The following is a 71,388-nucleotide window of genomic DNA, read 5'->3' as shown; positions in this document are numbered from 1 at the left end:
GCAGAAGTACTTTGGACAGTCAAAAAGAGATAATGAATGGATAAGAATGCATCAGCAGCATGTCCCCAGATTCAACCCTTCTCCTAGATTCATGAATTGAGGTCAAACCTTAAGACAGTAAGCCAACATTCAAGGAACAAATATAAATTCTGCAGTGGTATTGGTTCACTTTCATGAAAACCGTCCAGAATGTGGTCCTGGGTCCACACTGGGGTAGATGTTCTGATTGACTTAGAGGTCCCTTGCTGCAGAGTTAGTATCGCACCTGGCCAGGATTTAGATCATTATTCTTTCCAAGGTAGAAAGCACTCTATGTGCAGCTGTTGCTCCAAGAGCAGAGCCACTGCTGGGAAACCCTGGTGTGCCTAGAAAGGGCTACACTTGAGTCTGTATTTTCAACACCCTTGGAAACCCTGTCGGGCCACAAGCAGCTTCCTCCCATTCTTGCAGTAGTGCCAGGAGTGTACTTGCCAGGATATGGAAATATTAGGAGGCCTTAGAAGAGAATTGATGATTTTTTTACTTGCTCTTACTGGGAATGAGAATTCAACCAAAACACCCATTTCAACTCAGGATTCCTTGCGGAGCAAAAAAAAAAAAAAAAAAAAGAAAAAAAGAAAATACCATGTGTAAGCCAGAAGAGCCACACAAAATAATCCAGAAATATAATAAAATATAATATAAATATTTAAACATAATTATAAATACAATAATGTAAAATAAATACATGTAATATTCTAAGAAAATGAAATCATATTTCATTAGCATCCCCACCTCTCTCTCTCCAGAACAAGGTAAGCTACACTTCCTATATCCAAAAATACTTCTAAAAACTGGAAGTTACAGGAGAGGTCCACTTCCCTCTGGCATCTATTGCCACTATCTTTTTTTTTTGGTCTTTTTGCCTTTTCTTGGGCCGCTCCCACGGCATATGGAGGTTCCCAGGCTAGGGGTCCAATTGGAGCTGTAGCTGCCAGCCTACGCCAGAGCCACAGCAACGCGGGATCCGAGCCCGCGTCTGCGACCTACACCACAGCTCAGGGCAACACCGGATCGTTAACCCACTGATCAAGGCCAGGGATCAAACCCTCAACCTCATGGTTCCTAGTCGGATTCGTTAACCACTGCGCCATGATGGGAACTCCTGTCACTATCTTGAGTTACCACTAATGCATGCTGACCGGAAATGGTGCCAGGAAGTCCACTCACTTAGGCTTCCTTCCTTCGCGCAAAGGATCAGGTTCTCAGTCTTGCAAGTCTAGACACATGATCTAATCCCAGAGGTGATAAGAGATGGAATTCATATGAGCTTAAACTATAACAAAGAATGCAGTTATACCATCCTTAAAATTATCCAGAAAACTAGACACTCTTAAGGCCAGTTCTCTCTGTGGGAAAACTACCAGGGAAGCCGAGCAAAAGGTTGTTGTTGTAAAGGCTGTTGAGTGAATCAGAACAAAGATAAGAGGCTTCAAAAGTGTCCCTGAGCTGGTGATTGAGTTTTGTGTTAGGTGCTGCGCAAAGTTCTTGACATCTGTTATGTAATTTGGTCCCTGTATCCATCCATAATATTCTGTTATTACTCTGGCATTGCACCTGAGGAAACAAAGACCCAGAGAAGTTAATGAGATTGTCCAAAGTCACACAGCTGTTGTGTATGATCAAAGGGTACAGAAAATTGTTCATGTATTTCTAGCACTGTCCAATGAGAGACCACATAGAGTTTTTTAAAAAGCTTCATCGAGGCATAATTTACATGTGATCAAATTCATCAATTCTAAGTGTTTAGTTTAATCAATTTTAACAAATGTTTAGTCATGGAACTATGATCAATTACATCACCCCAAAACATTCTTGCATGCCTCTCTGAAATGAATCCATCCTCCCACCCCCAATTCCAGCTCCTGGCAACCACAGATTCATTTTACATCCGTGATTTCCCCTTTTCCAGAACTTGATGTAAAAGGAATTACGTAATACATAGCCTTTTGTCTCTCTCGCTCTCTTTTTTAGGGTCACACCTGCAGCACATGGAAGTTTCCAGGCTAGGAACGTGATTTGGAGCTACAGCTGCTGGCCTACACCACAGTCACAGCAAGGCCAGATTCAATATTTGTCCATGACTTAAGCCACACCTAGCCACAATGCCAGATACTTTAACCCACTGAGCAAGGCCTGGAATCAAATCCGCATCCTCATGGATGCTAGTTGGATTCTTAATTCACTAAGCCGCAACGGGAACTCCCAATACATAGCTTTTTGTGTCTGGCTTCTTTAAGTGTAATGATTTTAGGATCCATTCATGTTGCCAGTATCAGTAGGTTTTTCTTTTTCCTTTCTATTGCTGAGTAGTCTTCCATTTGTACATGTTTTTAGCAAAGTGTCTATTCAAATCTTTTCCCATTTTCATTGCGATGTCTTCTAATATTGAATTGTAAGAGATCTTTATGTATTTAGGATACAAGTCCTTTGTTAGATATATGTTTTGCAAATATTTTCTCCCTGTCTATACATTGCCTTTTCATTTTCTTTTTTTTTCCTCAATCACGAGCGCTTTGTAAAAATTTTTTTAAGTGAGTTTCATTTTTTTCTCATTGTAGTTGGTTTAGAGTGTTCTGTCAATTTTCTGCTGTACAGCAAAGTAACCCAGGCACAGATACATGCATACATTCTTTTTTCTCATATTTTCATGCTCCATCACAAGTGACTAGATATAGTTCCCCGTGCTATACAGCAGGATCTCATTGCTTATCCATTCCAAAAGCAGTAGTTTGCATCTATTAACCCCAGATTCCCAGTCCATCCCACTCCCTCCCCCTCCCCTTGGCGACTACAAGTCTGTTCTCCATGCCGATGATTTTCTTTTCTGTGGAAAGTTTCACTTGTGCCATGCTGTATATTGGATTTCAGATATAAGTGATGTCATATGTATTTGTCCTTCTCTTTCTGACTTACTTCACTTAGGATGAGACTCTCTAGTTCCATCCACGAGGCTGCAAATGGTATTCTTTTGTTCTTTTTTATGGATGAATAGTATTCCGTTGTGTATATATACTACATCTTCTTAATCCAATCATCTGTCGATGGACATTTAGGTTGTTTCCACATCTTGGCTGTTGTGAATGATGCTGCAATGAACGTGTGGGTGCACATGCCTTTTTCTGGATATACGCCCAAGAGTGGGATTGCTGGGTCATATGGTAGTCCTACGTATAGTTTTCTAAGGTACCTTTATACTGTTTTCCATAGTAGAGATTGTGCCAACAGTTACATTCCCACCAAGTTACATCCCCACCTTTTCTCCACAACCCCTCCAGCATTCATTATTAATGGACTTATTAAAGACAGCCACTCTGACTTGTGTGAAGTGGTACCTCACAGTTTTGATTTGCATTTCTCTAATAATCAGTGATGCTGAGCATTTTTTTCATGTGCTGTTGGCCATCTGTATATCTTCTTTGGAGAAATGTCTATCCAGGTCTTCTGCCTATTTTTCAATTGTGTTGTTGGCTTTTTTACTGTTGGCTTGTATCAGTTGTTTGTGTATTTTAGAGATGAAGCACTTGTCAGTTGCATCATTTGAAACTATTTTTTTCCCATTCTGTAAGTTGTCTTTTTGTTTTCTTTTTGGTTTCCTTCGGTGTGCAAAAGCTTGTCAGTTTGATTAGGTCCCACTGGTTTATTTTTGCTTTTATTTCTGTTGCCTTGGGAGACTGACCTGAGAAAATATTTGTAAGGTTGATGTCAGAGAATGTTTTGCCTATGTTCTCTTCTAGGAGTTTGATGGTGTCTTGTCTTACATTTAAGTCTTTAAGCCATTTATTTTTGTGCATGGTGTGAGGGTGTGTTCTAGTTTCATTGATTTGCATGTAGCTGTCTAGGTTTCCCAGCAATACTTGCTGAAAAGACTGTCTTTCCCACTTTATGTTCTTGCCTCCTTTGTTGAAGATTAATTGACCATAGGTGTTTGGGTTTATTTCTGGGTTCTCTCTTCTGTTCCATTGGTCTGTATGTCTGTCTTGGTACCAGTACCACACTGTCTTTATGACTGTGGCTCTGTAATAGTGCCTGAAGTCTGGGAGAATGATGCCTCCTGCGTGGTCTTTGTTCCGCAGGATTGCTTTGGCAATTCTGGGTCTTTTGTGGTTCCATATAAATTTTTGGATGCTTTTGTTCTAGTTCTGTGAAAAATGTCATTGGTAATTTGATAAGGATTGCATTGCATCTGTAGATTGTTTTGGGTAGTATGGGCATTTTCACAACATTAATTTGTCCAACCCAGGAGCATGGAATATCTTTCTATTTCTTTGCATCCTCTTTCATTTCCTTGATTAATGTTTATAATTCTCAGCATACAAGTCTTTCACCTCCTTGGTCAGGTTTATTCCCAGGTATTTGATTTTGGGGGGTGCAATTTTAAAAGGTATTGTATTTTTGTATTCCTTTTCTAATATTTCATTGTTAGTATACCGAAATGCGACAGATTTCTGAATGTTAATTTTATATCCTGCTGCTTTGCTGAATTTGTTGATCACTTTGAATAGTTTTTGGGTTGAGTCCTTAGGGTCTTCTATATATAGTATCATGTCATCTGTATACAGTGACAGTTTTACCTCTTGTCTGCCAATTTGGATACGTTTTATTTCTTTTGTTTGTCTGATTCCTGTGGCTAGGATTTCCAATAATGTGTTGTATAAAACTAGTGAGAGTGGGCATCCTTGTCTGTTCCAGGTTTTAGTGGAAAGGCTTTCAGCTTTTTTCCATTGAGTATTATACTGGCTGTGGGTTTGTCATAAATGGCTTTTATTATGTTAATGTATGTTCCCTTTATACCCACTTTGGTAAGAGTTTTGATCATGAATGGATGGTGGATTTCGTCAAATGCTTTTTCTGCATCTATGGAGATGATCATGTGGGTTTTGACTTTCTTTTGTTAATGTGGTGTATGATGTTGATTGATTTGCATATGTTGAACCATCCTTGTGAACCTGGGATGAATCCCACTTGGTCGTGGTGTTAAGAATTTTTTTATATGTTGTTGGATTCAGTTGGCTAAAATTTTGCTGAGAATTTTTGTGTCTATATCATCAAAGATATTGGCCTGTAGTTTTCTTGTTTGGTAGTTATCTTTGTCTGGTTTTGGTATTAGGGTGATGGTAGCATCACAGAATGTCTTTGGCAGTGTTCCTTCTCCTTCAACCTTTTGGAAAAGTTTAAGGAGGATTTGTATGTTTGGTAGAATTCGCCTGCGAAGCCATCTGATCCTGGACCTTTATTTGTAGGGAGTGTTTTTATGACATAGTCAATTTCATTTCTAGTGAAATTGATCTGTTCAGTTGATCTATTTCTTCTTGATTCAGTTTTGGCAGGCTGTAAGTCTCTAGAAAGTTGTCCATTTCTTCTAGCTCGTCAAATTTGTTGGCATATAATTGTTCATATGGAGTTCTCTTGGTGGCACAGTGGTTAACAAATCCGACTAGGAACTATGAGGTTGCCGGTTTGATCCCTGGCCTTGCTCAGTGGGTTAAGGATCTGGCGTTGCTGTGAGCTGTGGTGTAGGTTGCAGACGCGGCTTGGATCCCGTGTTGCTGTGGCTCTGGCATAGGGTACAGCTCTGATTAGACCCCTAGCCTGGGGACCTCCTAATGCCGTGGGAGCAGCCCTAGAAAAGGCAGAAAAGACAAAAAAAAAAAAAAAAAAAAAAAAAAGATAATTGTTCATAGTGTTCTCTTATGGTTTTTTTTTTTTTGTATTTCTGCAGTGTCCATTGTGATTTCTCCTTTTTCATTTCTTATTTTATTTATTTGGATTTTTTGTCTCCTCTTCTTGGTGAGCCTGGCCAGAGGTTTGTCAATTTTGTTTGCCTTCTCAAAGAACCATGTCCTGGTTTTACTGATTTTTTTTCTATTGTTTTTTGAGTCTCTATTTTATTGATTTCCTCTCTGATCTTTATGATTTCTTTCCTTCTGCTGACTTTAGGTTTCATTTGTTCTTCTGTTTCTAATTCATTTAGATGGTGAGTTAAGTTGTCAAATTGGGGTTTTTCTTTTTTTTTGAGGAAGGCCTGTATTGCTATGAATTGCCTTCTAAGCACTGCTTTTGTGGCATTCCATAAATTTTGGGTAGTTGTGTCTTCATTATCATTTGTCTCAAGGTATTTTTTAAATTTCCTTCTTGACTTCCTCACTGACCCATTGGTTGTTCAGTAGCATGTTGTTTAGTCTCCATGTAGTAGATTTTTCTCATTTCTTTTCCTGTAGTTGATTTCTAGTTTCATGCCATTGTGGTCAGAGAAGATACTTGAAATAATTTCTAAACTCTTATATTTGTTGAGGTTAGTTTTGTGCCCCAGTATGTGATTGATCCTTGAGAATGTTTCATGTGCACTTGAGAAGAATGTATATTCCATTTTCTTGGACATAATGTCCTGAAAATGTCAATTAAGTCTAACTTTTCTATTGTATCATTTAGGATCTCTGTTGCCTTATTGATGTTCTGTCGACAGGATCTGTCCATTAATGTGAGTCAGGTGTTAAAGTCTCGTACTATTATTGTATTCCCATCAATTTCTCCTTTTATGTCTGTTAGTATTTGTCATAGGTATCTGCGTGCTCCTATATTAGGGGCCTATATATTGATGATTGTAATATCCTCTTCTTGAATGGATCCTTTTACCATTAAATAGTGTCCTTCTTTGTCTTTCTTTATGGCCTTCATTTTAAAGTCTGTTTTGTCTGATACGAGTATTGTAGCTCTTGCTTTCCTGTCCTGTCCATTGGCATTAAATATCTTTTCCCATCCCCTCACTTTCAATCTATGTGAGTCCTTTGCCCTAAGGTGAGTCTCCTGTAGGCAGCAGATTATACGTTTTTGCTTTTCTATCCAACCTGCCACTCTGTGTCTTTTGATTGGAGCATTCAGTCCATTGACATTTAAGGTAATTATTGGTATGTATTTATTGCCATTTTAAACTTTGTTTTCCAGTTGATTCTATGTTTCTCCTTTCTTCCTTTCTTTTCTTTGGTTGTATGATTTCCATTTATTTTATGCTTGTGTACTTTTTTTTTTTTTTTTTTGTTGTTTTGTTGCTATTTTTTGGGCCACTCCCACGGCATATGGAGGTTCCCAGGCTAGGGGTCGAATCGGAGCTGCAGCCACCGGCCTACACCAGAGCCACAGCAACGCGGGATCCAAGCCACGTCTGCGACCTACACCACAGCTCACTGCAACGCCGGATCCTTAACCCACTGAGCAAAGCCAGGAGTCGAACCCGCAACCTCATGGTTCCTAGTCGGATTCGTTAACCACTGAGCCACGACGGGAACTCCTTTTTTTTTTTTTTTTTTTTTTGTTGGCTTGTGTACTTTTGTTTCTAGTTTTTGTCAATGTAAAGTTAGGTTTTGAGTGTGGTTGCCCTGTTTTTTAAGTATGTTAACCCCTTCCGGTATCTGCTTGCTTTAGCCTGATAGTCACATAGGCTCAGACACATTATTTAAAAAAAAAAAAGGAGTCTGTATTTTCATCTTTCCTTCCCCACATTCTATGATTTCGAAGTCCTTTTTTAATATCTTCATGTTTGTCCTTTTGCTGTTCCTTGTGTTTATCATTGCTTTCACAGTAGTTTGTTTTTTTTCTTCCACTTTTAGATCTGTATGCTGGCTTATTTAAGTGATTGTTTTCCAAATGTGGTTTTCTCCATCCTATTTCTTCTTACTTTTTTTATTTAGAGATGCCCTTTCAGTATTTCTTTTAGAATGGGTTTGGTGTTGCTGTACTCTTTTTATCTTTTGTTTGTCAGAGAAATTCTTTTTTTTTTTTTTTTTTTGGTCTTTTTGCTATTTCTTTGGGCCACTCCCGTGGCATATGGAGGTTCCCAGGCTAGGGGTCTAATTGGAGCTGCAGCCACCGGCCTACACTAGAGCCACAGCAACACGGGATCCAAGCCGCGTCTGCGACCTACACCACAGCTCACGGCAACGCCGGATCGTTAACCCACTGAGCAAGGCCAGGGACTGAACCTGCAACCTCATGGTTCCTAGTCGGATTCGTTAACCACTGCGCCACCATGGGAACTCCAGAGAAATTCTTTATTTCCCCTTCTATTTTAGACGATATTCTTGATGGACAGAATATTCTAGGTTGCAAGTATTTTCCTTTCAGAACTTTAAATGTATCTTGCTACTCTCTTCTGACCTGTAGTGTTTTGTTTTTTTTTTTTTTTTTTTTAGAGAAATCAGCTGATAGCCTTATGGGGGTTCCCTTATAATTAATGCTTTGTGTTTCTATTGCTGCCTTTAGAATCCTCTTATTTTTAACGTTTGCCATTTTTATTATAATATGTCTTGGTGTGGGCCTATTTGGGTTTAACTTGTTTGGGGCCCTCTGTGCTTCCTGTATCTTGATATCTGTTTCCTTTAGATTTGGAAAATTTTCAGACATAATTTCTTCAAATATATTTTCAATTCCCTTTTCCTTTTCTTCTCCCTCTAGAATTCCTATTATGTGTAGATTGGCCCACTTTATATTATCCCATAGATCTCTTATATTGCTTTCGTGTTTTTTTCATTTGGTTTTATGTTGGCTGTCCTGATTGGGTGATTTCCATTATTCTATCTTCCAAGTCACTAATTCATTCCTCTGCATTATTCATTATGCTCTTTAGTGCCTTCAGCTCAGTTTGCGTCTCTGCAAATGAATTTTCTAATTTTTCTATGTTCCTTATATTTTCTAGTTCATATCTAAACTAATCTGCCTTACTATTCATATTTCTTCTTAATTCCTTGATATTTAGCCTTAATTCCTTCAGTATTTTCACTGTCTCCCTTTTGAACTCAGGGTCTCTCAGACTGCAGAGGTCTGTTTCATTGCTTGCTGCTTCTGGTTAATTCTCCTGTTCTTTTAACTGGGAATGGTTCCTGAACTTCTTCATCTTTTTATGTTTTTTTTTTTTCTGTGAGTTTAGGGAAATCAAATTGTAGTCTTGGAGGGCTACTTCTATGTAAGAGCACCCCTTTGTATTTTGTGGGGGGGTTACTATTTATTTTTGGTGTGGGAGTTTGGATATTTGCTGTCTCCTTCTTTAGTGTGAGCAGGCTCTTATCCCCAGGGTGCTGAGTATGTTTCCAAGGAGAAGGAGGCAATGGGCAGGGCTAGTAGTCAGTGCCTGGTTGCTGGGCTCTTAGCAGCAGCAAGGACCTGCAGGAAGGTGGTGCAGGCTACTCCTAGTTGCAGGGCCCTGGGAAGTGGTAATGAGCCTTAGGCAGATTTATGGAGTGCCCAGAACATTTGGCAGTGGCAGTGGCAGGGTGTGTGAGTTCCCAGGGGAGTGAGAGCAACAACAGGTAGTGTTCAATCTCAATCCCCTCCTTTGAGGTGATTGGGGCCACAAGTGGTGCCTGTTCAGGGACCTCTAGTGGTAGCAGCTCCCGCCCACCTCTAGAGTCAGTGATAACTGCGGCGGTTTGCCCCTGCCACCTGTAGACCATGTAAGAAGCACCCCGTCCCACTTAGCCCACATAGGAGCTGCTGCACAGGCTGCTCCTAGTTGCAGCATCCTGGGAAATGACAGTGATCAAGCATGTGGGCACTGCCTGGAGCATTTGGCAATGGCAGCAGCAGGGCTGGTGTGTTCGGGGGGTTTGAGAGCAACAACAGGTAGTGTTCAGTCGAAATGTCCTCCTCTGTAGTGCCCTCTAATGTGACTGGGGCCACAAGTGGTGCCTGTTCACAGACCCCTAGTGGTGGCAGGCCATGCCCACCTCTGGAGTCAGAAATAACTGTGGTGGTTTGCCCCTGTCACCTGCAGACCAGGCAAGAAGCACCCCATCCCGCTTAGCTCATGCAGGAGGTGCTGCACCAGTTGCTCCTAGTTGTATGGTGTTGGGAAGGGACTGTGATCAAGCATGTGGGTGCTGCCTTGAGCATTTGGCAGTGGCAGCAGCAGGGCAGGTGTATTCCCAGGGGAGTGAGAGCAACAATGGGTTGTGCTTGGTTGCAGTGCCCTCTTTTTTTTTTTTTGCCAAGCCCTGGGGTGACTGGCACCTCATGTGGAGCCCACTCACAGCCCCCGAGTGGTGGCAGGCCACACCTCCCTCTGGCCTCTGAGACAGCTGCCTCGGTCCATCTGGAGACCCCCCCCACCCATGCACAGGGAGATTCCTATGGTGGTCCACCCCTCTTCCTCTTGCCCTCCCCACCAATGGTGCCTTGCTTCTCCTGCGGGCCCAGACCTCCTCCCAGGTTCCCTCTGCCATGGCATTCCACTCCCCAGACAGTAGCACACCACTCCCCTGCCCATGGCACACTGCTCCTTTGCCCCTCAGGCTGCCCACACACAGCCAACCCCAGTCCTCTCCTCAGAACTGACCTCCAGAGCCTAAGTCTCAATGCCCAGTCCCCACCCGAGCGTCTCAGGCTGTGGTGTCTCGGCCAGTGGTGCAGATAATCTGTGGGCTCTCCCTCTACTTTGCCCTCCTCAGTCCAGCTGTTGTGCTTTTCTCAGTGACTTTGAGGTCTCTCTGTCTTGGCTGATCTCCCCGTTGGTTAGGTGGCTTCCTTTTCTCTTTCACTGCTCCCTCTCAGGAGTGCTAGTCCTGTCCTGATTCCTTTTCTCTCTCTCTTTTATTCTTTTGTTCTATCCAGTCATGTCAAGAGTTTCTTGCCCTTTTTGGAGGTGTAAGTTCTTCTGCCAACATTCAATAGATGTTCTGTGTGAGTCATTTTACATGTAGATGTGTTTTTTTGATGTGTTTGTGGGAGAAGGTGAGCAAGACATCTTACATCTTGATCCTTCTTCCCACCTTTTCATTTTCTTTTTTTAGGGCCGCACCCAAGGCATATGGAGGTTCCCAGGCTAGGGGTTGAATCCGAGCTGTAGCTGCCAGCCTACACCACAGCCACAGCAACGCAGGATCTGAGCCACGTCTGCAACCTACCCCACAGCTCACGGCAGTGCCCACTGAGCGAGGCCAGGGATCGAATTTGTGTCCTCATGGATATTAGTCAGATTCGTTTCCATTAAGCCATGATGGGAACTCCTCATATTCTTAATGGTACCTTTGGAAGAGCAAAATTTTAAAATTTTGATAGAGTCCATTTTACTAATTTTTAAAAATTTTAGGATTTATGCTGTTTATATTGCAGCTAAGAAATTACTGCCTACCTAAGGACTGCAAGATCTTCTCTTAAGTATTCTTATGGAAGTTTTATGGTTTATGATTTATTTCATTTTGAGTTAAATTTTTGTATGGTGTGAACAATTGATATTTATCCTTTTTTCCCCATATAGATTTCTACACCTTGGAGTATTTCAACACTGCTCGAATTACCCTCCTGGATTGCCTTGGCATCTTGTCAAAAATCAATTGACCACATACGTTTGAGTCCATTTCTGGACTATCTGCTTCATTCCATCATTTATTCTTACACCAATATCACGCCGTCTTGATCAGGTAGCAGGTGAGTCCTCCAAGTTTGTTCTCTTTCAAAATTGTTTTACCATTAGATCCTTTGCATTTTATGCACAATTTAGAATTAGCTTGTCAATTTCTACCCCCTCTAAGAAACTTCCTGAGATCACGATTGGGATTGTGTTGAATTCACAGATCAATTGTGGGAGAAGTGACATCTTAACAACATTAAAATTTCAGATCCATGAATATGGTATTGCTCATTTATCTATGTCTTATTTAATCATTCTCAGCAGTGTTTGACAGTTTTTAGTTTATAGGTTTGGGACATTTTGTTAAATCTATCCCCAAGTATTTAATATTCTTATGCTATTTTATTTAATTTTTTATTTTTTTATATATTTGGCCATGTCTGTGGCATGTGGAAGTTCCCAGGCCAGGGATCAAACCCAAGTCACAGCAGTGACAATGCTGGATCTTTAACTGCTAGGCCACCAGGGAATACCTCTTATGCTATTTTTAATGGTATTGAATTTTTCCTTCAGTTTCTGATTGATCATTGCTATAATATGAAAAGAGAGTTGATCTTTGTATTTTGCTATGTTGCTAAACCCATCATTTCTAAGTTGGTTTTTTGGGGGGAATTCCTTCAAATTTTTGACGTAGGCATTCTGTTTATGAAAAGACAATTTTACTTCTTCTTTTCCCATTCGTATGCTTTCCGTTTCCTTTTTCTTACCTTAGTACACTGGTTAGAAACTTCATTACAGTGTTGAATAGAAGTTATGAGAGCAGGCTTCCTAAAATTGTTGCCAAACTGAAAGTATCAAGTCTTTCACATTATGTATGATTTTAATTGTCAGTTTTTCGTAGATGTTCTTTATTGGGAATTTTTTTTATTCCAAGTTGGCTGAAAGTTGAATTTGGTGGTAGATTTTGTTAAGTGCTTTTCAAATCCATTGATTGATCGTATGGTCTGTTAATAGGGAAAATTATATTGATTGATAGTCAAACATTGAACCAACTTTGCTTTCTTGGGATGAACCCCAGTTGGTCATGATGATTTATGCCTTTTATATGTTACTGGATTAGATTTACTAAACCTTTGTTACAGAGTTTTTTTTAATCAATATTTATGAAGGATATTGGTCTGTAGCAGGTTTTGTTTTGGTTTTGTAATGTCTCGGTCTAGTTTTAATACCAGGCTAATGCTGGCCTCATAAAATGAGTTGAAAGTGTTCCCTCCTTTTTTGTTTTCTGGAAACATTTGTGCAGAATTGGTATTATTTCTTCCATGTATATTTAGTAGAATTTACCAAAGAAGCTGTCTGGTCCTGGTGTTTTCTTTGTGAGAATATTTTTATACTATAAATTCAATTTCTGATTAGAAATAGGATTTTTTAGGTTCTCTCTTGCTTCTTAAGTGAGCTTTGGCAGTCTGTGACATAAGAAATTTCATTTAAATTGTCTAATTGTTGACATAAAGTTATTCATAAAGTTTCTATTATATTTATAAAACCTTTAGGATTTCTGGTCCTGTTGCCTGTTTCATTGCTGATACTGGTAATTTATGCCTGTTATTTCTTCATCATCTTAGCTAGAGGTTTATCAGTTTTATCAACCTTTTTACCATATCCAGATTTCTGCACCTCTTTTTCTATACTTTCTAAGCATAAGGAGGGCATTCAACAGACACAGTGGCAGTGTTGGGACATGGAGCCTAACCATCTTTCCTCCAACTTCCTAAAAAACTAACAATTTTTTTTGTAGCCAACAACGAAATAAGACTGCTGTGAATATTTGTAATCACATAAAAATTGTGGAATATTCGTCATGGTTCTGTTTATTCTGCAACAGTTTAGAAGTATCAGTATCCTGGTGGTCAATTTCAAATGTCTAAACTGTATACTATAGGGTTCATTAAGTTTTCTTTATTTCCTTCTCTTTTCTCTATTATTTGGAAGTTAATACATTCTACTTCTTTCATTTTTATTGAATTTTTTTTTCCTTTTTATGGTCACACCTGAAGTTTCTAGGCTAGAGGTCGAATTGGAGCTGCAGCTGCCAGCCTGTGCCACAGCCACAGCGATGCTGGATCCGAGCTGCATCTGCAACCTACGTGGCAACTTGTGGCAACGCCAGACCTCTAACCCACTGAGCAAGACCAGAGATTGAACCTGCATCCTCAGAGACACTATGTTGGTTTCTTAACCCACTGAGCCACAGTGGGAACTCCTATACATTCTACTTCTATTATATCAGTGTTTATTCTTCACTCGATCTTAGCCAAAAGGCCAAGAAGCGGTAATGTTTATTCCTAAAAGTTGGAAGGAGTCTAGGTCTCATCAAAGTCTCTATTCTCCTTTTGAATAATATAATGACCTCAGCATTCTTTAACTATTATAAGCCCTTCTTGCCTTAGAAAAGGAGGATAACAGTAAACTGACAGTGGACTTCACACAAGTCATGACTGAAACCAGAGGACAGTAGAATAATACCTTCATATTGCTGAAGGGTGGAAAAATCTTACGGAGTTCTCATTTCGGCTCAACAGTAATGAACCCGACTAGTATCCATGAGGATGCGGGTTTGATCCCTGGCCTCGCCCAGTGGGTTAAGGATCCAGCGTTGCTGTGAGCTGTGGTGTAGGTCGAAGATGCAACTTGGATCTGACATCGCTGTGGCTGTGGTGTAGGCCAGCAGCTGGAGCTCCAATTCAACCCCTAGCCTGGGAACTTCCATATGCTGTGGATGTGGGCCTAAAAAAGAAAAGAAATATCTTATACCCAGCTAACTATCGTTCAAGATTGATGACAAAATAAAGGCATTTTCGGACAAGAAAATTGAGAGAGTTTATCACTCATAATTTCTCATGGAAGGAATTTCTTAAAGGAATGGGAAAAGGAAGGAATGAGATACAGGAAGCAATGGCCTTTAAAGAAATTGGTAAGTTTATATGAATAAATCTAAACAAGAATTGATCTTATAAGGTAATAAAAATAACGACAAATTCAGAATTATAAAGGTAAGGCATTAATGAAGTTCCCGTCATGGCACAGTGGTCAACAAACCCGACTAGGAACCATGAGAACACGGGTTCGATCCCCGGCCTTGCTCAGTGGGTTAAGGATCTGGCGTTGCCATGAGCTGTGGTGTAGGTCGCAGATGTGGCTCGGATCCCAAGTTGCTGTGGCTCTAGTGTAGACCAGTGGCTACAGCTCCAATTCAACCCCTAGCCTGGGAACCTCCATATGCCTCGGGAGTGGCCCAAGAAATAGCAAAAAGACAAAATAAAATAAAATAAAAGTAAGGAATTAAATTACTAAGCCTTAGTAGCTGATGGAGCATCTTCATGGCATGGCAGCTGATTTTTTCCAGAGCAAGTCATCCAAGAAATAGCTCAAACTCTTTTATGACCTAACCTCAGCCATCACACTCTATCATCTCTGCACTTCCCATTGGATAAGCAGATTAGCCCTCTTTGATGTGGGTGGGGACTAAGGCATGAAGCCAGGAGACAAGAATCATGGGGGTGTCTTGGAAACTGGCTACTGCAAATGCTTACTCCCAATTTTCACACTTCCTTATCTGTAAACCAAGTTTTAAATAGCAAATTCCCAGAGATAATCTATAATTAGTTCCTTATTTTTCAAATGAGGAAATTGAAGTCTGCTGAAAGACACACCCCTCATTAGAGGCAAAATTAGGCCTCTGATGTCCATTTCAGTGTCCTTTTCGTCGTATTGCATTTTGCCTTCATACCTTTTTTACCTACTATCTATCTGTGGGGGGTGGTATGTGACATTTGCCTTGAGCTGCTCATTAAGTAATGAGAATGAATCAGGTGGGGTGGAAAGGCTGTGACACACAGAAGCTGCAGCTCTAGGTTTTCTTAGGATCACCACAAAGCCATCTTCAAGGTGGCCATCAAAGAGGATAATTCAGTGAGCCCAGTTCAAAAGCTTCACAATGTGACAATGGAAATTGCCTTGATTTAGCTTCAAAGATTCTATTAACTCAGAGAAATGATGATTTTCTGGGAGAATTAACACACAGCCACTAGTAGAGAATGAAAGTCACTTTAGTGCTTTCAAACCTCTTTCAACTCAATTCTTAGATCTACGTACAAAACATTATAGCTTAGATTCCGAGTCCTATAATACACACATTTCAGAGCCATACGATTACATCTTGATCCTAATTTCAAAGGAAATGCAGAATTAGTGGCAAGCTCATTTTATAAGATGGACAAATAACCTGCTTCAGAAATTGGCATTAAGTGAACCCTTCCAAACACATCATTTACATCATATGTGTGGTTGGGGGAGGAATTGCTGGCCTGAGACAAGTGACCTTTCTTTCTAAGAGCAAAAGCACATTAAAATCATGACATATGCATAGTGGTCTAATGCGGACTTCGAAACCATAGTTCCCTGTCTTTCTCCTGTTCTTTTCCTAATTATATCAAAAGTCCAAAGTAAAAGTGAAGATTGCTGAATTTTTGAAAAACGCTTTATTTGTAAAAGTGTCAAACTGATAGAAATGTTAAGAGAATAAGAGCAGTGCATTGAGGTCCACGTGTTAACATTTTAAAATATTTGTTTTGCCATCTATTCCTCCCACCCCCTTCTACATCTCTTGCTTTCTACACACACACACCATGCACATGTACACACACACAGTTTTCCTCAATTGCTTGAGAATAAGTTACATATATCATGACCTTCAGTTCTAAATATTTGAGTGTGTATTTCCTAATAATATCTCTTATGTAACCATAGTACAGTTTTCAACCTCAATAAATGTAGCGTTTGTCTAATACTTTGAACTAATCTACCCATTCATATTTCTTTTCTTTCTCTCTCTCTCTCTTTTTTTTTTTTTTTTTTGCTTTGTAGGGCCACACCCATGGCATATGGAGGTTCCCAGGCTAGGGGTCAAATCGGAGCTGCAGCTGCTGGCCTACACCACAGCCACAGCAATGCCAGATCCGAGCCTTGTCTGCAGTCTATACCATAGCTCACAGCAACACTGGATCCTTAACCCACAGAGTGGGGCCAGGGATCGAACCCTCATCCTCATGGATACTAGTTGGGTTTGTTTCCACTGCGCCACAGTGAGAACTCCCCCCACTCATATTTCGATGTTATCAATTGACACAATGATGTTCTCTATAGCATTTCCCCCTCCAGTCCTGCAGGGAAAGCAAGGGACCAGGTATTGGACTTAGTTGTCAGGTCTCTTTAGCCTTCTTGAATCTGGAACATTCCCTCGGCTTTTCTCTGTCCTTTATGATACTGACATTTTTGAAACTAGAGTCCCCTCTCTTCCCTTTTTAAACATACAATGTTTGTCATTTTGAGTTTGTCTGATAATTTGTGTCATACTCAGACCCAGGCTGTGCATTCTCAGGGCCAGTGCTACCCCAGTGCTGGGCGCCTCACCGAGAGTCACACCTGGAGGCATACGCGGTCCATCTGCCCTTCCCTGGTCACTCGGTCAAGCGCTAGCCAATTCCTCCACCATGTCATTAGTGGCTTTCCCTCTTTCCCACTAAAAACCAATACACAGGAAGGCATTTTAAGGCCATTCAGGTATCCTGCTCTTTGTCAAAGTTTAGCAACTACTGATAATTCTCCCTTGATTCTGTCATTGACCAGTGATAGTTGCAGAGTGATTTTCCACCGGCCACACTCTCCTCGCCTTCACCAGTTGACATTCAAGTTTCTGCTGTAAACAAGTGCCCTTTCTTCTCTCCATTTATTTGTTATTGGTATGAACTCATGAATTCTTATCCCCCCCCCATGCTTTGTAACTCATAACTGTCCTTAGTTTTTTTTTTTTTTAATGATTTTTATTTTTTCCATCATAGCTGGTTTACAGTGTTCTGTCAATTTTTCTACTATACAGCAAGGTGACCAAGGCACAGATACATGTATACATTCTTTTTCTCACATTATCATGCTCTATCACAAGTGACTAGATATAGTTCCCCATGCTGTACAGCAGGATCTCATTGCTAATCCATTCCAAAGGCAATAGTTTGCATCTATTAACCCCAAGTTCCCAATCCATCCCACTCCCTCCCCCTCTCCCTTGGCAACTACAAGTCTGTTCTCCAAGTCCATGATTTTCTTTTCTGTGGAAAGGTTCATTTGTGCCATATATTAGATTCCAGATATGTGATATCATATGGTATTTGTCTTTCTCTTTCTGACTTACTTCACTTAGTGTGAGTCTCTAGTTCCATCCATGTTGCTGCAAATGGCATAATAATGCCATTTTTGTTCTTTTTTATGGCTGAGTAGTATTCCATTGTGTATATATACCGCATCTTCTTAATCCATTCATCGGTCGATGGACATTTAGATTGTTTCCATGTCTCAGCTATTGTGAACAATGCTGCAATGAACATATGGGTGCATGTGTCTGTCCTTAGTTTTTTGGTAGTCAAATTGCCCTGATTTGGCCATTCACACACAGCCCCTTCAAACTGGTCTCTTTGTCCTTATGACATGCCTACATCATTTTTTAACACTTCCTTACCTTCTAGCATAGTAAGATGTTCTGTGCCTGTATCGTACCTCCCTTGTGCCTTCACTCCGCCCTTTAGAGATGCCTGATTGGATTCTGGTTTGGATTCTGATTTGCGGTTTGTCTCAAAACTGGAAAATCTCATCTCCCCTGTTTATTTATTCATCAACCCAGCCCTTCTCCAGCCAAAGCAGACCACACGAAAACTCTGGGCTCTCTTGACTGTTCATTTGGCAAAGTTAAAGCCTCTGAGTCTTTGCTCTTGTCTGTGTCTTCTCCTTGCTGGTGCAGGGTCATTTTAAATGTTACCTCCTCTTTATTCCAGACAGCCATCCACAAGCTGCTTTAATTGTTCTCTTATCTGTGTTTCCATGGCATTTTTATATATCTTTATTATGGTACTAATCCTGTATCATTGTACTTTAGTTATATTTCTCGCTTCTCTGAGCTCAAGTGTTTTCAGAAAACCTAGGGAGAAATGTACTCATTTTCCCTATTTTGTAGAGGAGAAACCTGAGGTTCAGGGAGGTGAGCCTAAGGGAGGCAGCAGGGCACAGGGTGAAGCCTCAGTTATAGCCTTCTTTTGCTGTTTAGTAGCTGTGGGAACTTTAGGCACCTTAGGCAGGTGACTAAGCCTTTCTGTGCTTTGGTTTCCCCAGCAGTCAATCTGGAGGAGAGTAAATAAAGACTGTGCATGGAGCTGGTCTGTGCCTTAAAGGAGTTAATATTTGTACAGACCCTAGAACAGAGCCTGGCACATGAGTGCTGTGTAAATGTTTCTTAAGTAAGCATCACATCATTGCAATCCAAATCCAAGTCTTCGGATGATAAAGTTCCTAGCCACTGCCTTACAATCTTTTCCAAGATACCCTGAAAAGCAGTGATTCTCTCAGAGGCAGCAATGAAAGGAAGCTGGTTCAAGATATGACATTAATAAAGTGAAAGGAAGCGAAATATTGCAGCAAACTGATGGATGAAGGCATGGACCAGGCAAGGGAGCAGGCACCTGCTTCTCTGACTGGGTTTTGGGTACACAGGCTACACACTCAGGCAAGGACCACCAGGCTAGACCCTGGGAGCTGGCCCCTCATACAGGCCCTTTACATGTCCTTCCTCTCAAGTCAGTGGTGGGTTAGACATTTGGGACCATGGGGTGACTTGCCACAAAGACTCTGCCTGTGCATTCGCTATGCGGCAAGAGGGCGCCATTGACAAATGGAAAATGTTAATTATTGCTTTTTGTTCTTGCTGCTTTTTAGGGCAGCGCCTGCGACATATGGAGATTCCCAGGCTAGGGGTCAAATAGGAGCTATAGCTGCCAGCCTATGCCACAGCAATGCCAGATCCAGATCCGAGCCTTGCCTGTGACCTACACCCCAGCTTACGGCAACGCTGGATCCTTTACCCACTGAGCGAGGCCAGAGATCGAACCCGAAACCTCATGGTTCCTAGTTGGATTCGTTAACCACTGCGCCACAACGGGAACTCCTAATTATTGCTTTATTGAGGGTGGCAAAGTTATTGGCTGAGTTCTTGAAGCTTATGTGTATTTCACTATCATGGGAATTAAGAATAAAATTTACATTTCAAAAGCAAGAATATGTTTTATTTTTACCTATTACTGCAATAAGATAGTTACATAAATAAAACCTATTATTATTGATGTCAGTATGGTTTATCCTGGTGGATTGAATTGTGCTTGATCTGGTAGTTGACAGCTACTGGCTGAGTGACAGAATTAAGTTAAGGTTTTCAGTTTAGGGCCCATGGGTAGACTGTGTTCGTCTACACAGGGAAAAATTACTCAGTAACCTTTGTGTCAAATATTAATTAGTGATAACTTAGCACAGGTGATCTGCCTAACGGGGTTGGGGGGGGTGTTTGAGAACATTCTCAAGCTTGAGCATGAGTCAGAGTCACTTTTAGGGCTTGTTAAAACACAGACTGCTGAATCCCATCCCCGGCATTTCCAACTCACTATGTCTGGGATATAGTCCATGAATCTTCACTTTTAATAAGTTCTCAAGCGATGCTGATACTGCTGGTTCAGGGACCTCAATCGGAAAACCACTTCCCCTTGTTGATTTGAAACAAACATCCATCACCTCACTGTCATCCCCTTAGCACCACCTGAGTTGAAACGCACTAGAACTAGATTTGTTTTAAATAGGCCACTCTGAGCAGTAAAACTTCCCAATCATGATTACTATTTTATAGACCAAAAGAGCCATCACTTAATTATGTCTCCTCCGCTGGCAAAAGAAAAAAACCAAACCTTAGTGATGAATATTTTAAAGAAATATCATAGTTAACTAGTTGGAGAATTAGATGCATGTTCGCCCCCCTCCCCCACTCCTTTTTTTTTAAGGGCTACAGCTACCACAGCCACAGCAACTCGGGATCTGAGCCACACTGAGCAAGGCCAGAGATGGAACCCTCACCCTTGTGGATACTAGTTTGATTCGTTTCCACTTTGCCATATGCCACAATGGGAACTGCTAGGACCGCTTAGTGTTGCCAGTATTTTTATGATTGAAATTTTTCCCCCTCCCTTTGGCATATGGAGTTCCTGGGCCAGGGATCAGATCCGAGCTGCAGCAACACTGGATCCACAATGCCGGGCCAGGGATGGAACCCGTGTCCCGGCGCTCCCAAGCCTCTGCTGATCCCATTGTGACACAGTGGGCGCTCCTGCCAATATTGTTATGTAACAATTGAAGAATGTATTCATCTCTTGTTAATCTTTTATTGGGACATTCTTGATCTAGGGAGCTGAGAGGTGATGACCAGCAGGTGGCGCTCTGAGCCAGTTCATGGCAGCCTGGATGCCGTGAAAAGCAAATGTACAGACAAGGTGCCTGCTTTAAATCCTCAAAATAAGGTTCTCTTAACCACTTGTCATAAAATACCCTGAGACACACGTCTTGGAAAATCGAAGTGTCAAGCTCAGCATCTTTGCCACATTTCAAACTAGGTAATTACCTTCTCTCCCAAAGGGAATCTGTTTTATGTATTTGTGTCCTTTCTAGGTTACAGGTTTCCCAAAGGCAAAGATCTTGCCTTCTGTTCACTCTCTACAATCCTGAAGTGAAATGCACATTTTGCAATAACAATCTAATTATTCTGTATCCCTCTGAGCTACATGATGACCTGTTACACACTAATTGCTAGTAATATAGAAACGTGCCCAACTCGTACAACCCTAGCCATAAACCCAAGTTTCTATTTGACCTAAAAGTAAATTGCGTATTTATTTCTCCCTTACAATATAAAAAGCCTTCCTGCCATTCCAAATTGTCATTACCAAATAAATAACACTGCATTTTAGTCAGTCATTTTTATTGTTGGCAGGTTTTTTTTTTCACTACACACACCAAATACTTTGATATAATCTAAGATAATAAAATAGTTGAACAACTTTTTTAGGATTTACATTTGTATAGAAACAATCTGTGGAACGCCTCCCCTCAAAACTAAGGTGTCTAAAAACAGTGATTCATCAGCATTGCTTTCAATAATGGTTTGGTTAAAAGTTGCAGTTTTCATTCTCAACTGAAATGTTGTCTCCATGCAGTGCCCCTTGAATCCAAAGCTTAAGGCCTTGGGAAGGTGGCCAAGAAGAGAAGGATGGCCACTCTTTTATCTGTCCCTCCTTTGTGTGGAGGACAGTGATGGGAGCAGGGTGGTCAAAAAAAGCCAGGAAGAAAAGAAATCAACTGCACAGCTCTAGTTTTCAAGGGTCAAAGACACAAGAAGAAATCTTGACAGAACAAGTCCCTCTCTGTGGACGGGAAGTTCCATCGCAATGGCCCAGCACCAGCCCCAACACGCCTCGGCTTCACTAATCGTGTCCGTCATTACCCAGAGGCTGTAGCCGTGGTCCAGCAAGTCTCCCTAAAGGCCAATCGTTTCGTCACATTTAAGTCTTGCCCCCTTGCACGATGTCACTTGGATGTGTATCTTGGTTTTCTCGGTGCCCAGTTAGGGTCTATTGATCATCCTCTAAGAAATGCCTCGGCCCACCCTCAGATCCCCCAAATGCCTACGAGTGAAGACCCGCCACCCCCCCACCTCCCGCCCCGAGACAGTCACTTCGGTGAAACGCCTCCCCGGAGCTCCCGGGGCCTCTGCCTATATCATGCCATTGATCTTAGTCCACTCGTAGATGTCCTGCTCGCACACTATGTCCGAGTTGATGAGGAGGTATCTGTCGCCCACACAGAAGTGCTTCTGACAGGCGGCACACTTGAAACATTCCAGGTGATACACTTTGTCTTTCACCCGCATGGTCATCTCGTAGGCACGGATCCGCTTGTCACAGGATGCGCACAGACCGTCTTGGCCAAAAAGCCTGGGGGAGGAAAAGAGAGAAAAAGCTCAAAAGAGACTGGCAGAGATGAGAGGGCTTGGGGATGGGTTCCGTGATGCTGGCTGGATTTCCAAGACGTCGGGAAGCAAGGAAGAGCTGGGTCCAGACAGATAACCGACTCCTATGTACTTTCCTGGAAGGAAGAGGGTCCTCTGGGGTGAAATGGTATCTGCGGCATTTGTGTTGGCCATAACACCTCATCCCTCTCATGAGCTCTCTCCCTGCCTGCAACAACCACTCTCCTCGCCTTTAGGCTGCCCCAGGCCGCCTCTGTGGAAAAGACTCTCAGCTGAAGCTTTGTAAGAGGGTAGGCATGGCTGGCGTGCCTCCTCCCAGGGGAACTCTCAGGTTTTTTTTGTTTTGGGGGGCTTTTTGCTTTTTTAGGGCCACACCCATGGAAGTTCCCAGGCTAGGGGTTGAATTGGAGCTGCAGCTGCCAGCCTACACCACAGCCGCAGCAATGTGGGATCCGAGCTGTGTCTACGCCATCTGCACCACAGCAATGCTGGATCCTTACCCCACGGAGCAGGGCCAGGGATTGAACCCACATCCTCATGGATACTAGCTGGGTTCGTTCCTGCTGAGCCGCAATGGAACTCCAAAACTCTCAGTTCAGAAGAAGAGCAGGAGGAAACCCCTGGGGGCCCCTTTGAGAGGAAACTGACCAGGAATGCGATGAATTGGGCATCTTTCTGAAGCTCCCAAGATCTATCATATCAACAGCCGCTAATTCCACCCAAGGGGAGGACTGGTTTTGAATGACTCCAAAGGCACAAAGGCCACATGATTGTTCGCTGGGACCCCAGCTCCTGGGAGACAGAGGCAGTTTGAGAGAAAACACGTGGTATAGCTAAGCATGCCTCAGATCTGGAGGACAAGCGACGTCTCTCCATGCCCAATGCAAGATCTTAATTGAAGATCCTTGCTGCCCCGACAGCACGAGTCTCTGGAGAGGCTTCTGACATTGAAACTAAGACCCTCCGAAGCCTCAGTTGGTCAATTACTTCAAGGAATATTCAGTGTCAAGGTGGGAAATGCAATATGGCGGAGCCCAGTGCAGTGGGTCTCAGTGTGGTCCGGGGACCAGCCGCATTTGCACTCGCTGGGAGCTTGTGAGAAATGCACACTCGGGCCCTCCTGATGGAGGTACTCTGCGGGCGATCCTGAGCACTTCCAGGTGATTCGAATGCAGGCTGAAGTTTGCAAATCAGCCCACAGGCATGGGAATCAGCAGACTCAGACTCAGTCCAGGACTCGCCCTGAGTACCTGAGTGACCCTGGTGAGACCTCCGATTCCTCTGAGCTTATGAAACGGCAGCGCTCATAGCGCCTGCCTCACCCAGCTGTTAGAAGGATACAATGCAGCCTGTCAAACCACCAACAGCCAAGGTCAAGGGCGAAGCCAACTCTGGCTGTGTTTTAACACACCTTGGGGGTATTCCCAAAGGGGCCAGTCTTGCTGCCGGAAGTCATTTCTGCACGTGCCTGATCACATGGCATTTCAGGGGGTCCTTCCCACCCTTTGGGGGCAGTGTTAGGTAAATGCTTGTTCTTATTAACTTCAAATAGAGAATCAACCGGCACATTCTGAGTGGCCGTAGGGGAGATAAGGGCAGCTGACAAATTTTGAAATGTGTGGGCTACACTAATGGGATCAAGATGTGGTCTGTGAGCAGAGCGCTCCCTGTTACAGCCAGGCCAGCTAGCTTCTCTCCGAATCCCGCTTTCCCTTTGAAGATCCCTTTGAGTGTTTTCGAGGCACCACCTGGGAGCAAACTCATTACTGGGGGAGAACATTTTATCCCGAGGCAGCAAATGGAGGAGCCGTGGGGAGCTGCCACCTTGGCGGTCAGGAAGTAGAAAGGCAGTTCTGGTTTCCTGATCGTTCAGTAAGTTGAGTTGGGGCCGAGCGAGAATCGATGACTCACAAAACCGTGTGCGTGGAATGACGCCAGGCGCCTGGGTGTGTGACCCTTATGGGAGGAGAGCGTTTATTAAAGGGAAGTCGGGGGTAAATTACAACCCACGTCAGGCAGCTAATGAAGGGACGGACGAAGGACTGATGTCTGGGAGACAAGTTCAAGTCCCAGCATCACCTCTAATTAGCCAGGTGCCAATGACATCCTCTGCCCTGGCTCCTGTGTCTTAAGCTGTAGAGCAAGAGACCAGGAAGAGAAGGTCTCTGCAGCCCCTTCCAGCTCTGGTTTGCTGAGACTTTGCCACTCATGAAAATAAGCCAGGACTTGACATCTAAATTGAGTGTTGACCTCTGGCACCAAAATCGGTGCCTTGGGCTGGATGGCCCAGGAGCGGACCTGAAGCCTCATATGACTGAGGATGTGTAATCAGGGGAAATGGGTAGGAGGCAGGAAGCCAGGCAGAAGGGGTGGAAGGCAAGCAAAGTTGCGATCTGGGGCCAAGGGCCTCAGAGGGGAGCTTCGACCTGACCGCGTGGGAACTCTAGGGTGGAAGCTGTGTCTCCAGGCGGCCCTGGCTCCAGGCAAGATTGCAGGACTTTGGTCTCTGGCAGTGTCAGTCATGGGGCAAGGTCAGCTGGGCATCTGCAGGGGTAGTGGGTACACCTCTGGCTTTTAACAGGTGCAGGTGCTGGCAGCTGAAGGTAAACCATGGCCGGGGGTGGCGGGGGCGGGTGCACGACACACACAGATTGGTAAAAAGGAATCTGTGGGGATCTGGGCTGAGCTTTAATATTAGCAACTACTGTTAGGTTCCCAACAAAACCACCTAATAGCCCGGGGTTTATTCCAGTTCTGCACGGGAGTCTCATGAATATTTGAGGCTAAAAGCCTGAAAAAGACTGTAACAGGCAAGTCAGCCACTGGAAATCCTCAGGGGAAGAAGTTCTCCTTGGAGGGCAGGGGAGAAGGATGAACCCCATCACAGGACCCCTTCAACTTGTCTTTTGCCCAGACATACCAAAAATGTTCAGAATGCAAGCAAACAAGTCCATGGCTAAAGGGCCATCTCTGCAGCAAGAAACGATTTTTCTCCTCTGTCAAGAGGTGTCATGTCTTAAGCTTCCTCCTGCCCATTTTAATAACAATAATATAAATATGAAAGGATGGCTGGAAACGCCTGCACTAACACAGAGTTAATTAACATGTTGTCTAGGAATGTAGCAGGGAGAAGAATTATTTCATGTCACCAAGACACAAGTTAATTAACATTGGGCTCTCCCAGACTATTTTTTTTTTCCTCTCCTTTTTAAAAATGCAAAAGATTAACAAGCCCAGGCAGCACAGGGCTTATTCGTGAATGTTATATAAAACCACAGAGATAGGGAGAAGCCTGGCCTCTTTTGACCTTCCTCTATCTGTACTTCATTTAATAAGATTCAAATGATTTGACAGGGATGTAGTCGGTGGGGGGCGGGGGTGGGGGGGGCCGGTGGGAATCGTCTGCCTGCTTTCTGCACTCTCTTGGCCAACTGGTAGCAAGCAGAATAGGGTCTCTCTTTATTTCAGTTGTTTTCTTGTAACTTCATATAAAATCGATCAAAATTAAAATCACAATCCTTGGAAAGCCTACTTCTTTTCTCTGAACCACCAAATTTGCAAAGACTTTATCGGGGAATTTGGGGTGGGAGTGGGGGAGAGAAAAGCTTATGCTGTCCATCTATCTCTGGGCAAACAGATAAGCTGCCTTCATCATGAAATTGCCTGCATTTTTTTTTTTTTTTAATGTAAAATACTCTAAGGCCAAGTTTGGGAGGAAGAGCCAGCTTGGCAGCCAGGGGCACTGGAGTCCAAACACGCTTGCCTGGGTTGGGTGGTCCTCCTGTATTAGGGCTGCATGCTCCACAGACCCTCTGCCTCGGGAAGATGGCAGAAAACTGACAGCTACACAGCTGAGCAGATTTGACAGCAGAGGGCACAGAGTTACCTCCGCAGCAGCTAATGTGAAACTGGAAATGCTTGAACATTCCCGGCAAAGGCACTCATTTGAGTGCTGGAAAATTCATTTAGCCAAACATATGACCCAGAGATGTCCTCAGCGCCTTCTCACTGGGTCTTCCAGAGTTCCCATTTCGCCTTTCCATTCTTCCATCTTTTTGTTCATCAGATGGGAAAAGACCCTTTGATGATGTCATGAGGGTTGGTGACAAGAGCAGCTAACATCTATTTGATACTCATGCACCAAGGCAAGCACTCTCCAGGTACCACCCCCCCAATCCTCACCACCGTCTTGGAAGAAGGCGCTATGACCCCCATTTTACAGATGAGGAAATTGAGGCTTAGGAAGGTTAAGTAAATTGTCTAAGTTCACAGAACCAGAAAGCATTGGTGCCGGGCCTGAGAACCTATGGCTGACTTTGGGGCCTTCCTGCTGCGACAGTCAAATCCTTGGAGAGCCATGGCGAGACCACGCAATTTTTCTGTTTCTCACCATGTAAGACTGGAATCGTACAAAAGACTATTTCGAACCCTCTACGTATGTTTTGAAGCATTAAACGAGCTCCTAGGAACCCACCCTCCCTCTTAGACACTACAAAGCTCCCAGGTCCTCCGTGCCTTCCTGCTCCCCAGAGGGAACCGCCAACCTGAATTTTGTGTTCATCGTTCTCATCGCCTTTGAAGTCTTCAAATCTGACCGCACAGGACGGTAGCTCTGAGAAGCTGCGCCTCAGACAGAAAGAAAGGCCACCTGACCTCTGTGGGGGGCAGCTGAGACCCAGCCTGCACCGCCTGACCTCACTGGGACAGGTGACAGGAGCTGGGGGAGACCAGCTTGCCCAGGGGTCCCAGGGGCACCTGCCCAGGGTCCCAGGGGCGCGGAGGGCGGCGGGGACGTACCTGAGATAGTCTCTGCGGCAGAGCTTCCGGCCCAGCTTGTAGTAGAGGCGCCGGCCCACCTCGCCCAGCCGGCAGCCGCAGAGGTCACAGCTGAGGCAGTCCTCGTGCCAGTACTGGTCGATGGCCTTCAGGAAGTAGCGGTCCCCGATGTTCTGCTGGCAGCCTCCGCATGTCAGCAGGGACGGGGGGATCTGCAGCACCTCATCCACTGGCTCCCTGGGAAGAGGGCCGAGCATTAGGGACCACCCCATCTTGGGGAGACAAGCACCCAGGGTGGGGGCGGGGTGTGGTCAGGCATCGCCGGGTGCCCAACAGGGAACCTTATTCAATGGCCTGTCGGTGACATAAGGAGGGGACAGCCTATACCTAAGCCAGGCTGCAGAGAGGCCCCACCAGCTTTGGGTTGGGATGGGAGCGAACTGGACCGTACATCCTACATCCTGTAAGAAGCAAGCGCAGGGTACCAAGAGGCACCCAAGGCGACTGCAGGTTCCCCCCCGGGGGGGGGGCACCTGTGGTCTGTCTTCTTCTTGATCCCCACTCTCCCCTCCCACTCCGTTTCCACATTTCTCCTCTTTCCTTCTCACATACCCAGGACCTAAGGGCACAGCCCAAGCCCAGAGAGGCACCCAGGACTAAAAGGGTTGCTTGCTGGCAGGACAGTGACTACCTGGAGGGCTAAAAACTGCAAATCCCCTTTTGCAGCTTCATGCCATCCTGCCTCAAACCCCTCCCACCTGCACAGAAGCAGAAATGAGGAAGAAAGAAGAGAGTGACCCCAAATTCTTTTGGATTGCTTTCTCTTACCAAGAGAAAAATTCCATCAGGATATAATAGGAATTTTCATTATTATTATTATTTTTTTTTACAGAAATTTGCATCCCATGGTCTTACTGAATGGGGGGGGGGAATCCCAGGTGTTAATTAAGGCCTTTGTCAGACTTATAAGGGACACCAAAGAGACCTTTCCAGCAAAACTGGTTTGGATGAAGTTGATTTAGGAATGAAAATGGGGAGGGGGCAATGATTATTTTTGAGAGAGTGGAAGGCAATTAATTAAACAGATCCTGAGAGTTCCATCCAGGCAACTGCTAAGAGAGCCTACGATGTGTGTTCCTTCCTTTATAAAGTCATACGGCATCTCCAGTTCACTTTGCTTACCTGGAATCTGACTACTCTTGTTTTACGTTTTAAAAGAAATAACTTTATTTGCCAAAGAAATAAAGAGAGTGGAAGAAAAGCTTCTTGCACCAGAGGGGACACAGGAAGAACAGAATACCTGTTGATCTTGTAACAACAAGCACTCGTTCAGACTCTCACTCAAACACAAATCTATTTTTCAAAAATCTGTTACGTTCTGCAAAATGGGCCTACTTCCAACTGTGAGGTCCCCAAAGGGAGTCTCCCCCTCAGTACCCTGAGGATATAAATCTGTGTCTCCTATTTCCAGCTGACACTAACTTACCAGATGACCTTGTCCTGATTGGTCTGGGCCCACAGCACTCAGTGCCCTTTACACTTGGAGCTGGTGGGGCTCAGGGCATCAGGGTTGGTAACACGTGCTGACAGCTTTGGGTGACTGTAGCGTGTCCCCCTCCCGGGGACTATTTAGGAATACTGAAACCAAGCTTACACTTCGTAGAGAGAGGATAGTGGTCCTTCGTGAGACTGATCGCCCTTCAGAACAAGGAAATGTGACACCCAAACCAGTTTTCTCCTCAAAACTTAAGCCTTTAAATAGTTCTCAGAATTCACTGAAGCCTGACTTGCTTTTCTTTGTTTCCACGGATTATAGAGAAGGACGTCCATTCTCCCTCCTGAAAAATAATACACCCAGCATCTCCATGTGCCATCAACTCAGAAGCACATCGCTTCCCTTTCCACAGCCCATGGTCTTCCTGTAGGCTTTCAAAAACACTCATGGAACCTCAACACCGCTGGATGCCCTGATGCTGATCCTGCCAACCAACTGCGAAAGAAGAGAATTTGCACTGAGCTGGTGCGACACTGCCCAGAATGAAAATGAACTGCTCTCCTTACTCACAGGGAGGCGGCAGGGGCCCCCGATTGCACAGTAGAGGAAAGCTCTATGTTCATGAATTCTGGCGCTCTTTCTGTCTAAATGTTTCACGAGCATACACCTAGGCAGGTTTCGACGTGTAATTTGGAGATGCTGATCACACCGACCCCAGTTGCACGGACCCAAGTAAGTACACACTGAAGCACCTGGTAGGAGAGTGGTCCACCATAGAAGTGTTGTGAAGCCAAAGAGCTACCGTGATGGCCTGAGATGAGATAGCAAAGGACAGGATAAGATATTGGCTCTATCTATCCTTCTATAATTAATGATAATATCACATTATCTTTAGTGGATGTTCCAAGCCAATAACAGAGTAGGAGTCACCCTCTAATTAATATTTTATATTCTCCTAGGGCCTATCTGAATATCACACCTGAAGACATTCGGCCTGGATTTCTGGGATAATTTCTCAACAGTTTCCAAGAAAGGAAAAAAAAAAAAAAATGTGCTGCAGTAATTTCTCAGCTAGCGGGTCCATCTCCCATGAGATAGCGCCTGTCTTCATTGGGCAAAGAGTGAAGCAAAGGCTGGAGGAGAGCATCCTATTCAGCATCCTTCAGTCTGTGCCTGCTCCGTTATGAGGTTGGGATGTTCCCATTTTCTCATCTCAGTGAAAAAGCACAAACTTCGAAAAGAGCCAACTTCCTTTAGGGAACTGCAACCTCCAGATTTATCTTGTAATAAAAGGATTAGTGACTAAGTTCTGCTGCTCGAAAAGGCATGAGGCACCTATCAAAGGTAATTCATCCAATTCACTCTCTTATTGTATTACTGTGGTCTCGCCCAGGCTCTGAAAACTCAGGGCTAAGTTGTAACACTAGGTTTGTTTGAAAAGTGAGCAAACTATCCTTTAAACCCAGTGTTTTAGTAGACTTGCACTTTAAAAAGGAATGTTATTTTTCTCCTGAGAATTTAAGGAAGCTGGGTTTTTGTTAGCACAAACCTAGCTCCTTATAGAACTGGCATCTGAACCTTCAAGATTGAATAGTGATGTTTATATTCTCACTGGAGCAGGGTGCTTCCTGTGTTTTATGAGAACACGCTGAGCTTTTATGCTGGTAACTGAGGTATATAAACACCATAGGAGGCTGAAATTGGGAGGGGGTACTTCAATCAGGAAAGCACAATTCTTTTAAGGCAGGAAAAGAAAAGACAACAAAACAAAACAAATGCCTCTTAAAAGCACAAATGGACAAGTCATTAACCAGCTCCTTTGGTCTGTGTAACAAATCCCTTCAAAGGATTAGATGGGGACTTCAAAGGAATAAAAATTCTCAAAACCAGACAGCTAATGAATCTTAAAAGGGCATTTGCGCTGACTGGAAAATGATATCTTAACCAACCCTTTCTCCCCATGGTAACACTAAGGAACGGGTTGGAAGTAAATGTTGGGAAGAGAGGATACTTCAAATCGGTCAGAGGCTCAGAAAACAAATGTGGTTCATTAGCGCTCTGGTTCCCAGACCCCAAACCCTTTGAGGCTGGGATAAAAGCCACGAGGTTCCGCTCCCCAGAAAAATTTCACCTATACACAAAATACGGCATTAACTTTCGAGGTTCAAAGGTCCCCATCGGTGGACCCCGAGGGCAGAGGCGGGTACGTGTATCCAGATTAACTCGGTGTAGCTGCTCTAAAGTCTCTGGAGGCCTGAGTGAGCTCCGAGGTTCACTCTCGCACCCCCCTTAGCCGCCGGTCCCTGGCGCTGCGGGCAGCCGCTCCACCTGCGGACCGGGAAGGGGGCTGTGGGGGTCTTGCGGGGCCTCCACTTGGAACATCTCCCTTTCCAGGACCACACGGACAAAGAGAAAGGGGACTAAGAAGGAATGGGAAGGGAGAAGGGAGCGGGGTCGAGCCCTGAAGGCTCTCGGGACTGCACCTGCGCGCCTCCGAGCTCCCCCTGTGCCTACTCCGGTGTAAACTTTCTGGCCCGCAGTGGCTTCGGGGAGCGTCTCAGGTAGCCGGGAGGGGCCCGCAGAGGCGCCAGACGACCCCCTCTCCCTGCCGCCCGCCGCCCAGCCCCTCTCCCAGGGTCCCGGGAGTCACCCGAGAGGGTGGAGAAGCCCCGCGCAAGGAAGAGGGAGCCAAGGGCACGCGGCGGGCGCGCACCTGGAGCCTTCTCGCCGCCCTCCCCGCCACCCTGCCGCCCCAGGGCGCGAGGCCGTGGACATCGTGGGTAGCAGGGGCGCCACACTTACTCAGACGGGTCCAGGCTCTTCCTCTCGATGGCCGAGGACATTGGGGAGGGAGGTGGCGTGCCAGGCGGCGGGGGCGCTCCCTTTGTGGCGCGGGGCTGGCCGGCTGCCGGGGCTCGGACCCCCTCGGGTGCTCGGGCGCCGCCGCCGCCGCCGCTCCTGCGCCTCCTCTTGCTCCGGCGCTCTGGCGGCGAGCTCGCCCCTCCGCGCTCAAGGACAGTCACCGCGCTCCCTTCAAACGCCAAAGAGAGAGAGCGAATCACCAGGCTGCCGGCGCGCCGCGGCCGAGGCGGGGACCGGGGCGCGCAGCCTGGCCCCGGGCGGCTGCAGCTGCTGCTGCTGCTCAGGACTTAACCTTCCATCCCGGTCCCGCCGCCGCCGCCGCCGCCGCCCGGTCCGGCTGGGCTCGCGCGCCTTCGCCGGCTCCTCACCGCCCGCGGGGATCTTGCGCGCCCGCCCGGAGCCCCTGGCACCTTCGGCCCGGGTCGCGGCGCGCAGCTCGCCGCCGAGGGCAGGGAGGGGGCGGCGGCCTGGGGGCGGGGAGGGCACCGTGCCTCTCTCCCCCGGCTCCCTCCTCTCTCGGGAAGGTCTATTTTCGCTCAGCTTCCCTCTGTCTCTGGTTTCATTTCCTTTTTCCTGATCACGATTCAAATACAATAGAAGGAAATCACATTTAAAGAGACAGCTGCCCGGTCACCCCCCCTCCTTTTTTTTTTTTTAACGGGGCTCCTGGGGATTAGCGATACAAACAGCAGCAGCAGCAGCAGCAGCAGGACTGAGTTGGCTTCTTAAAGGGGCCAGCGTCGGGGACTGAGAGTCGCTCAGTGAACACCTCTCCTTGGAGAGACAGCTGGGTTGCCTCTAAATCATTCTTCAGGGCTTCCCCTCTTCGGCGTTTCCCCTTTGGTTAACGAAGACTGAAAGTAACCAGCGGGCAACTCAAGGAAGAAAAAAAAAAAGACAAGAATGTGAACTAAGCATATACAGAGGTGCGCGCGTTCCGAGTGGCTTTCGCGCCGGTCCGGGGTTCGAGGTCCCAGGTCCGTGGACACCATGCGCGGAGATGCCCCCGAGAGCGCGGCTCTGCTGGCTGCGGGCTTGTGAGTGCGTCCGCGCTCCAGAGAGGTGGCGGGAGCAGCGCGGGCAGAGACCGCACCGGCTGGGTGCGCCTGAGCAGTGCCAGGGGCAGCTAATCCCCGAGGGAGGGTGTTTGGGAGGTTCCAAGCTAGGCTGTCTCCTCTCCCGCTGCTGGCGGCAGGCTGTCCTCCCTCAGCATCTTTCAAAGATCAGACTCCTGCGGTTAAACCGGGGACCATGTAAAGTGCCAAGAAAAGTGCCTCTTCAATGATGGAGAGAAAAACTTGGCAGCCTGTTTTGTCCTGGGTCAGGGAGGGAGAGAGAGGGGCCAGACTGGAGTTCAGATTTCCCCTCCAACATCAAGGGCAAATTCTAAGAAGGAATGCAGAAGGTAAGAGGAGGAGGCTAATAGTCTGCCCTTCCATAGAGAAAAACTTTAGGTCCCTTGGGCCTCATCAGAGTTCCTTGGAAATAATTGCTTTCAGAAATTATTGCTAAAGGCCTCCTTGTGCCTGATACCAGTCACAAGACTTGTAAAGAAACTACCAAGTGCTTTCAGGATCCACGGTTTTATATGAACAGTCTGGATCATGGTCATAGATTTTATCTGTATTTTAAAGACAGCACTGAAGGGCCTGGATGAGCCCTGAAAGGTGGTGATTGAACTCAGAAGTACATCCCTGTACACCTCATTTTCCCTCTTCAGAACTGATCCTCCCTAATTTCTCACAAGTATAACCATTGTCTGCATGCCCTTGTCTTTTCCTTATCTTCATGTCCAAAGCTTGTGTCCCTATGGGTGTAATTAAAGTCTCTCCCGATCTCTAACACTTGGGGGGTGTGCTTGCGTGTGTGTGTGTGTGTGTGTGTGTGTGTGTGTAAGAGAGAATGCGCCAGCCTTACGGGCAGCTTAGGGTCCAACTCAAGACCTTCAGTCTCTAAAAAGACCTCCTGCTCAGACCCTTATTTTTAATTAAAAAGGGGAAAGCTCCTAGAGTTGTTAGGCCAGCCTAAAGTATGTGATAAACATGTAACTTACGACTCTACAATCAGAAATGAAAATAAACATACAGGTTGTAATGGGCAGTTCACCTACCCATAACCAGTCAGTGTGGTGGTTAAATGCCAGGACTTGGGAATCAGACTACCTGGGTTTGTTTTAGGCTCTTACTTAACAGCTGGGGTGGCCTGTCTAGGAAAGGTACTTGATGTGAGGAGGCAGTATTGGGTAATGGCTCCAGAGTCAGATGCCTGCATTCCAACCCACTGTTTTCTGCCTGCGTGAACCTGGTTGAACAGCAGGACTTTAAATTCCCAGGATCCTCATCTGTCAGACGGGGGTGCCTGAAACCTATTACATGGGTTGTTGTGTGGATTGAATGAGCAAATGCTTGCACTGTGTCCTGTAGACTTTTGATGGGCTGGGGTAATAATAGACATAAGATTACATGCACGGAAAGCACTTGGTGTATATTAAGCGCTCATAAATGGCAGCTGCTATGTTATAGCAGAATACCGTTGCGAAAATTTAAAAAGAGTTGAAATTAAATTTAAAGGTTAAAATGGGAGTTAAAAACAAGAATTTCCCACCCAAAGCTTAAAAACGATCCCATTTTTAAAAAGCAAGCAGCGTGGTCCTTCACCTCACCTCCTATTGCTCCTACGTAAAACATATGTGCATTTTCCACTTTAATCTTAGTGACTACATGGTACGTTTGCATCTGCTTGCTTTTATTAAATCTGATAAGTTGCTTCCTTCTTTGCTATATGGTTTTGCATAGGGCTCAAGTTAGTTGTTAAATTAAATATAGCCTCGGGTTCCAGGAGGTAACCTCTGAATGGCAACTTTGGGGCATGAAGTTTCCTTTTAATAATATGTTTCTGTTTTGACCCAAGTATGTAAAGAAAGAGCAATTACTGCCGATGACTTTGGGTCAGTTTCTTATCTTTCACCACTCTTTGGGGAGAACTTCCTTAGAGAAAGTGAATATTTGAAATGGTATCTTAAGATTTCAATTTCACACACAGTGGCTGTAAGAAATAACTGCCTACTGGTGAGATTTCATTTCTATTCAATGGGCAATTAAATTGCTCAAATTTAAGCTTTGCATTTAGGATCAAGTCTCAAAATGCGTTTTTATTATGAATCGTTTCAAAGCAGATATGACCTTATTGCACCCTTCCACAGCAACCTTAGGCCTTATGTAGAAGAGGGACTCAATAACCAAGAGGAAATTCGAACATGTAAAATGGCTCTTGAGAGTTGGGGAAATCCGTACTTGATTCCTACCCAGTGGGATTGCGGTTTAATTCTTTTTACTCTCCTCCACCTCCTTGCAAACCTTAAAATACCCTAAAATTTAGAAAATTTCCCAATTTTCCTCCCTGAATGTGCATGTCAGAGGAAGACTGAATCAGTTGGCATATGATGAATCTGACTCTAGGGGGATTACTTTCTTCCTGTTGGCATTTTCTATTCTTTTTCCTTATTACCTTTACAATTGTTTTCTCAGGAAGAGCAGTTTCAAGTGACTAAAGCCACATGTCTTTGCTAAAGTGGACTTCTAATAGATAGGAAAATGCAAATGTCATTGGGAAAATGCCAAGAATGACAACTCACTTCTTTATTTTTTTTTTTCTAACCATTAGAAGCCAAGTTGCATCATATGACGTGAGTTGTGACATTCACATATAAGAGCAAAAATAAAGACGTGCCTTATTTTGCCTTCGGTTCCCATGCAAGATTCTCTAAACAAGTGTCACAGGTATCTGCCTCCCAAACTCATTGCAGAACATTTCAGGACATGTTGATGGGTAGTTTCAGGATGTTAGACCTATTAGCAACCATAGTGATAAATAAATCAGGTTTCCTATATAGTAGAAAAGAGCCCTCAGAATCTAAAAGAACAAAAACCAAAAAAAACTCCTGTTATCAACTGAGTTTAGGAGAATGATCATCAGTGTCAGAAGGCATAGCTCAGCGGTTGACTAGCTGTGTGACTTGGGGGAAGTTACTTCACCTCTCCGAATCTCAGTGTCTATATCTGCCAAATGGAGTAACAGGAACACCCAGCAGGGCTGCGACTAGGATGAGGCCACTGGGATGCCTGCTCACTTCACAGGAGTTTTAAGAGGGTTCAACAGGACAATGTGTGTAAAAATGCTTTGCACGGTGATGGTGCGTAATGTGTGTTCAGAACTGACACCTGCTGTTATTACTCTTTTCGCAGTGGTCCTCCCCACTGTATCAGGAAGCTACCATCTCCTAGCTAGTCAGGACACCTGCCAAAGAATGCTGAGACGGGGTGCTATAGAAAGAGCTAAAGCGTGCCTGAGACATGGGCGGGCCTCAGGCTTGGGGAGCCCCTGCTTTTCAACCAGAATATAGGACTGTGCCCATTTACCCGGGTAGGCTACTGAGAGCTTCGTTGCTTCCCTACCACATTGCCTGCTTTTCGGCTGCATCCCTGACTTTAGTCGTCTGATTTTCTCTTTGCCAATAGCTTTAACATCATCTTTTACAACTAAGATGAGAGGCAAAATCAGGTGCTGAAACAACTGCCCCCAAGTGCCACAGCATGTCCTAGTGGAAGGAGCCTCTGGGAATGTTGATTTCCCTGTTTGCTCCTTGGAGCAGTAGGGGTTCAGAAGGGCCCCTCTGGTAGGCTCTACCTGCACCGGCTCCAACCGCAGCAGCTCTGCATGTTCTGACCTTGGGCATGTTGTTGAACCACTCTGGACTTTAGCTCCTGCATCTGTAAAATGGGCATATTCAGAGTACCTATCTCATGGAGCTGCTATAAAGATCCTGTGAAATGAAATTATAAGGTGCTTGGGAAAGCGAATAGCACATTGTAAGCGTCTATGGAAGGTTTTGCAGAGAGATTCCAGTTTTAAAATATTTGAACACCCATTGGCAAGTCAGAGCCCCTTTGGTGGACAAGTCAAATGAGACATGGAATCAACAGCTCCTTCTTCTCCTTCTGCTCCCATGACATCCTCCCCCACCTTCTCTCTTGGGTAGCAGGTCTTGAAATCATTTGCTGCTCCGAGTCCAAGGGGGCAGTCAGAGCTGGGTGGGCTGACTCTCGGAGCTGTCCCGGTGCCCTTCGTTCATACGATCCGTTTCCTCCCTTTAGCTACTCAGAGGCAGCCCTACCTGCGTGACACACCGCAATGCCTGGGACCCTGGAACAGCACATTTGAAACCCAAGCTCCTTTCTGTGGCCTAGAAAGCCCTATACTCTCTGACCCGACTACCCTTGCACCACAACCCCGTCACTCTCTCTGTTCCAACCACACTGACCTTTTCTCTATTCCTTAAAATAAACCAAGCCAGCTCCTCCTGGAGGGCTTTGCTCTTGCTCTTTCCTCTGCCTGAGGTGCTCTTCCTTTAGGCGATCCTATGGCTCCCATGTACTTCATTCAGATTCAAATATATCCTCAAAAGAGCCTTTTAAAAACCCACTTCTCATCATTCTCCATCCCCCTTATCCTGCTTTATTTTTCTTCCTAGTATCATCATTCCTTCCACTTTGCTGCATATGCATTTGCTACAAATGTACCCTACATACAAAGGGTTTGGTTTTGGCCTTTCTTCCCAGTTAGAATGCAAACTTGGAGTTCCCATCGTGGCTCAGCAGTTAACAAACCCGACTAGCATCCATGAGGATACGGGTTCTATCCCTGGCGTCACTCAGTGGGTTAAGGATCCAGTGTTGTCGTGAGCTATGGTGTAGGGCACAGATGCAGCTCGGATCCTGCGTTGCTGTGGCTGTGGCATAGGCCAATGGCTACAGCTCCAATTTGACCCCTAGCCTGGGAACCTCCATATGCTGTGGGTGTGGCTCTAAAAAGACAAAAAAAAAAAAAAAAAAGAAAAGAAGAAAGAAAGAAAGAAAGAAAAAGAATGTAAACTCCATGAGAATAGAAATTCTTTGTGACTTGTTCCCACTTGTGTCTTCAGGACCTAGAATGTGCCTGGCACATGGCAGGCCTTCAATAACTATTCACTGAATGCATGAATAAATGAATGAACAAGTGACAGCCCTACTCCCCTTGGCCAAAGCATGTCTGCACTGTGCTCTCAAGGTAGACGTTCAGGAGGAACTTGAAGATCTCTTGTCTTCCCCAAGCATCGCTTTTGGGAGAAGATGAGGACCCAGATACCAGTGAGATTCAGACCCAAGAGTTTGGTTTGGGAAAGAGAGCAGGCTCTCCAGGAACACTCAGATACAGGCGGTATTCGGTATCAGGAAGCAACAAGCCCCCCTCCCTGCCTCAGCCCTTTGAAACTTCATTCTCCGCTGCAGGGCCCCCAGGCCCACACGGAGATGTGGCTACAGTGCACCAATGTATAGAAGGCAGACAGGTATATGGGTAAAGGCACAGGCTTTGGAGATAGGCAGGCTTATGTTTTAGTCCTGGCTCTTTCAGCTACGTGGTTTTAGGCAAATTATTTGACAGCTCTGAGCCTCAATTCTGTCACGTGTAGAATGGGGATAATTATATCTTCATCACAGGGCTGGAGGAATAAAATGAGATCATGCATGCCAAATGCTTAGCACAGTGCTCAATGGACAGCAGCTATTATTAGAATTAATTAAGCAAAGAAAACCTCAGAGGAGGATAGTCAACCAGGCCTTTCCCGACTGAACGTAGGTGGATAACTGGAGTTCTGGCACAACAAGGGCTCAGCCCAAGCAGGTGGGGTCCTTGTCTGGAGGACTCTTGCCTTATCTTACCTGCTTTGGCAACTCCCAACCCCCATGGGACAGGCGGGTTAGACTTGTAGATGCCTGGCCCAGATTCATGCTCAGGAAGGGGACATAAAAAGATGGTATCAGGAGCCTGTGTGGCCACTGGCTCTTTAGAACTGGGGGTCTCTGGTCTGAGACCTTGCACTCCAGACAGGTCTTCCACTGGAGGAGGGGACGGGATGTGGCAGGGGAAGCAGTGTTTTCTGGCACTCATGGCTAGCTGAGGGCACTGACCTTGGCAGGGAAGGAGATTCTGACCTTCCTGATGACACTTGACTTCCTAAGTTTCAAACTTCAGTGGGAAAGGAGTTCCTGTCATGGCTCAGTGGTTAACGAATCTGACTAGGAACCATGGGGTGGCTGGTTCGATCCCTGGCCTCGCTCAGTGGGTTAAGGATCCAGCATTGTTGTGAGCTGTGGCGTAGGTTGCAGAGGCGTCTTGGATCCTGTGTTGCTGTGGGTCTGGCGTAGGCTAGTGGCTACAACTCTGATTCGACCCCTAGCCTGGGAACCTCCATATGCTGTGGGTGCGGCCCTAAAAAAAAGATAGAAAAAAAAAGAAAAAGACAAACTTCAGTGGAAAGGAAACTTGTGTGTGATGCTTCTAGCAATATCTATTGCTAAGGGATATCTATTGTTTCAGTCCAAACCAGGGAAAGAGCTGCTTGCTTCTTCCAGCCAGTTTTCCCTGCTTCCCTTCAGCTGTTCCTCATGTATCTGGCTGCCAAACAAGCCCAGCTTCACTGTCACCATTCTGTTCAAGGACTTGCAATGGCTCCCTACTGCCTCTGACCATTGGCAAGTAGCTTAACCACTTGGGGCCTCGATTTTCTTACTTGATAGAGGAAAGAGGTGGCCTGGAGGTTAGAACTGCAGCTCCGTGTGTGATTCTGTTCTTCTAGCAGATCAAGACTAAACTCCGCATGATTCCATTAAAGGCGCCCTGTGATCCTGTCCACACCTTTGAATCAACTTCATATCCTGATGATTAGAGCCTGACCTTCCCACCAGCCAAGCTGCTCCTCCTTGACCTCCAGCACCCTGTTCATGCCTACTTCTCTGCCCTGTCTTATTCTGTTCTTCCTCCCTGGAAAGTTTGCTTTGTCTGTGCTTCAAAACTTTGGTGCTAGAGTACTAGAGTGGTTAAGAATAGAGATAAGTAAACCTGGTTTCTAGTCTCCACTTTACAACTGACTATCTGGGTAATTAATCTTAGGCAAATCTCTGTGCTTCAGTGCTTGCAATGATAAAATAGAAGCAATGATAAATACAAGGCTAGGAGGCATAGCTGAGATAATGTACATGGCACAGAGCCCCTGGCACACAGTAAGTGCTCAGTAAATGGCAGTCATTACTGTGGTTGCTGCCAGATCCTCCCCAGTCTGCTCTGCCTCTCCAAATTGTGTCTCACCCTGGACCCTGCTCAAGCCACATCTTTGCTCTGAAGGTTTCTCTGTCCCCTGACCTCAACTCCTTCCAGCTCTTGGCTTTAGGGCCTGGTTGGGTGCTCCTGAGACCCTGCCTTGCAGTGCAATGATTTTATGTGTGCCACACAATCGTCCCACCTCTTAAGTGACTTACGTTACGTTCTTAGAGGAGAGAGGCCATGGTTTTCATTTTTACTAGCTCCCAAGGTACTAATATAAATTTGGAGATCCTCAGTAATTCTCCTTTTGAATTAAGGGCTTCAAACATCACATCCATGCTGTCAATTTCCCAATTCCTAGCTTCACACTGACCTTCATTAAGACCTGTGGGTCTCCCCAGAATCAGTATTGAGGATGACCCATGAACTGTCAACCAGAAACCTCTTAAAAACCTGATAACCCAAAACGATAAAACTCTTAGAAGAAAAAATAGCAGAAAAACTATAGGACATTGGAGTCGCCAATGGTTTCTTGGCTATGACACTAAAAGCACAGGCTACCAAATTAAAAACAGATAAATTGGAGTGTAGTCAAAGTTAAAAACGTTTGTGCATCAAAGGACAGGATCAAGAGATTGAAGACAGCCTATGGAATGGGAGGAAATACTTGCAAATCACATATGTGATAAGAGGTTAATATCCAGCATACATAAAGAATTCCCACAATTTAACAGCAAAAAAAAACAAACAACTCAATTAAAAAATGGGCAAAAGACTTGAAGAGACAGTTCTCTAGAGAAGATATACGGGTGGCCAAGAAGCACGTGAAAAGATGTTCAACATCACTAATCATTAGAAAAATGCAAAACAAAACCACAATAAGATACCACTTTATAACCCATTAGGATGGCCACTATCCCCAAAACAGAAAATAACAAGTGCTGACAAAGATGTGTAGAAATTGCAACTTTTGTGCTCTGCTGGTGGGAATATAAAATGGTGCCTGTGTTATGGAACCCAGCATACAGGTTCCGCAATAAATTATAAATAAATTATAAATAGCGTTACTATATGAGTCATCGGTTCCACTTCTGGGTATATGCCAATGAACACACATGCACACAATGGAATATTATTCTGCCTTAAAAAGAAATTCTGACGCTATAGCATGGTGAGACTTGAGCACATTATGCTAAGTGAAACAACCAGTGACAAAAGGGCAGACCATATGATTCCACTCATGTGAAGTTTCGAGAATAGTCAAATTCATAGAGATGGAAAGTAGGATGGGGGCTGCCGGGGGCTGGGGGAGTGGAGAGTTATTGCTCAATGGGTGCAATGTTTCGGTTCAGAAAGAATAAAAAAAAGTTCTGGGTGTTATAGTTGGGGCCTTAGTGGAAACGAACCTGACTAGCATCCATGAGGATGCGGGTTCCATCCCCAGCCTCCCTCCGTGGATTAAGGATCCGGCGTTGCTGTGGCTGTGGTGTAGGCTGGCAGCTGCATCTCCGATTCGACCCCTAGCCTGGGAACTTCCAGATGCTGTGGGTGCAGCCCTAAAAAGGCAAAAAAAAAAAAAAAAAAAAAAAAGAAAAGAGTTCTGGGGATGGATGGCGGTGATATTTGCACAGCCATGTAAATGTGCTTAATGCCACTGAAGTATATACTCGGGAGTGGTTCAAATGGTAAATTTCATGCTCTGTATATTTTACCACATGAGCACACACACATGCACACAAACCTAGTAAAAGTTAAAGATGTTACCCTAGGCTCACAGCTGTCCAACATGCAGAATTTTACCTGTCATCTCAGACAGCTCACAGGCTTCTCAGGTATCACCTATCGACCCATTTAACACCCCTAGTGTTATGGTGAAGCCAGTCCCCTGAGCTCTGAGACATTCCTCAGGTCCCCCAGGGCAACCCCTGCCCACTTGGACCTCTGACAGCAGTGCCGGTCCTTGACTTACAGAGGACCTGCTTTGCAGGAGCCCATCAGGCCCCAAGGATGGGGAAAGGGTGCAGTTGGTGATGATGCACAAAAACCTCCTAAAAGGGACCCAGTGCTCATAGAGATGGATACCTCTGCCCTGCCTCTGAGAAGCCAAGGCTTAGAGTGCAGCCGGCACAGGCTCCCTTTTGGGTGGTGATGGCAGGAGTGGCGGTGGGGGTGCTTTTCAGGTACGTAGAGCATCTCTCACACCCCCCTCAGGCCACAGCCCCTTGCCAAAGGCCCCCAGGATGCTCATGGACCAGCTCAGCTCCTCTCATGCTTTCAGCTACAGTACTTCCCATCACATTGCAGGAGGCCGCCTTGGGTCATATCTTGCAAAAGAAGCGCTATTAAAAACTATTCCATTTGTATTTCTTGCGTGGCTCTCCATCTGGAAATATCTTTTATCTGGCAACTTTTGCAAAGCGAACTGAATCTTGAAGGGGATCCTGGCAGGTTTATGCTGGCCTCTCTATCACTCCAAGAAGTCATTTCCATGCTAACCTTTAGCAGGGTCGAGTAATCGTGACTTGGTATCGGAAACAAGACAGGCATCAGACCCTGAGGCATCTTTTTAACCTTGAAAACATCCACTTGGAGGGCAAGAGCGAAATCTGGAAGATTATACACACTCCTGGCTCAAATGTGACTTCTTCAGGGAAGCAGCTCCCCCCCACACCGCTGCCCTTCCAGCCCCCCCTCCCCCCGTCTCTTGTGACTAAATTAGGACCTACCATTAGATGACCTCACTCCTAGATTTTTTAAATTGTTTTTTCCTTTTTCTTTTGCTTTTTTATTTCTCTAAGTATAGTTGATTTACAGTGTTGCGTTAGCTTCTGGTATACAGCAAAGTGATTCAGTGTTTGGTTTGGTTTTGTTCAGATCCTTTTCCATTATAGGTTATTACAAGATACGGAATAGAGTTCCCTGTGCTGTACAGGAGGTCCTTGTTGTTTTTCTGCTCACTCTCTGTTTGGATCACAATTTGTAAGTCTACCTGGTGTGGTTATTAATTGCTGCTTGGCTCCCCCCAGGACTCCAAGCTCCGTCTGCTTGGAATTGAATCCAAGCGCCTAGCCCAGCACGTAGTAAGGACCCAATAATTATTTATTGAAGGAAGGAATAAAACTCATCTTACCTGCCTCTCCACCAGGTACTTCAAGTCCAGGTTGAAAAATATCTTTCCAGAACCGCTGTTGCTGAAAGAAAATGAGAGGAACTCTCCGGCAGGCAGCTAGAAGTAGAATGGGGGGGCGGTGAAAAAAAGAGTTCTTTATCGTCAGTTAGAGGAATGTTTCCACAGGTCCCTGATAAACTAGGGACAAATACCCCCAGGCTCTCTGATAGCCTGAGTGTCCTTGATAGTGTGGCTGGGTGGGGCAGGCTGGGCTTTGGCATCAGGGCAAAGGGATGGATTCTAACGGTTTCTTCACTGGTTGAAAAGTCTGCTTCCTGCCCAACTTTTTTTTTTTTTTTTCTCTTCGTTATGTACCAGCTCAGCTTATATTGTGAAGAAGTGGCCCTGTTCCCCAAATGAGTGGAGGCCGGTAGACAGGAGCGGTGCTTATCGCTGCTGCCGGGCCTTTCAGTTGGATGGGCCGGGGGCTCTGAGAAGGGGAGTGTCCTGTTTGTGCCTCACCCTCTGCACATCTCACAGCCCTTTGGGTCTCAGAAATTCCCCCCTCCCAGCCCACCGACTTAGACGGGGCACGTAGCCAGGCTCCCATTTGATAGGGGAGCGTTATTAGGCCAACGTCCTTCCAAATCTGAATGCTGCCTAAACGAGAGAGCCATGGGGCCATCTTCATTGGACTCTGGCATTCATGTTCACAAGAAGCTCTCTCGAGAATTTACTTTTCAAGAAGAAGAGTTTTGTTGGGCAAAAATCAACTCAGAGGCTATATTCATTACCTACTAAGTGGTACTTTTGGGCTTTGTCTTTGGAGTAATTCCAACAGAAGATTGCAGTTAGGAGCAGATGGACCTGTGGTGGTACACAGTAGCTGCCTTTTATTGAGCACATACTATGTGCCAGGAATTTTATATGTTTTATCTTATTTAATCTTAATATAACCTTCTGAGGTGAGTAATAGTATTCTTCCAATTTCACAGATAAGGAAAATGAAGGTCACAGGAGTTCAATAACTTGCTTAGGGTCACCCAACTCCATAAGCATGGGAAATGGGATCTGCACCCAGGTCTTCTGACTCTGTATCCTCACCTTTTCTCACCACGTCGGTGTTTCCTTGCCTTCCCACATTCACTGTTGGCAGCACACAGTCTCAGGCCTGCACCGACGTCATGAGATCAACATACCTGGGGGCCTCAGAAAGTTCCTGGACATCCAATCTAAAGTCGCCCCCCCCCCGCCAGGCACTAACAGCACTATTTTATTTTCATCACTCTACTGATCACTCTCTGATGCTTTCTCATTTATGAATTTGCGTATAGTCTTTCTTCCCCACTAAGTGACAAATTCCATAATTGCAGGGAGAAGATGCCCAAAGTTTTATCTCCAGAATCCTAGATGTGGGTAGAACCTCGGAAGTATTCAGTACATATTTATTGAATATCTTGGTAGACGTTGTCCAAAACATTGTGTTGGGAAGGATCCTGAGTCTGGACCCAGGTTCAGAGAAGAGAATTATTTTTGAGTTCTAGTGTCTCCCAAGGCCGTGGGGGTGAACAAATGTTGGCATTCATGCCACATCTTTGCCACTCCAGGGAGAGAAACTCAATCCTAAGAAAAGTAAGTGCAAGGTGACATCGTAAGTCATAGGAGAGCCAGGTACAGTGGCATCCCTTCCTTCAAGGACCTTTATCTCTGACTTGGGAAGTCAAAGTGAATGCATTTGTGATGGAGAACAGACACATGATCAACAGCGAGGTGATGATCAAAAATGCAATCAGGAGTTCCCGTCGTGGCACAGTGGTTAACGAATCCGACTAGGAACCATGAGGTTGCGGGTTCGGTCCCTGCCCTTGCTCAGTGGGTTAACGATCCGGCGTTGCCGTGAGCTGTGGTGTAGGTTGCAGACGTGGCTCGGATCCTGCGTTGCTGTGGTTCTGGCGTAGGCCAGTGGCTACAGCTCCGATTGGACCCCTAGCCTGGGAACCTCCATATGCCGCAGGAGCGGCCCAAGAAGTGGCAAAAAAACAAAAAGACCAAAAAAAAAAAAAAATGCAATCAGATTTGGCTAAGGAGAAACTGGATTTGGAATAGGTATGGAAGGCTTTCTGGAGGAAGTAGAAACTGAGTTTCCCCTTGATGTGTAAATACCTCGGTATTCCCTTTGTGTCAGACTTGTTCTATGATCTTTCCTGAGACTGAGGTTTTCACCCCCCTTACAACACCCTAATGAAGTAAGTATTGTGATCATAATTTTATAGATGGGGAAACTGAGTCACAGAAAGGCTAAGGAACTTGCTCCAGGCCACTGAGCTTGAAGGTTTCGAAGCCAGTTCTCCTAAGCACCTGGTGAGTGAAGCAGGTGTGACTGTCAGGAAACAGACTAAGGAAGGGTCTGGGGGGAGTTCCTGTCGCGGCTCAGTGGTTAACGAATCGGACTAGGAACCATGAGGTTGCGGGTTCGATCCCTGGCCTTGCTCCCTGGGTTAAGGATCTGGTGTTGCCTTGAACTGTGGTGTAGGTCTCAGCCAAGGCTTGGATCCCACGTTGCTGTGGCTGTGATGTAAGCTGGCGTCGACAGCTCTGATTAGATCCCTAGCCTGGGAACCTCCATACGCTGCGGGAGCAGCCCTAGAAAAGGCAAAAAAAAAAAAAAAAAAAAAAAAGGAAGGATCTGGGTATGGGGACAGGAGATGGTGGTGCAGTTTTGGGGTAAGGGTAGAATAACAACAAATACTGTTTGATGCAATGCGATGACCAGTCTGCCATTCCTTCTTGGGTAAAAGCACTGCATGTCCAACACACCACTCGTCCACCATGAGCACAAGTGACTTAAAGGTTTCTTGCTGACTCAGACACTGGCAAAGTGAGGAGAATCCCTAGGTGAGGGGCCCACTGACAACAGGGCTCCCCAACATCTGCAGAGAGAGTGCATCTGGTCTTGGAGGTGTAGATAGGCAACAGGAGCGCCACCCACCCTTGCCCTGCGCCGCCCCTGCCCCCACTTTGAAAAATTCCTGGAGGTGATGGAGGGGAGAGATTAATTTCAGGTGGTCTCTCATTTAACATACTCGGCTGCCGGCTGTACTGATTTTACATCGCCAGTTCACTGTACCAAGTCCATTTCCTGGCAGAAGTGGTCGCTGTAACAAAGCCACACCAGGATGCAGGGGACATCCAGGAACGAGGAACGTCAGCCGGCTTTGTATAAAATTTGGTTTTGGTTCGGTGGCGTATCTTTGGGCTATTTAGATTCCTTTGCCTGCATTGTTTATCCACACACAGCAGGAAATTCCCTTGAGGGTGCACGCTCCTCCTGGGCAGCCAGCTGGGCATCTGGAGCTAGTCTGCTATCTGCCACCCTGGCAGTTAGGATTCTTGCCCTTCAGTGAAACCCTCCTGGACTGCTACGGCTGAGGTTCCACCGTGAAAGTCACAAGGTTTGGATAGACCCTCGGACACTTCCGCTGCTGCATTGGGTATTCCCTGTGTAATCAAACCCTTATTCCCCCTCGTCCAGCCCCCGACGTCATTCATGTCGAGGGCAATGGGTAGGAAGATGCTCTTCTCCTCTGCCTGGAGACTGTGATCAGCAGGGTCCCATCGTGGGGTGGCTGGAAAATGGTAGGGAGGTCATCAGAGTTAGTAGAGTTTAGAGAGTTGGGACGTCAGGAGGGAGTCATCTAGGCGAGTGGCACCAGTGAACCAGGTCCCCTCTGGGGCTTCTAATTCCTCATATTCCTAATAAAAATCTGAGCCAGTGGAGGAGTTCTGTTGTGGCTCAGCAGTTGCCCCGACTACTATCCATGTAAGACGTGGGTTTGATCCCTGGCCTCACTCAGTGGGTTAAGGATCTGGCATTGCCATGAGCTGTGGTATAGGTCAAAGACATGGCTTGGAGCCCATGTTATTGTGGCTGTGGCGTAGGCCAGCAGCTACAGCTCTGATTTGACCCCTAGCCTAGGAACCTCCATATGACATGGGTGCAGCCCCAAAAAGACAAAAAAAAAAAAAAAAAAATATGGGCCTGTGGAAACCTATACCTTCCGTCATGCTATGAGGGTCTAGGAAGACACAAACATAGGCATGTGGATTTGGATCCAGGCATGATCTGGACTCACGGGCCAGGGACCAGACTTGATAACATCAATCAGTGTCCTGTCCATCTTGTCCTGGATGAGACACAGCAAGACCTAGGGGCCTAGACCAGGGGCATTGGTGGTTTTGTAGGCCTTTTTTGTCTTGAGCCCTGGGTCACCTGGCATGATGTGAATAAGGGAGTGGCTTGCTCATGGGGCCAGAGTGTACCCAGTGGCTGGACCTCTGACATGTAGACTTGACCATGTATCTGTACAGACTAGCCTGGGGATGGCCTTAAGCAGGAGGTTTGCTTTGGGGGGTTCAGGAGGGGCTGCATTAGCTGCGGTGGCACTATGGCTTATTGTGCCCAATGGGGAGGATGAGAAAGAGAGGGTTACCACGTTAGAGTCAGTCCAGTGTTCAACTCCTTTGGGTGTGTGGTACACGCTGAGCGGGGGCTCCCCTGAGAGGAAGATGCCTGTGTTCTGGCAGGGGGGCATCTTGGTGGATGACATGGGTACAGTGGGTAGTCATCCTCAGAGATGCAGTGTTGGGCTGGACTGCAGTCCTCACTTGCAATGCGCTGATGGGATCCCAGGGCCAGAGCAGCTCTTGAGCCAGGTCGCGGAAGCAGGGGTTGACATCGGGAAGGCTGTGACAAAGATGCATGAGATGGAAGGTGCGCTCAAGAGCACGTGGTAAGCAGCCAATTGGGCAGCATAACTATGATGAAGGCAGCTTTCAGGGGGACACGCAAATGCACGGGCACATTCCTGTTTGTTTTTCCCAATGGCTGCTCGGGATAATGAAACACACTTGGCCGGAGGTGCTGTGGAAGAAGGGTGGTACTCTCCAAACAGAGGGGAATGACACCCTGGGTGCCATGTTGTCCAGGTGTCCTGGCATTGAGCAGGAAACTGTGTCCCACACAGAGGCTATAGTGACCATATCAGGCATAGCCAGCTAGTGACAACCTAAAGGTTCAACAATAATATTTTCAGGTTTTAAGGCTCCGCAATGGTATTCGGGGCTGTGTGCAATGCTAGGGGGCATCTGTATCCGACGGCTGTGAGTGGCTGTCTTTGCCTCAGCATCATGTGGCGGGGAATAGATAGCCTGGGGCCCACTCTGTTAGAATATTGGTACTGGGGACCTGCATCCTTTTGCTTTACTCCAAGATACACATACATGGCCAATACTTCCCCTCAAGAAGAGTCTGAAATTAGCCAGCTTTTAAATCCATCATAAATTCCATCTTGGGTGACACTTTAGGAGATGGTGGTAGCTGTCTACCCCACTGGTAGAAACATAATATCAGAGATTTCGCCATTCTGTGTATGGCCAGTGGATTTCTGTTTAAGATCTGCCCGGGAGTTCCCTGGTGGCTCAGTGGGTCACGAATCTACTGTCGGCACTGCTGTGGTGCAGGTTTGAGTCCTGGCCCGGGAATTTCCACATGCCACAGGTGCAGAAAAAAAAAGATCTGCCCTTGGTCTGGACAGGAATACTTTATGCATTGAGTGCAGATTGAGAAGGGAGAGAAGAATGGAGGAGGAGGGGACTCGTAACAGGGAGTTGGATGTGGGAATCTGTGACTTGAGCCTGGATCTCCTGTTAGAACCAGTAAAGGCAAAATGAAGGCATTTTGTTAAGGGTGAGGGGCCCATAGAGGCAGGTATCAAGGGAGATAAGAGCAGTACAAGGAAACTGACCGGAGAAACCCCATGCCATTTTGTAGCTTTAAGAGAAGAAGCTCCATTATCTTGGAGTTGATGGTAGCATTGGTGGGAGGGGGCGAGCTAGTAACAGACACGTGTCGTATGGACCGTATGGACCGAGGCCAGAGCATACAGGTGGCCTAGGGAATCTGGGGTAAGGGCCCATCACACTCAGCTTGTCCTTGGGAGTTGATTAGGCTCCTCAGTCATTCTGCTGAGGGACACAGTGCACCCAGCTCTCCCATTAGTATTTCATATTTCTGGGAGATCTGTAGCATGTGGGTGGGAAAGGAAATGTCGCATCAAATTGGACACGGTCTTGAATGGCAGCCTCCAAGAATGTGAACTTAAGGAGCCATTAGTCCCTTTGTAGAGTTTTTTGAGCAGGGGAAGGGTGTGGCTGGACTGCCTTGGGGCTGGATTGGGGTCAGAGAGGCAGGAGGCGGGGCCACGGTCCAAGGAGCATTAACATCGGGAAGGGCTGGGGAAAGGAACTCTGGGGGGGGAGGGAATGTCTTGGGTGGGCAAGGACTGGAGGGACCCTGCACGGCTGGCCAAGACTTGTCCACGGGAGACAGGCCGCCCCAAAATCGTCTCTAGCAGCCCCCGTGGCCTGAACACCTACTCCATGCCAGACCTGCCCACGTGTTAATACGCGGTCTCATTGGTTCCTCCCAGGAAGCCTTGTGGTATGAATGACCGACCTCCTGTTTCTGCCCCATCCACACTCTGTGCAGCGCCTGGAAGGATCCTCTTACAGGATCCTCCATCAGGAGCTCCTGCTGTGGGACAGAGGGGGAAGGACCCAGCATGGTCTCTGTGACAGTGTGGGTTTGATCCCCAGGCTCAGCGGAGCAGGTGGAGGAGCCAGGGTTGCCACAGCTGTGGTGTAAGTCGAAGCCGCAGCTCAGGTTCCATCCCTGGCCCTGGGAACTTCCATGTGTTGCGGATGTGGCAGAAAAAAATTATCCTCCGTCAGATCGTCCTATTCTGCTTGAAGCCCTCTGAAGCTTGCTTTCTTGCCCAGAGTAAAAGCCAAAGTCCTATAAGGCCTTATATGTCTGGCCCCGACCATCTGTACGTCCTCCCTTTTTCTTCATCCTCCCTCTGCTTCGGCCACACAGACCCCCTGGTTATCCTTTTGACTGTCGCTTTAAGGCCGTTGCTCGTTAGCTCTGCCAGGAACCTTATTCTCCGGATGCAGGTTCTCATGAGAAAGGCTTTCCAGCATCACCTGGAGAAGCCCCCGACTGCCCTGACCGCCCACGTCCACACCTCACAGCACATCTCACCACCCAACACGCTCTCTGCTTCCCGGCTCATTTGTTGAGCATCTGTCTCTCCCAGTCTCGTTTGCAGATGCCATTCAGGCCAGAGCAATGTTTGTTTTGCTCACATCTGTGGATCTCCAGGGCCTCGAACAGTTCCTGCCACGTATCAGGCATCCAATAAACACTTACTGAAAGGATGAAGAGCGTGTATTATTATCCTCATTGGATGAAAGGGACACTGATGATCAGGATGGGTAAGCGACTTGTCCAGACAGGACAGCCAGGAGTTGCCAAAGCCAGGATTCGAGCCCGAAAAGCCGGAGAAGACTGCTCTTTCCGTGAGGGTACAGTCGTTCTGAGGAGTCCCAGGCCTTTGTAACAGAGAAAAGGGGTCTTTAATAAACAGAAATAGGAACCTTTACGGAAGAAGAGGGGCAGGTGGCGATAGGGGAGAGATGACAAGTCTGTTTCTGCTCCTTTGAGAGCAGGTGTGGTGCCGGACCCCGAGGACCTAAAAGTAAACGAGACATGATGCCCACCTTGAGGAGCTCACCCTGCAAGGGTGGCGTGTGGCATTGAGGGAGCACTTACTCACGGAGCAAGAGCCACCCCTGCCCAGAGCACAAGACAGGCCGGCACCGTCAGCTGGGTGCTGGCTGAGACACAGCATCTCACGGTCCTGTTCATCTGCTCAGCAGTCACCAAGCACACAGGCTGTGCCAAGCGAAGGGGTGATGTTAGAGACACAGGGCTGCTCAGACAAGGGCCCATCCTCAGGCTCGCCCAGAAGCGAGAGGAGGCAGATCCTTCCCTCCCATTCATTCATTCACCAGCCAGGAGAAGAGTGCCTCCCATGCTCCAAACACGTTTAGACTCTGGGTATAAAACAATGAACCAAGTAGACACTATGCTTACACTCAAGGAATTTAAGAGTGAAGTAGTGGTATGTGGTAGGCATTCTCGCTGTGGCTCAGCAGGTTAAGAACCCAACTAGTATCCATGAGGATGCAGGTTCAATCCCTGGCCTCACTGAGTGGGTTAAGGGTCTGGCATTGCCAAGGGTTGTGGTGAAGGTCACAGATGTGGTTCAGAACTAGTGTTACTGTGGCTGTGGTGTAGGTCGGCAATGACAGCTCTGATTCGACCTCTAGACTAGGAACCTCCATAGGCCACCAGTGTGGCCCTAAAAAGAAATTATACATGGTAATGACATTACTGTTATTTACAAAATCAAGGACTGACAAGGGCTAGGTGCCAGCCTCTGCTGAAGCACGTACATAATTATTTCCATTTATTTCTCACCACGACCCTCTGGTTACCCCAATATTACACATGAGGCAACTGAAGCCACCTTCTCCTTGAAATCTATTATTCTCCGCGAGCACAAAGGAAAATCGAACTAAATTTACTGACAAAGTCAGAAAAGGCTTTACAGAAGGTTAACTTTTTCAGAGGGGTCGGCAAGAAGTCTGGGTTTCCCCGAGCAGGGCAAGAATCTGGAACTCTGAAAGCATAATACCTGCTTCCAAGGCTAGTTAGGAGACGCTAACAAAATAAGATATGTAAAACCCTAGCCCAGTGCCGGGCAAGAAGGAGATACTCTCCAAGTATCTGGTCCCCTGTGGGGGTAGGAACGTGTGACCACTTTCCTCATGCACCTTGGTTTTTAGAAGACCCCCAAGTCGTAAACTCTGTGCAGGTGACTCCGTGAAGATCCCTGCCCTCAGTTCAGAGGTGGAAAGTGTTTGTGAATGCTAGCCAGGGCAGTGGCCCCCACCTCTTCATTGCACACACACACATGCACACACAGTTGCTGAGGAGTTCCTGGAAAACACCAGCCTCTCTTTTGGATCAAAATAACTGAGTGGTCTCCCTTTGTGGCTGGTATGGAGGAACACCCTAGATGGGTAACTCAGCAGGTGCCGTTGACATTAGCAACCACAGGGGCTCACACAGAGTGCCCGACTCACGGTGGGGGCCCCCCCTCTAAGTCAGAGCCTGTGCATAGATGCTCTTCCTCCCAGAGTGCCCAGAACACCCTGGAGCAGCTTGAAGGCTCATCCCCCCTTCAGAACTGTTTTATTTTAAAGGACACATTTAATGACCACGACTTCTGGCTCCTTGAAGAAGAAGAAAAAAGTTCCCTCGCCACACTCCCCTCATTGGAGAGTTAATCAAGCCTACTCACTAGCAGATGATGTAATCCTGGTGGCTTCCTCGATCAGGTCCAGGCGGCCTGTCCCCCTGAGCTAATTGCCCTGTTTCACACCTGTTCCTTCTCAGGAGGCCCTGGCACCCTAGCGCCTGGTGCCTGCGCCACCTCCTCTCTCTGCCAGGACACCCGCTGGCCCTCGTGGATGGCCAGGCCCCTCCACAGCCTGGGGCTTGGGGGTGGGGTTGTTTCCTTCTCACTTCTGCGGGAGGCCACTTGCTGTTCTGTGAGTGTTGCAAGCCCAGGGCTCCGAGGCGGTGGGCCGCCTGGTTGTCCATCTGATGGGGGTGGAGGGGGGGAACCATGGTTCCTGCAGTGAGCTCTCACACAACATGTGCTCTGCCCGGCTCCCTGAATCTTCTCCAAGGAAGGGTCTCTGTGCTGTGTAGACAGCAACTGCTGTTTGGCCCAAATCCTCATTCAGACCCTCCTTCTCTGGTTGAGAAAGTGGAGACGACTCACAATCTACAGCTTTGAACCGGCTCCAACAGACCCTCCGGTTCCAAGGAGCCATCACTGACCCCATGCGAGTTCAGCACGCTCCTCCCAGGGCTGCTCCCTTTGAACTTCTCCCCTGCACCTTCGGCCAGTAAGTATTTTCCTCTTTCCTCTTGCTCAATGCAGCACCGTTTTATTCCAGGCCAGGGATGCTGCCGGCTATACCAGCAACGTTCAGGGGCTCACACAGACTGGGATTCACATTGAATCCTGGCTCAGCCACGTACCAGCTGGACAAGCTTAGATAAGGTCCACAGTCTCTCAGAACCCTAGCACTCTCATTTCTTTTCCTTTCTGTTTTTGTTTTTTGTTTTTGTTGTTTGGGGTTTTTTTTTGCTTGTTAGGGCCGCGCCCACAGTATGTGGAAATTTCCAGGCTAGGGGTCACATCAGTCAGCCATTGACCTATGCCACAGCCACAGCAATGCAGGATCTGAGCTGCATCTGGGACCTATACCACAACTAACGGCAACGCTGGATCCTTAACCCTCTGAGTGGGGCCAGGAATCAAATCTGCATCCTCATGGTTCCTAATTGGGTTTGTTTTTACTGAGCCACAATGGGAACTCCAGCACCCTCATTTCTAAAACAGGGACAATAGTACCCACCTTGGAGGGAGGTTGGGTGGATGAAACGAGATGACGCAAGGTAAGAGCGTGCAAGTGCCAGAATTGCGTGACACATGCGTATTGTCTTACCCAGCAGCAATTTCAGTGTATGGATTTGATCATCTCTTAATTAGATGTGAAATTCTAACTTGGTTCTTCCTTTGAAGCCCTCAGTGCTTGGAACACATATAGGCATCCAGAGGTCACTCACAAATAGTTGCTTCTTTTTTTTTTTGTCTTTTTGCTATTTCTTTGGGCCGCTCCCGCGGCATATGGAGGTTCCCAGGCTAAGGGTCGAATCGGAGCCGCAGCCACTGGCCTACGCCAGAGTCACAGCAATGTGGGATCCGAGCCGTGTCTGCAACCTACACCACAGCTCACGGCAACGCCGGATCGTTAACCCACTGAGCAAGGGCAGGGACTGATCCCGCAACCTCATGGTTCCTAGTCGGATTCGTTAACCACTGTGCCATGACAGGAACTCCCAATAGTTGCTTCTATATTGAACTAATAAGAGATTCCTGACTCCTGCCTCTCTCCCTTGTCACCACAAGGCTCCTATTAACAGCTGGCCCTGCCTCGCTGATCCTGGACCCTGGAGCCACACCAGGCTCTGTCTGCTTTCCTTGTGTCCCAACCCTTAGCGAGCTCACAGGCTCCTGAGGTCCTGGTTTACATGCTATTGTTCCCATCCCCTGGAATGGCTGCATCCCCACGAGGGCCTCGTCTGTCACTTGTCTCCCCTGCCTGCATTGTCTGTCCAGCTCACCAGGCCCTACCCCAGCGTGACAGCTCACCAGGCCTTGTCCCCAAGCATTCGCAGCCCACCGTGGCCCAAAGATATCGTTTATAGCTGAGCTCTGTCGGTACTTCCTACCTTCCAATTAGGAGCGTGTCAACACCCTGGCCATCACTCTTCCTGCAGCGGCTGACAACACAGGCCCCCGCCAAGGCTGCTCCGGGAGAAGAAAGCAAAATTATTTCCACAGTGGAGGTGGTGCTGAGCACAAGAGTCGGAATCTAGGTGAGTCTGAATCCGACCCAGTCTCCTCCTTCTGTAAGTGGCTGCCTCATCCTCTTTGGAATCTACAGCGATAAGCACAGCACTTGGCATATAGTAGGTACCCAATAAATGAACACATGTGAGTTGAAAAGGCCAAGGGCACACACTTTTAGCTAGTGGGTTCCCTTTCGCAATGGCTGTCGATGTCCAATTCATTTCTTTTTCTTGCAAATAAGAAATTTCTCAGAGTTCCCACTGTGGTTCAGTGGTAATGAACCCAACTAGTATCCATGAGGATGTGGGTTCAATCCCTGGCCCCACTCAGTGGGTTAAAGATCCAGTGTTGTCATGAGCTGTGGTTAAATTCGCAGACGCAGCTCAGAACCTGTGTTGCTGTGGCTGTGGTGCAGGCCAGCAGCTGCAGCTCTGATTCGAACCCTAGCCTAGGGACTTCGAATGCTGCCAGTGTGGCTCTAAAAGCAGAGAGAAAGAAAAGAAAGAAAGAAGGAAGGAAGGAAGGAGAAGGAAAGAAGGAAGAAAAATTTCTCTTGCTAAGAAAGTTAGCTCATGACAAACCTCTCACAGTCTTTTTAACTCTATGGTATAAAATTCATTTATACCAGCAAAGAGAGAGATCTGATCCCTTGTTCCTCCTTCGTCCATCTCGTCTAAATCTTAGGATCATGGCCAGGCTCTCTGAAATTCAAGACCATTTTCAGAAACTGGAGCTGATGAAGGAAATATGACACAATCAAACATTTTTCTTATCTGGCAGTGTGGTCTGGTGGTTTGCGCAGGGGCTCTGCAAGTCGGAAGTCTGGCTTTCTATTTCTGGGGCTAAAGGGAAACCACGTAACAACAGTCTTAGCCGCCCCACTCACTCTTGCTTTCTCTTTCTCTTGGTCCCTGTAAGGAGCCCAGAAAGGGAACGGCTTAGCCACGGCCGTCCGTGTTTCAGCCAGGAAAGGAAGTGCACTGCCCTTCGGGCCCCGGTTTCAGCCTTGGTTGAGGCTGCGACGGTCAGTGGTAAACAGATGAAAGATAATCCAGGGAAATGGAAAGTGAAGGTGATGCACTGGAGGGTGGTTTGGGGCTGAGAGTCTGAAGACACAGTGATGACTGGCTTAACCACATCAAGCTAAACCTCTTCTCCTACTCTAACCTGAGAGTCTGAAATTGCCAGAGCTTGGGGCGGGGGAGGGGGGAGATTCTCATCGGCTAAGGAGGTCCCCGTGTGCCTGGAGAAAGAGATGGGGGAAGTGACCCTTGCTTTGCCTCCCAGGGAGCCCGTTCAGAAGTGGGGAAGTGGAGAACTCCTTGGATGTGGAGTAGAAAAGTGGGAAGGGAGAGGGAAAAAGAACCCAAGTGACAGCCAGTTTGATGAAACCCAGAAAGGGACCACAAGAAGAAAGATCTGGGGAGGGCATTAGACCAAGAAGGCACACGTTCTTTATGGCTGGCCTAGGAGAGTTGTCACGGCAGCTTGGGAAAGGCCCCCCGAGAGGGGGTTTGTGTGAAACCCGCCTCATAGAGATAGAAGCTCACATCTCCTAGGAACTCTACTGCACACCCCAGACTTCAAAGCACATCAAGGTTTGAACAGCCTTGAATTTGGTAGAAAATTTTTTCAGCATGTGCTCCATCAAATTACCCCACTGTACCTAGGCAAGTTCTGGGGCTATATCTAGAAAGAACAGGACCAGTTGGGGGGAAAATAGTCATTTAACATACCATTTCCTTCCTCATTTCTACTGCGCTGATCTCAATTCCTGCTACTGTAGTTGTTGTTTTAACAACCAGGAAGCTATGAGACCTTTGGGTTTTCTTTAGCATGACCCTCTACAGAAAGTTTTTGGCTGAGCCTTGGGCTAGGCGATCAGATGGCATTTGCCACAGGTTGATTATTGCTTCAAGGTTCTCTCTATCAGGATGGTTCAAACACTACCTTTTCCCAGTTAGTTGTATGTGCATTATGCCGAGTCCCAGACCATGGTGGGAATATGGCGTTTTATGAGCTCCCAGTGGTACCACACAGAGAGGAGGCTACATTGTGCGATGTGGGATGCTTTAAAGAAACAAAAAATATCTCTGGAGAGGCAACACTAAGAAAATGACACTAGCTTTGTAGTTAGGAAAAACTGAATTTGAATTCTGACTCAGCCCTTTGCACGGGCAAGCCACTTACTGGCTTCACCTCCACTTTTCATCTGTGAATAGGGATTATAAAGCCCTGTCCAGGCTGTCGTGAGGATTTAATAAGATACAGAATTGGTATAATTCTGGCACATAGTAAATTATAATTTATTGCCCCTCTGTCCTAAAGTGTAACCTGAAACTTAATTTTTAATTTTTTTTTTTAAAAAAGGTTTTTGCTGGAGATTTTCTCTCCAGCCTATTGATGTTTATAGAGAAAAAACTTTCAACTGCCCAAAGCTATTGAAGTGGTAGAACTCATTTCAGGAAAGTGCCCAAGACCAGCAATGTCCTCCTGTTAAGTAGGACCCCAGCAAATGCCAAGCAAGGGCCCCATGCTGCTCTATTAGCAATGCGCTTGTGTCATTTTCTTTCTAATGTGTTACCATCCTTATGTAATGGATAAGGTAGCTTAAGCTGTGTCCAGACTTGCAGGAACAAGTCTGGAGAATCAATGGGGCACCCTCCCTGCCCCAGGATCTAATTACCTGCAGGATTAAACTGCTTCTCAGAAGACAGCTTGTCCCAGAGAGAGGCAAAGTTGAGGGGGCATTTGTCTTCAAGGACAACGGGTAACATGGACAGAAGGCAGAATCATTTCTGAGGACATATCTGGCACCCACAGAGGAGTCCTAGAATAAGAGAGCTATAATAAGAGAGTGAGCAAAAGCTGAGTCAAAGGTTTTTCATTTAAAAATCTGGGGGAGTTCATTCTATGAAGCCACCATCACCCTGATAGCAAAACCAGACAAGAATACCACGAAAAAAAGAGAAAATTACAGGCCAGTATCACTGATGAACACAGATGCAAAAATCCTCAGCAAAATATTAGCAAACTGAATACAAATATATATTATAAAGGATCATATACCATGATCAAGTGGAATTTATCCCAGGTATGAAAGGATTCTTCAATATCTGCAAATCATTCAGTGTGATACACCACATCAACAAATGGAAAAATAAAAACCACATGAGCATCTCAATAGTTACAGAAAAATTTTTGACAAAATTCAACATCCATGTCTGATAAAAAAAACCCTCCAGAAAGTGGGCATAGCAGAAACCTACCTCTACATAATAAAAGCCATGTATGACAAACCCATAGCTAACATCATTCTCAATTGCAAAAAACTAAAAACATTTCCACTAAGATCAGGAACATCCGCTTTCACTGCTACTATTCAACATAGTTTTGGAAGTCCTAGCAACAGCAATCAGAGAAGAAAAAGAAATAAAAGGAATTCAAATTGGAAAAGAAGAGGTAAAACTATCACTGTTTGCAGATGACATGCTACTATACCTAGAAAATCTAAAAGACACTATCAGAAAATTGTTAGAACTCATCAATGAATATGGCAAAATTGCAAGATACAAAATTTATACACAGAAATCAATTGCATTTCTACATATTAACAGTGAAAGGTCAGAAAGAGAAATCAGAGAAACCATCCCATTTACCAAGGCATCAAAAAGAATAAAATACCTAGGAATAAACCTATCTAAAGAGACAAACCTATACTTTGAAAACTGTAAGGCACTGATGAAAGAAGTCAAGGGTGACACAGACAGATGGAAATATATACCATGATATTGGATTAGAAGAATCGATATTGTCAAAATGACTATACTACCCAAGGCAATCTATAGATTCAATGCAACCCCTATCAAATTACCAAGGACACTCTTTACAGAACTAGAACAGAATATTTTAAAATTTGTATGGAAACACAAAAGACCCTGAATAGCCAAAGCAACGTTGAAAAAGAAAAAGGAAATGAAGTAATCAGGCTCACTGATTTCAGACAATACTACAAAGCTACAGTTATCAAAACAATATGCTACTGGCACAAAAACAGAAATACAGATTAATGGAACAGGATAGAAAACTCAGAAATAAACCCAAGCACCTATGGCCAACTAATCTATGACAAACAAGGCAAGAACATACAATGGCAGAAAGAAAGTCTCTTCAATAAGTGGTGCTGGGAAAACTGGAAAGCTACAGGTAAAAGAATGAAATTAGAACACTCTCTAACACTATACACGAAAATAAACTCGAAATGGATTAAAGGCCTGAATATAAGGACAGATACTATAAGGAAAACATAGGCAGAACATACTTTGACATAAATCACAGCAACATCTTGTTTGATCCACCTCTGAGAATAAGGTCAATAAAAACAAAAATAAGCCAATGGGACCTAAATAAACTCAAAATATTTTGCATGGCAAAGGAAACCATTAAAAAAATGAAAAGACAACCCACAGAATGGGAGAAAATTTTTGCAAACGACGCAACAGACAAGGGTCTAATCTCTAAAATACATAAACAACTCATACAACTCAACAACAACAAAAAACAACCCAATTGAAAAATAGAAGACCTAAGTAGACACTTCTCTAAAGAGGACATATGGATGGCCAATATGCACATCACTAATTGTTAGAGAAATACAAATCAAAACTACAATGTGGTACCACCTCACATAGATCAGAATGGCCTGCATAAACAAGTCAACAAATAGCAAATGCTGGGGAAGGTATGGAGAAAAGAGTACCCTCCTACACTGTTGGTAGGAATGTAAGTTAGTACAACCACTATGGAAAACAGTATGGAGGTTCCTCAGAAAACTATGGAACTACCATATGATTTAGCAATCCTATTCCTGAGCATATATCTGGACAAAACATTCATTCAAAAAGATACATGCACCCCGTGTTCATCACAGCATTATTCACAATAACCAAGACATGGAAACAACCTGAATGTCCATTGACAGATGTGGTACACATACACAATGGAATACTACTCAGCCACTAAAAAGGACAAAATAATGCCATTTGCAGCAACATGGATAGAACTAGATATTCTAAGTGAAGTAAGTTGGAAAGAGAAAGACAAATACCATGTGACATCACATATGTAGATTCTAAAACATGGCACAGATGATCCTATCTACAAAACAGAAACAGATCACGGACATGGAGAGCAGACTTGTGGTTGCCAGGAGGGAGCAGGGAGGGAGTGGGATGGGCAGGGAGTTTGGGGTTGGTGGATGCAAACTGTTACACTTGGAATGGATGGGTAATGGGATCCTACCGTACAGCACAGAGAACTGTGCCTGATTGGATCGTTTTCCTGTACAGCAGAGACTGAAGAAACATTGTAAATCAGCTATAGTTTAAACAAATTAAAAAAAGAAAAATCTGGGGGATAGCAAGCCATAAGACATGGAGGCCCACTCCTTGGCTGTGAACAAAGATGGCATTGGTGGCTTCAGAAGGTGGTTGCCTGGTTTGGGCAGCAACATGGTTTTTTTTGTTTGTTTAGTTCAGCTTTGTTTTCTTCATTTTTTGAAGTTTTATTGAAGTAGAGTTGATTTACAAGGTTGTGATCATTTTTGCTGTACAACAAAGTGATTCAGTCATACATATACACACGTCCATTCTCTTTTGGATTCTTTTCCCACATAGATTACCACAGAATACTGGGTAGAGTGTCCTGTGCAATACAGCCAGTCCCCATTGGCAAATCATTCCATATGCCTCAGCGTGCATATGCTAATCCCAAACCCCCAGTTCATCCCCCCTCAACACCTGCCCCATTTGCTAACCATAAGATTTTCAAAGTCTATGAGTCCTCTGTTTCGCGAATAAGTTCATTTGCATCCTTTTTTTTTTAGATTTCCACATAAAAATGATATCATAGACAGGTTAGCTCATGAATACGTTACTGTTTTGCATTCAAGACAAGAAAATTGCCCATGTCCTTTTGTTTGGAGGGTAAGGAGGTTCTTTTTTTTTTTTTTTTTTTTTTTTTTTTTGGAGGTTCTGAAGGAACATAATGGCCTACATTTCCTCCTCCTCCCTTTTGTGTTAGAATCAATTGAGAACTAGAGCAGGAAGTCAAGTGGAAATAAAACTATGATATATGCTTTATTTTTGGTAAGGCTGAATAATGACCTTTTAACCTATGGCATAGGAGGCTCCCATTACCTCTTCCCAGGGTCAGGCCAAGGGATCTGTGTTTGAACAGTTAGGGCTGCAGAACAGACCCTTACATTGACAGCCTGAATGAGGACCTGGCCTTGTCACCTCTTGAGAGCACTACTGCATAACAGCCAGCTGTCGTGAGGTCAGGTGTGCTTATCTGGCCCAGAAGCTCCAGGAATTAGGGGAAACTTGACTGTACCTGCAGACAGGCAACCAAGGACAGAAACTTTTGAGGAAGCAAAGCTTCTGCTAGCCCACATGACACCTTTGTAAGACTTTTTAAAAGCTGCCCCAGAGTTCCCGTCGTGGCACAGTGGTTAACGAATCCGCCTTGGAACCATGAGGTTGCAGGTTCCATCCCTGCCCTTGCTCAGTGGGTTAATGATCCGGTGTTGCCTTGAGCTGTGGTGTAGGTTGCAGACGCGGCTCGGATCCTGCGTTGCTGTGGCTCTGGCGTAGGCCGGTGGCTATAGCTCCGATTCAACCCCTAGCCTGGGAATCTCCATATGCCGCGAGAGCGGCCCAAGAAATAGCAACAACAAAAACAACAACAACAAAAGACAAAAAGACAAAAGACAAAAAAAAAAAAAGCTGCCCCTTCCTCTAAGCAGATACAACCACATCAGGGTGCACAGTTGGCAAGTGGAAACAAGTGATGTTTCAGCCCAACTGGCCTGTGCAAACACAGCAATGGCCTGCATGATGGCTCTCATTTTATAGGCTGAGGATGGGACTCTGAGGTGGGGCCCTTGAGAGCTCTCTCGGCACCCTTGAAGTTATTGTTGTTAAGTTTGATGGCTGGGCTTTCCAATATGGCCCCCACCAGCCACATGGAGCTACGTAAATTTACATTACAATTCGATAAAGCTAGAAATGTCATCTCTCACTCATGCTAGCTTCATGTTAAGGACTCAATAGCCATACATGGCTAAGTGGCTACCATATTGGATGGTGGAAATAGAAACATTTCCATCCCAGGAAGTCCTCTGGGCTAGCATTATTTTATGGGACCACTTTTAGTTGTATTAACCACTTCTAAGTCTTAACCAGCTTATCTTTGTCACCTCCCTCTTGCCACTGCCCATCGTGGACCCCATTCTCTAGCCCTTGAGACCCTCCATTTCATTCCCAATGTTCCAATCCCTATACTTTTTGTTCCTGTGGTTCCCTCTCCCTCCTATGTGCTTCCTCTGCCCATCATTGCCTAGCCAATAAAATGCTGCTCACCCTTCAAGGCCCAGATGCTATGCAGACTCCCCACATCCCCTAGGTGGATGCCGTTTACTCTTGGGAGCTCCCAGAGCTGCACATTTGTCTCAGCGCTTTTAGCGCCGATTCTGATCAGGTGTCTGCCTGTCTTGTCTCCCTGTTTGCTCTGTGCCCTGGAAGGCTGGCCCCTGCCTTATTCACCTCTGTCCCCAGGGCCTGTATAGAAAGACCCTCAAAGCTGCATCTCTGGGAGGAAACATACCATTAAAGCTCTGGGTGAGACAACTGTGTGATAATATTTTTAGATGTAAAGCTTTGAGCTTAGCAGGCTGTGCTTCGCACACTCTGAGCCTCAGAGCACTGCCAGGTGGGGGCTGTTTTGTCCAACTCCCAGGTGAGGGAAGAGAGGCTCAGAGACGAGCAGTCACCCAAGATGACTCAGCTAGAAATGGCATCCCGGGCACTGGGGTCCTCTTGTTTGGGAGAGCGGTCTTGGACGGATGTGGTCTGGTAGACCTGCATTTGCTAATTTAGGCAGGAGCTAGGATGAGATGCTTCAGTTAAGCTGAGAGTTCAGGGCAGCTGGATGCAGACACCTGCCCCCAGGGAGCAGACAGGTGCCCAGGAGGCTTTCACAGGCTTCATTCCTCTGGCCAGGGCTGGCCAGGCACCCTCACCTGTCCTCTTCTTTTCCTCCCTGATGGCTGTGTGTTGCTTCCTGCTAACTCGGACGCAGCAGAAAAGCCAGTTTGACTCTTGGCTGGGAGGGGACACATGTCCCCGACTTTCCCTTCTGTCTCAGCTCCAGGTCAGCTGTTCTTATCTTCCTCTCTGTCCCCAGAGCCACTGTTTCCACAGCAGGTTTAGGTGAGCTGGGCAGTTTTATGATGACATCAAAAAATATTTCCTTCCTGCAAGAGGCTTGAGTGTCATAACTAACCCTGGGCATCTTATTACTGAAGCTCTTCCTGCCAAGGGAGAGATATTTTGTACTGAAAACTTGTTAAAAAGAGTGGACAAATGGGGAAGGAAGCCCAGGTTGTCTGGCACAACCTGTCATTCCACCCGGACGCCTGCACAGGTTTCTGGGGGGTGGCACTGAGGGCCGAGGCAGTCACTGTCCAAGAGCAAGCCTCCTATCACAGTCACCTTGGTTTTCCCTTTTTCAGCCCCGTCCTCCTTCCTCTTCGAATTCTCATTTGGTTTTTTTTTGCTTTTTTTTTTTTTTTTTTTTGACTGCACCTGTGGCATGTGGAAGTTCCCCGGCCAGGGATCGAAACTGTGCCATCGCAGCAATCCGGGCCCCTGCAGTGACAACACCAGATCCTTAACCCACTGCACCACAAGCACACTCCCACTGTGTTCTCATTTTCTCATGTCCCCTTCTCTTCTGCACACACCTTAAATATCCCAGTGAGTCCCCAGGCATTGTGTGGCCCCATGGGGGTGGGGCACTCAGCCCAGAAAATACTTTGATGTGGTCTCTGAGCTCCGGCGGACCACTTCTGCCCGCTGCCAACCCACGGCAAACTAAGCTTTGAGGTCCAGATTCAGAACAAAGGGGCTGGACTGTGAGCCAAGGTACACACAGGAGGAGGGAAACACCCTCGTGTCAGGAGCCAGGTCCCTTGCCTCCTGGGAGATCACCTTTCCCCCGGCCCTGCCCGCCTAGCTTCTAGCCTCCTGCACTTGTTATTCAGAACTTGGCAATGTGATTCTGAGCCCTAGTGCTCCTGTCTGTCTTTCTGCCTGTATAAGACATTGACTGACCTAATCTCTAGGTGAGGACCAGCCTGACAATCTCCTGTCTACTCCTGGTGATGCTTCAGCTTTGGTTTGGCGTCTCCTACCTGGGACTCTCCCTCAGCTCTCTCTAAGCCCTTCATATAGCCCGAACTCTTCTAAAACTAAACACTAGGATGTAGACCCTCGTGTCAGGTGAGCTTCATGGGAACACCAGTCCCTGTCACTCATGGGTTGTGTAACTGTGGATACACGATGTACTGTGTACATTATTTTACGATCCCATGCTTCCAGCCTCTTATTATAATACCTTCTCATGGAGGTGTTGGAAAGATTCAAAGCAATGAGATATGTCAAAAGCTTCTATCAATGCCTGGAACATAGGAAAGACTCAATAAATACCATTAACTAAGCTTTGAGGTCCAGATTCAGTACAAAGGGATTGGACTGAACATGGGAAAGGCTCGATAAATACCATTATCAGGAAGTTCCTATTGTGGCACAGCAGAACAAACCCAACTAGCACCCATGAGGATGCAGGTTCGATCTCTGGCCTTGCTCAATGGGTCAGGGATCCAGCATTGCCATGAGCTCTGACGTAGGTTGCAGACACTGCTCGGATCCCGAGTTGCTATGGTTGTGGCTGTGGTGTAGGCAGGCAGCTGTACCTCCGATTTGACCCCTAGCCTTGGAACTTCTATATATCATGGGTGTGGCCCTAAAAAGCAAAAACCAAACCAAACCATTGTCATTACCTTTATAGGTGTTTTCATTAGTTTCTAAATAAGAAACAATTTTTTCCCTTTTTCCTGGAAGCTGAAAGTTTCTTCAAGGTGGTTTTCGTTGAAAACCAGCCACTGAAGCATCCTGAATTCCCCAAGATCAGTGATGGAGCCTCCTACCATGGACCTCTTGGGGACCCACAGTACTTCCGCCAGCTCAGGATTCAGGATGCTTTCTATTCACGAGCTGTCTCCAGGCCTGTGTGCTGATTAGCTATGGACACGCCTGCATTAACAGTGATTTCATTTTCAGATCTACAAACAGCACCAGCCTTCCCACTTCACAAGTCCAAAAAAGGGTTAGAAGGTCAGAGCTCTGGTGTACTTCTAAAGAATGTCTCCCAAAAGGGGTCCAGAGGACACAGCTCTCCCTCTCAAGGCCGCTGAACGCCCAGCCCGCACAGCCTATGAACGTCTAGGGCCAACAGAATCTGGAGGTGCCTCAAATGCACAGCAAGGTTGGTTGTATGAGCGGATGAGACTGAGTTTGGAGAAGGGGAAAGGCAGGAATCAGAAGCACCATGAGACCAAACAGATGGAAGCTCATCTCTTGAGAACTTACCAGTTAAGAAAAAGGAGTGTGAGCAAAACTCCAGTGCAATTTAGGCAGATGACGATGACCAAGGAGCCCAACCTGATGGAACAGACAGAATGGTGTATGAGGATAGGATAGCATCAGAGATCAGAACGCAGAGCAGTGAGAGAAGCCGAAAGTAAGATCCATAGGCAGGAACTCTACTGTAGAGCCCAAAGCTGCCCGTTCGTATTCCCGGTCTCCTGCTGGACTAGGGAAACCTAGAAACCAGCCCTGGGCAAGGGCTCAGGCAGGTGGGACAACTTTGTAGCCTGATGCTTGGGTTCGGAACTAGGGCTCTAGTCTCTCTTCCTAGGTTCTGGAAGGGCCCAGGGAGGTGGGTTAGCAGCCCAGGAAGGGAGAAGGCATAAAAGCACAGCAGAGTGCTATGGCTTGAACTTAGTGCTCTGCTTACCTCTTGGTACCCACCGTGGTTTGCCTCTTTGGCACCCATCTCCCCTTCTGGGGAATAGCCCTTGATATTCCCTCGAGAAGTCATCTCTTCCCTACTCTCAGCCCCTATGCTCTGTGTAGAGTTCCCACATCCAGCAACCAGAGTAGACCATGTGACCACCACTAGCCAATCAAAGCACTGTGCCTCCCTGGCCACTGGGATTGGTTCAGAGGAAAGTAGTCACCGAGGTGCTGATGTTGCTGCAGCATTTGCCTCCAAGCAGAGCCAAGACTGAAGGATAAAAGGGAGCAGAGCAAAGAGGAGACAGTTTCTAAAGATGCTGTTGGAGTCCTTGAATTCAGCTGTGCCTGGAGCTAGCCCCTGTTCCTAGGTTTTCAGTTGCATATATCAGTAAATTCCCTTAGCATAAATCAGCTTGGTTTGGATTTTCTATCATTTTCAACCAAAGCGTCCTAACAGAAAGCTGCAGCAGCTGAAGACCACCTATTCCCAGACCCCATCAGTTCATTGACAGACAGCAGGTTCCTGGCATGGTATGAGGCCATGCTCTCATTGGCTCAAGGCCCAGGTAAGGCTCACCTGACATTACTGTAGGTACCCTGGCAGGGTTGTGTTAGCAGAGCAATGACTAAATATAGAAAATCAGGTTTTTTTGATGCCTTATATCCTGCTTTCTTATCTCCATCCATCTGCCCTTAAAAGAGTTCAACAGGGAGTTCCTGTTGTGGTGCAGCGGAGATGAATCCGACTAGGAGCCATGAGGTTGCGGGTTCGATCCCTGGCCTTGTTCAGTGGGAGCTGTGGTGAAGGTCGCAGACATGGCTTGGATCTGGCATTGCTGTGGCTGTGGTGTAGGCCGGCGGCTACAGCTCTGATTAGACCCCTAGCCTGAGAACCTCCATATGCCACAGGTGTGGCCCTAAAAAAAAAATAGACAAAAAACAAACAAACAAAATGAGTTTGACAGATTGCCACCACTTTGGACATAATGTTTATACTTTACCTTCAAAAAATATCTTCATAGCCATCTATCTGTCTGTCTATCTATCTATCCATCCATCCATCCATCCATCCATCCATCCTCTCTTGCCATGGAAGTACCAAGGCAGAGAAAAGTGTAGATGATTCTACTAGAAGGCAAGTCCCTGGAACAAGCAGAATGAGAAACCCACAGCCTTTGAACTTTTTAATGACAAATAACAAAATACCCATTGCTATTAAATCTCTGTTACTGTTCCCAATTTCTTCCTTCTTCCCAAAGTGTGAAGGCTCAGTTGCCATATGTATTAGTTAAATTAGGATAATCACTGAGCCAAGAGACCCCAAATGTCTAATAAACCTGCATAATTGAGATTGACTTCATGTTGTCATAATGGCACTGGCTTGGTGCACAGCTCCCAGAGCAGGCTTCCTCTGTGCAGTCATTCAGGATCCAGGCTGATGGAGGCTCTGCCATCTTCAACCTGCGAAGTCCTCTGGATTCCAGCCAGCTAGATGATGAAAGAGCACTGTGTGGGAGAGGGCATTTGATGGTCCAGGCTTGAAAGGGATGTAAAACTTTTCATCCATTGACCAGAGTTCAGTCCTGTGGGCATAGCTACATGCAAAGGGACTGGGAAATGTAACCTATCTCTGTGCCTAGGAAGGAGAGGCAAACAGGTAGCCATCAGTCCCCTACTGCATTTGATGTTTCTTTTCTGAATTCTGGATGGCACTTTAATCTTGCAATTTGTTTTTTAGTTTCTTCCTGTGGATCTTTGCAATTCCCAAGGACTGTAAGACCTACCACAGTGGTTCCTGCTGTGGTACAATGAGATCAGAGGCATCTTGCAGTGCCAGGATGCAGGTTTGACCCCCAGCCCTGTACTGTGGGTTAAAGGATCCAGTGTTGCCACAGCTGCAGCATAGGTTGCAACTGCAGCTCAGATCTGATCCCTGGCCCAGGAACTCCATGTTCTATGGGCTGAAAAAGAAGAAAAAAGACCTGCTCTAGAGAAGGTAATTATTTCTCCCTTGTTCATTCAGCTGGATACTCAATACATATTCATTGAATGGATAAGTGAATTCGATAAGCCTATTCAATGGGAATATATCGTGTATGAAATCCAGCAGTTCCAGTTGTTAACAACTGCAGAAAATGAGATAAAACTTATTAGCCATGCCATTTTCTTACAATTTTTACATAAATGGTCATCTTCTCTTCCTGTCTTGGTTTTACCAATATATCGCTGTCATAGAAAGGAAAAATTAAAGACGTAGAAACAGAGACAGATGCTCTTTCCCATTTAACTCAACTATTATCAAATACTTGGGCAATCCTTTGTGTGCTTAAGAAAATTGTACTCTCTTTACCACTCAGTGCCTCCAGTGTGCAGAGGCCCCAAGTTCTTGGCTTGTTCTTGGCTTTTCCCCTATGTGGCTGCTGGAACTTGGATGCGGAAGTTCCTTAGCTGGACTTTTCAATAGCATGGCTTCCTCCTGCAACGTTGAGCCTTACCGCTCATCTTAAAAAACATTTGACTACATGTTTTCAAAGTGCTTCCACAACCAGGGTTTTCTTTGATCCTTTCAATAACTCCGTGAAGGTGGTATGAGGTCATCACCATCCTTAGCCCCCAGAAAGGTGAGTGGGTTTATTGCCTAAGGGGGCCGTACAGCTAGAACCAGCACCCAGTTTCTCTGTCTTGCCACTAAACCATCTCCTGAAGGAGTGCTCTTTTATTCGTCTCAGATAAATCCCCTCTCTTCACCCTTTACTCCTGTTTCTCTTCCAGATAAGAAATAGGAAAAAAAGACAAAAGCTTTTGTCAAGATATACCTTTTTTTTTTTTTTTTTTTTTTTTTGTCATTTCTTGGGCTGCCCTCACGGCACATGGAGGTTCCCAGGCCAGGGGTCCCATCAGAGCTGTAGCCATCCGCCTACACCAGAGCCACAGCAATTCTGGATCCGAGCTGTCTGCGAGCTACACCACAGCTCAAGGCAATGCCGGATCCTTAACCCACTGAGCAAGGCCAGGGACGAACCTGCAACCTCATGGTTCCTAGTCGGATTCGTTAACCACTGCGCCACGACGGGAACTCCAAGATATACCTCTTTTTCTCCAGTCAAGAGAGTCTGCATCCAAGCCCCAAAGTGGTCCCCCAGCAGTAGATGAGGAATTGGTCCATGCCGCTTCCTCCCTCCCTCATGCATCAATAAGAAATTTGCATGAATTTTCCTCATTGTAAACTGAGAGGCTTTCTACTATTCCAGGGTGTCTCTTGCAGGGAGTAAACCCTTTTCCCTCTAAATGTTTTAGAAATGTATTCTGAATAGAACAGGCTGTTGGTTTGTTTCATTTTTTAAAGTATACAGTGGTTTCCTCACTTCCATAAATATGGTCAAAGTCACTTGTTGGCACTGTATCACTAGGGGCTTAAAGATAGAAACTGGGTTGATTTCCACATAATGATCCAAATAAAAAAGCCTGAGAAATGAGCCCTGAGCCACTAAGCCCACTGCAGTGTATATAACTGGTTTATGTTTAGCAGCAGCCACGGCAAATTTCCCTGATTTGCGAGCATAAAAATAAAGCATTTTCCTGTGGATTATTTCTAACCTGTGAATTTTTTCCATAGCCAGATTTGCCTTGACCCCAGGGGGAAACCTTTAGGGAGCAATGCTTCTCACCAGCAATTTCCATGATGCTATCAGTCTCATTGTAGGACCAACAATTAATTATAACAATAAGAAAGACATTATTCAGCCAGACCTCTCTTCCTGTTCTTAAATTCATAAAAATCCCTGCCCCCTGGACAGTTGTTGGTATAAGTGTGAGTGTGTGTGTGTGTGTGCGTGCACACCCGCGGCACATGGAGGTTCCCAGGCTAGGGGTCGAATCGGAACTGTTGCCACCTGCCTACGCCAGAGCCACAGCAACACCAGATCTGAGCCACGTCTGCAACCTATACCACAGTTCATGGCAACGCCGGATCCTTAACCCACTGAGTGAGGCCTGGGATCGAACCTGCAACCTCATGGTTCCTAGTTGGATTCGTTTCCGCTGCGCCACGACACGGGAACTCTCTTTTACTCGCTTCTTCTAAAATAACTCTACTACAGAGTTTTATGGTGCACTCCTTCACTGTTTATTCAGCACTTACCATGGGCCAAGTTCTATTCTGGGTCCTAACAATACAGGGTGACTAAGATAAACACAGCTCCTTCTTTCATAGGGGTCCTAGTCAGGGGAGATAGGTCATAAACAAGGAGTTATAGATATTTATTAATTGATGTGTTTAGCAAATATTTTGTGAGCACCTACTATGTGCCAAAAATGTTTCTAAGCACTGCAGGCAATTCACACCAAGCAGGCAGACAGCTTTGCTTTCAGGGAGATTACATTCTAACTAAGGTAATTCTGGATTTATTTCTAGTTAGAAAGTAGCACGAAGAAAAAGTACAGGGGACCTTCCTTGACATCCCCAAGGAGGTGACATCATTTTAAGTGCCTCAAATAACATAGGGCTTTGTTTTGCCCACCAGGACTGAGTGAGCTTCCCTGGACAGGGCAGGAGGTTCCCTGGGCAACGCGGCCTCCGTTCCGTGGGCCATAGAGGGTGTCCTGGTGCAAGAGATGCTCCCGGCCACAGGCATGCAGTGGGCTGGGATTTGGAACCAAGTGTCCATTAGTAGTCAGCATCCATTTGTGCTTGAGAAGTCCTGACACAGAAAAAAGCGTGGCCATCCTTCCCTTGCAGCACAGACAGTAACTAATGGACCTTCCTTTCCCAGCCGGGAAAAGCAGAGCAGAAGAGACAAATCCAGGCTGTGCTGGAGGGGCCTCTGCCTCGCTGGTCGGGAGAAAGCAACTGCTCTATCTCTGGCCTGCCCCTCGGACTGCAGAGCTGCGGGTCATCGGCCTAAACCGCTTCAGTGCACACCACGCCTGGGTCTACGTGGAAATGGTGGCACGCACTTAAATGGAATGTCCAACCTTTGTCCTCAGCCCTGAAACCACAGGTAAGTATTTAGGTCTGTGTTGTATCGATCATGCCTCCCACCGGCACCAGGAGAAACGTTGTGAAGCAAGGCAACTTTCCAGTGACAAGGAAGTCATTCTCCTAATCCGCTCTCACTGGACAATCAGGTTGACAAAAACCATTAAGTTTTCTAAGATTAGCAATTCACTGTCAGAAGGAGCCATGTATAGAGTTTTCCACTCCATTACACCCAGGACAATAACCAGAGGCCAAGTGACAGAAAAAGGCTGGGGCTTTTTAAAGTTTCCTGTGTCCTTGGGCGGAGGGAAATAAATTAACAAGTGCCTCCCTTCTGAAGGACATGGGATATATACTATCTCATTAATCAATGCAACAGCCTCTGAAGGGGGCTCTGTTTATTGCACTTGACAGAAGAATAAGCGGGGCTCAGCAGTGTCGGGGGAGCACCGTCTAAGCTCACCTGGCTCATTCATGTGCGATGGGGCCGAGAATCAGAGTCACTGGGCCAGAGGGGTCTCTAAAGGCTAAGGGTCCTACTTTCTGTTGGGCAGAACTGCACTTTTATCATCCTGAAACCCGTTTCCCTCTGAACCAGATCCTGTGGTTCTGTAGCAGGTGGAAGCAGGCTGGTAAAGGGGAAGGACCACAGACCGTGGCGGATCCATGTCCACTCGTCAGCTCTGCCTCTCCCTGTGTGACTTGGGGGAAGTTCCTCCACCTCCAAGCCTCCTTCTTTGCCTCTTATTCACCAAGAGACAATAACCGAAAATGCTCATCCCGTGAGGACCCCGGGAATGAAATGAGATCACACATGTGAAGCATGTAGCATCTTGCTGGACATAGGCCAGGTGCTGAAAACAGGGGTGAGTGGCTAATAGAAAGTGGCTTTTTACCTCCTGTTTCTACTATAAACTTATATAAACATATTACCAAAGCCTTAGGAAATAGAAAAAGCCACCCATATTCATAACTATTATCATTATTATATATTCCCTCCAGGATTTTTCCAATGCATGGGTTTTTGTTTTTTTTTTCTCACAGATACAGTTAGTTTGTCTTTGTAATCTCAGCGTCTGTGAATAAAGTTTTATTAACACACAGTTGGGCCAGGTTTTTTTTATACCTTATCTATGGCTGCTTTAGTGCTCAGCAGAGTTGAATAGTTGTGAGAACCATTTGGCTCTGAAAGCCTACAACAGCAACTTTTTGGTTTTTGATAGAAAAAGTTTGCTGATGCCCAATTTGGAATGTATGCTCTTGAGTGGAATTTCTATGTTATAGGATATGCACTTGTGGCACCGTTAGCAGATAATGCCAGTGTCTAAGGTGGTTGTGCCCTCTTTACATTCCCAGCAGTGGATGAAAGTTCCTATTGCTCCACAT

The 71,388-nt window shown here is 46.0% G+C and overlaps 1 protein-coding gene and 1 long non-coding RNA gene across 4 annotated transcripts; one reads left to right on the top strand and one right to left on the bottom strand.

Moving 5' to 3' along the window:
* Positions 21,265-42,798, bottom strand: LMO2 (LIM domain only 2). Of its 2 annotated transcripts, XM_005661026.2 has the most exons (5): positions 42,731-42,798; positions 32,149-32,336; positions 31,402-31,630; positions 27,126-27,341; positions 21,265-22,293 (listed from the first exon to the last, which is right to left on the bottom strand). In XM_005661026.2, exons 3-5 carry the CDS (start codon positions 31,440-31,442, stop codon positions 22,074-22,076), a joined length of 477 nt encoding a protein of 158 aa, XP_005661083.1. In that variant the 5' UTR covers positions 31,443-31,630; positions 32,149-32,336; positions 42,731-42,798; the 3' UTR covers positions 21,265-22,073. The 2 variants fall into 2 exon arrangements, with proteins under 2 accessions (XP_005661083.1, XP_005661082.1); XM_005661025.3 differs by lacking the exons at positions 32,149-32,336; positions 42,731-42,798 and adding an exon at positions 31,754-32,086.
* Positions 50,889-71,103, top strand: LOC102168148. Of its 2 annotated transcripts, XR_002341527.1 has the most exons (4): positions 50,889-52,591; positions 53,996-54,131; positions 69,797-70,024; positions 70,601-71,103. It is a non-coding gene; the product is annotated as an uncharacterized LOC102168148 (long non-coding RNA). The 2 variants fall into 2 exon arrangements; XR_002341528.1 differs by lacking the exons at positions 50,889-52,591; positions 53,996-54,131 and adding an exon at positions 66,966-67,020.

The sequence above is a fragment of the Sus scrofa genome, chromosome 2 (genome assembly GCF_000003025.6).
Source record: "Sus scrofa isolate TJ Tabasco breed Duroc chromosome 2, Sscrofa11.1, whole genome shotgun sequence".
Classification (NCBI taxonomy): Eukaryota; Metazoa; Chordata; class Mammalia; order Artiodactyla; family Suidae; genus Sus; species Sus scrofa.
Note: the sequence above shows the minus strand (reverse complement) of the source record. Positions and strands in the feature narration are given on the sequence as shown.

Coding starts and splice junctions, on each gene's coding strand:
- LMO2 (XM_005661025.3), bottom strand. Junction 27,342..31,401: donor AAGAGCCTGGACCCGTCTGA/GTAAGTGTGGCG, acceptor CCCTCTTCCCAG/GGAGCCAGTGGATGAGGTGC. Junction 22,294..27,125: donor TGCCGCAGAGACTATCTCAG/GTACGTCCCCGC, acceptor TTCCTCCCCCAG/GCTTTTTGGCCAAGACGGTC.